Genomic DNA, 72,089 nt, shown 5'->3' on the forward strand with positions numbered 1-72,089 from the left:
TGGCAAGAAGCACACAGCTACTTTTAGCTAGGTAACAAGAGACTGCTATTAAAAGTCTGCTTTGAAATGTAAAGCAGCATATGGTCAGGACTTCATTATGTGCAAGGAGCTTTCTTCTGCCTGCTAAGTCCTGAACTACCAAAGGCAAGGCTGAATGTCAGGGTGTGGAGCATAAGCCCACCAGGGCAACCCCCCTGCCATTTGCAGGGATGGCCTTCCATATCCTAGCGCTGTCATACCCATGTGGCTCTAACATTGTACAAGCACAAAATGCACATAATGCAAGACGGTTTCCCGTGACCTCCCTGCCACTTAAGCGGAATGCACCAAAAGTACCATGGGCTCTAGCTCATAGGTCACAGGCAGAACTCTCTCGGCTGCCTGAGTTCAGCAATAACGTGTCCACTCGCCTGGCGGCTTCAAACCTCTGAGGTCAGCTTGTTTGGTCTAAGAGTAGCAGTCCTTGAAGTAAAGGCCGTCGCATTTGATTGTAGCCAAAATGGCCTGCCACAGCAGCTACTGAGCAGGGCAATTGACACCAGCAGGAATGTTTCTTAAACTCAAGGTCTGGACGCTCTTTGAGAAAGGCCATAGAGCCCGACGCTTTGCCAAGGCAAGCATGCCCTCTTGTCTGGCTTTATTACAGTCCTGCTTCCATATCACGTGGAGCAAGAGTGTGCTGAGATTCTGGGGAAGGGCTATGGCTCCCCTTTATTTCCCAAGTCTCTCTCGGTAAACAAAACTTAGTATGGGAAGAGTGTTCCTATAAATTACAATACAAATTGATTAATGCCCTAAAAGTGTGACTGAAACCACCGGCCCTTAAAAACAGTGGGGCTTATGTTGTCTGCCCCACTCTGTAAAGGAACATTTCCTTTAAGAGTTTGTGTATTGTTCCCCCCCCCCTTTTTTTTTCTGGCACTCTCTCAAAATCCAAAGCCTGTAATAATGCAGTTCATTAAACTAAACAACTGCATTTGGACCTTTTTCAAGAGAGTGATTCAGGCAAGCGCTCTCCTCACAGAATCAGTTCACAGCGAATTATCAGATGCTACCCTCCACCAAAAAGTGTGGAAAGACCAGCCCCGCAGTTTTCTTGGTAAAGTGGATTTTCCTGTGGCCACTAGGTGGCACTAACTGTTTACAGAAAAGGGCAGTGTGGCCTTTGGTGCCCCTCTGGACTTACTACCGTTTGTTTCCGGGAAAATAAGACCTAACTGGACCATCAGCTCTAATCCGTCTTTTGGAGCAAAAATTAATATAACACCCGGTCTTATTTTTACTATAATATAAGACCGGGTCTTACATAATGTAATGTAATGTAACGTAATGTAATGTAATGTAATGTAATGTAATGTAATGTAATGTAATGTAATAATATAATATAATATAATATAATATAATATAATATAATATAATATAATATAATATAATATAATATAATATAATATAATATAATATAATATAATATAATATAATATAATATAATATAATATAAAATATAATACCGGGTCTTACATTAATTTTTGCTCCAAAAGACACATGAGAGCTGATTTCAGGGAAACACGGGAGGTAAATGTCAGTCTCTGCACATAAATATATAGGGGAGCGGGGGAGGACTATACTATGAGAAGCCACCAAAAGGTTTGTACTGGAAGAAGCTCCCAGACAGGGTCATAAAGGAATGCATCTGTCACTTTATCTGAGGAGATAGGAGGCAGGGGAGGTAGAGAAGCCCTTTCAGACCCTCACCTGCCCGCTGGTCCTGGTTTGCCTTTAGCCTTCTCCCTACATGAGTGATTCCTGGGAATCTGGAAGCGCGTGCAGGTCTAGCTCCACCATTGACGTCACTGTCTGGCTTTGGGGGTCACTGTGCCCATGTACCCATGTGCCAAGAAATGCTGCTGACAATGGCCTGCCTGTCACACAGGGCTGCTAGGAGGATCCCACAAGCCAATGAATGGGAAAGTATTCTGAAAAGATAAAACATTCTTCAAACATATAGTATTATTTTGTTATTTATTATCAGAAAACAGACCGATAAACTGAAGCAGGGAACAAAAGCATTGGCTGTGAAAGATAAGTCGTATTTCAAACTTATGCTGATGCTTTTTAACCTACACTCTCTTGGATCAAATTTATTTCTCAGTTAACTTTAAAAAATAAATTATGCCAAGGGCACATAAGGAAGAGGTAATCAAGTCCACAAGGCAGCCAGTGCTTAGAAAACCCCGCGCTGGGATCAGGACCGGGTGAGCTGTGAGCCCGTGGGGTCTGAGGAGGGTCGGGGAGGACAAGGCAGGATGCCCTGGGGTCCTGTCTGCGGGGGGTCAAGCAGAAAGGCTGGATGACCTCAAAACAGCTCCCAATTTAGGAATTTGGGGCTCAGTTTATGGCAATCATGAACTGACAACGGAAAGCTAGTTGTTCAGTTCCTAACCAAACCATGAAAATATGAGCAATGAGAAATTTCTTAAAGAAGCGTATGTATTTTTTTCAAAGCAGTCTAATTTTAAAGGCATCAGATCACTGGATTTGGGCTGCGGTATCCAACTCCAGTGTCTTCCAGAACTAAGGTAAACATTCAAAAGGAAGCATTTCTGGGCACATATGTAGCATTTGCAAAACTATGGTTCTGATCCAGAGGATGTCAATAAGTGTTTTGTTTTAATTTTTTTTATTAAAAACTAGTGCTTCCTGTTCAAATAAGTCCAGAAAATACTGGATTAAACATCAAGCTTACTAATGAGCACTTTGAACCTCTAAATGGTGGGAGCTAATGTGCAGTGTTTCGTGAACATGTTTGCTCACAGAACCCTTCTTTGCTGAAAAGCCAATTCACTTTTCTGAAAATAAATGTGCCATATTTTTGGAGGAATATTATCCCAACTGAATGGAACATTCAGGCCAGTGTTGACTGGAAATCAGGTTGGTACCAACAATTTCCTGTCACTTGAGTGAAAATACTCATTAGAGTTTGGTTGAAACAGTAGCAACAAGTCAAAGACATGACGGAGAAAAGGAAAGGTGTGCAAATGTTCAATCACAAGTGTACAGTCAGGAATGCAAAGACCCAAAATTCATTAGAAAATATATTTTAATGATCTAGCCAGACCTCTGTTCTAGGGTTTAGCAAGTTGTGTTTGAATCTCACTTTATGGAATAGGTTTCAGTGTATAAACTGAAGCATTGTAAACAGATAAGTCTGGAATACTAGAGAAGAAACTATTTAAAAGCACCTAGTATGGCGATGAAATTGTGTGTGATGATACTGCAGCCCTGGGTCGTGGCTGGGCAGCCATGTAATTCTTTGATCCTCACGACAAGCCTGGGAGACGGGCAGCCCAGAAGTTCTCTGCCTTAGAAACAGGTTTACCGCCTCCCTCATTTTCCAGATGAGAAAATTAAAGCACGAAAAATACAAGGAGTTTTCCCTTTTAAGTGAGACAAAGTTCTCATATGTAATGTGTTCATTATTTTTGTCAAACTATTGTTAATATTCATGTCAAAACTTATTATAGCTTCAAACTGAAAATTAGATTTACTGTAAGTACCTGAAAATTAGATTTAATATAATGTTAAAACTGGTGGTAAGAACAGACCCAAAATGGAGTCACTTTTGTTAGGCTCTGCCAGGACTTAACATCTAACCTAACTACAGTTCCAGCCTCTCCCAGGAGTAGAGTTTTAAACCAATCAGTCTGGAATCATCAGTAAGATAATCTCTCAGGTAAGACCCCTGCCTCCCTTCCCACAAAGAAAGGTGACCCTGCCTGAAACAATCCTTCCTTTTCTTTTGCTAATAACGTTCTTGTCACTCCCAGTTTCTGCCTATAAAAACCTTCCACTTTGTACAACTCCTCAGAGAACCTCTCTGTTTATTAGATGGGAAGCTGCCTGAGTCATGAATAGTTCAGTTGAGCCAATTAGATCTTCACATGTGCTCGGTTGAATTTTTGTTAACACTGGTATGGAAAAGTCAATAAGTACACTGTTTCCAATTTTGAGGAGATGGAACATGAGAAAAGCTTAAAGAACATCCAAAAACAAAATGTCAATTTAAGTCATTAAACAAATTATCCAAAGTACCTACTTAACTAGAGGACGTGGATCTTGGTAGCATACAGGTTTTTCCTCCACAGGAGCGCTAGCAAATTCCTGCCCTTCTGAGTCTCAGGTTACCAGACAGGATGCCTTGAGCCCAGAGACACTTAGCGGCTGGAGGCCCCCATGCTCTAAGCTGGATGAACTTGACCACTTGTGGCCATAGCAGTCTGGCTGAGAACTGAGGCCAAACCACTCCAAAAGAAGCCCCCCTGCCCTGGAGGGTGACTAGCCCACTGTGGTGACAGAGCTCAGGTGACCCCTGTGGTCCCCACCTCCTGCGGTCCACACCTGCCTTTGTGTAGCCCCTCCCCTCGAGTATGGACAGGAGCTGTGACTTGCTTCTAAGCAACAGAATGCGGCCAATGTGATGGGAAGTCCCTCCTGTGAGGACACCCTTGCACAGCACCGCGCATCGCATGGCCCCCAGTGCGGTCCACTCCAAACCAGATTTGACAGGTCCCGCCCCGAAGGCACTTCCAACACTGAACTGAGTCCCCACTCCCTGGCGTGACTTCCAGTGACTTGCCACAGCTGGAAGTGGCCTGCTCATGTTCCCATCAGGAAGACAGAACCGTTTGTAGTTCCCTATCCAGAGCTGGCTGCGTCATCTCTCTCTTCATTTTGCTCACATTCTCCCTTTGTCTAGAAGAAACTTCCTCTTTTCTTTGCCTGGTTCTTCCTTCAAGACTCATCTCATGATCACCTCCTCCAGGAAGCCTTCCTTCCCTCTCAACCGGGTTGTTTATCCCTCCATTGTGCGTGAGAACAGTGCACACTGCTGGCATGTGTACTGTTGCGCGGTAGGGGCAGCTGTGCTGGCACGGCGTAGCATAACATGCCGCTCGTCCGTGTACGGGTCTGTCCTCCCCAACAACCCAGAAGCTCCGGGAGGTCAGCACTATGCTCTATTCCACTGTGGATCCCATGTTTAGCCCAGGGCTTGGGACACAGGAGGGCGTTGCTGGAAGCGGTGCCTCTGGCCGTGGCACGACCACCGCCCCAGCACCAGGAGTTTGTAAGCGGATTAAAGGCAAGCCTCGTTTTACCTGTCATTGACGCCCTACCATCACGCACGTTAGCACGCAGCTGGCACGGGAGTTTCCACGAATAGCCTCTGGAGACATAGTTGTGGCAGAATTCTCTCCGTAGCCTACGCAGGAGTTTGCTGGGCTCGTGTCCTCCTTCCAGGGAGGAGAGTCCACGGCCGTCTCTGGAAGCCCCGCTCACTCTCCTGCACTTTTACTGTGGGGCGGTACCTTAGTGGACATTTAGAAGCCTCTGGATACAAACCTGCCTGGGAGCATTTGGAGGCACCTGACTGGGGCAGAAGGATGACCTCTAGTGGTCCTTGCTGGTTTGGTTGGTCCACAAAGAGCACTTTCAGTGGTAAAAGATGCACTAAATTCAAAGGCTCTACTGTCTAAAAAGCACTTAATAATATATGCGGATTCTGGCAACCACAACAGAACAAAATGGCCACAGAACTGCACAGGAAATATTAAATATACCGCTTTATTACTGGCAAAATACCCATCTAGTGTAGCAGCAAATAAAATATATTTTATCAATATTTTTAAAGTCTATGAAATTTTCAATTTAAAAAATGCTTTATGAGGCTCTGACGAACATTCCAGATGATGTAAATACAGACGACAGATACATCACAGTGTATATTTCTTAAAAGGCATATTTTAAAATGACTCTTCTCTTTAAAAACATCCTCCCCCCAAAGAATCACTATTATTTTGCAATAAGGGAATTTGAAAGAAATCTCTCTTAAAAGCAGGGCTAGGGGAGCAGCGTGAGGTGCCCATCTTCGTCTTTGGTGAATCTGAGAGCACAGACAGACCTTGTTAGAAGCTGCGGCTCATGGAAGCTGGAGGACAAGCAGATCCTAAAAACCAGGGTTCCAGTTCCATAAAAACCATCCAAATTGTACACACCAGCATATACCTTCTCTAAATATACACCTTTAACTTACCACATTATGCCATTTTCCCCATGGCAATTTGTTATGTTGGAAATTCAGAATAGATAAAATCAGTCTTATTACGCTCATTTTGACTTTTTTGGGGGAGGGGGTTGGGGTGTTTTTGGTTTGTTTTTTTTTTGAGGGAGGACGATGGCACTTGTTTTTTGGATGAACAGGTCGAGTAGAAAAAGTTTGATTCCTTTTGTTAAAGGCAAGTTCTACCAGAATTACTTTCTCCCTGATTTAGCTCAGAAATGAAGTCCTTAACACTCTAGCATGGTCACATGACAATGTAAGTCTGTCTCCTCTGGGTGTTTACTGGACTGTGTGCTCAAAAATCCAGGCGCTCTGAGATATTCTCTTCACCACTTTGCCTCTGGTTACTACTGGTCCTTAAAAGAGAGCCACCACTTTGTAAAGAAACCTTAAGCACTTCATCAGGGCTATCTGATTTCACAGTTGAACTATTAAATTCAACGTAGCAAACTTAAGATCCTACGAGAAGCCAAAAAAGATACGAGGCCCAGAGACGCAGTTGAAGGGCAGGGTCCCCGTGCCCACTGGGCTCACAGCTGCTCACACAAGAAGGACGAAGGGCACACAGGGAAGCAGCAAGTAACTACTTGAGGGGCTGATAAGGGACGTTGAGGAAAGCCACAAAGAAGTGGATGTGACCGTAAAAGCCTTGGCATGTTGTGGGACTAGCTTGCAGTCAGGGCACGTGGAGAGCAGGGACAGTCGGGGTAAGACCCCAGGAGGCTGAGGGCAGCTGGTACGCGAGGTCTGGGCGGGATTCTGTGGCTACAGGACATTTAGGGTGAAGAGATGATCAGATCTGGGCTTTACAAAGGCATTTTATTATTCGTGTTATTATCCTTCAATAAACCTGAATAAAAATAAAGAGTGGGTGAGAGTGACGCAGTCAAGGAATGAGACCCAGAAGAGAGGTGAGAGAACCAGGGGAAATCTAAATCAGGGAAACATTAGCAAATGCTACAAAGACTGAAAAAGACCCCTCTGATGCTGCAATGAGAAGTCACTGGTGACTTTGCCCCAGCCTGGCAAAAATGGAGGCAGACTGCACTGTTTGTGTTCCTGGGACATAAGGCTTCCTCCCCTGGGCCTGAGGTAAATAAGATGCTTTAACCATTAAAGACAACAAGAATAATAATTCCCTACACCTACACATTCAAGCATCTCTGCAGGAAAAAGAACTCTGTACTTACCTAAAGCAACCTATCCCTGATACAGAACCCAATTTGCCAATACAGGTTGATGAGACGGCCAATTGCCATTGGGAAGCGCTGCTAGTTTCAGAGCCCATAAGGAAGACACGCGCTGTAAGAATCCACAGCCAGGGTACAGCCCCCAGCACTTCCCACACTTAACTGGCCCCAACCCTGTGGGCGCCGTGACCCCTCCCAACAAGCTGACAAACAGCAGCCAGGAGCGACCTTTTCCGTTGTGCTGAAGTGAAGGTGCTCTGTGGGCCAAGACAACATCCCGTCACTAAAGCCAACGTGTGGCTAACGAGTGTCACTCACAGTCTCTGTTTACGTAATTTTACCATAGATGGGAAATAAGGATACCATACATTTGTTTTCATTGGATACGAGATTTTAGGAAAGCTTTTCCAGTTGTAACCACTGAAATACATAAGGATTAGTTGGTGACTCAGCCCAATTTATCCTTTTGACTCCTGTGCTACACTTGCCTTGAGATGTATTTGGTTTAATTACTACAAATAATGAAGCTTTTTTTAAAACATCAAGTTGATAGAAGCTAACTTTCCTAAGGATTTTGGAACTTGGAAATCAGGAGACGCCTGGCCTTTGTTAATGCCTCACGAGCAGACAGACCAGAGGAGAAAAGGGATGCGCTCTAGAAAAGCACCGCTGTCCTCAGGGCAGCGGGGCTTCGTCCTGCTCAGGGCTCAGCACGCGGCTGGCAGTGCAGCTCACAGCCTGCGTGGGAGATAAGCCTCGGCTCTGCCACGTTACTGAGCTTCTCAGACACAACCAGAGGCCACGTTCTACCCGTAAGCGCCGCATGCGGGCAGTCCATCATTCTAGCAACTTCTGACAATACTTCCAGTGTAACTGAGACATCTAGCTCGGTGGCACACAGCCGGATGACCAGGAATTAGCAGTTAGCGCTGCGATGTCAGAACATGCGCCCGCACTTGAATTAGACAAAGATGGGGGTGGGGGGCATTACTGGAGGAAGCATCTCCTTCACAGAGACTAGCCATAAGCCCAAGAGCCCAACTTAGTTTAAATTTACTACATCCTTTCCAAAATCCTCAAAAAGTGAAACTTATGTACTAACTCATTAAAAGAAGTCGGGTCATCTATATTAGCAACATGAAGTTTAAAAACAGCATTGCCAGGGAGCAAAGCAACAGACTGACCACAACTGGAAAATAGGATTTTCCTAAGTCTGATCACACACACACACACACACACCCCAATATAATCATTAACAGCACAGGTAAGCTAATTCATATTTCTTGACAATAATAAAACAAGAGAACATCCAAAGTAAACCACATTTCAAAAAAGATAGGATAAACTTATTTAATGGAGTCAAACCAGGCTCAGGGAAAACCCATGACACCCTCCTTTAAATCTGATGGCAGAAGACCTGGCCAGACCCAGATCTGACCCCAGTGGTGAGGCCCCCAGGCCCGCTCCCAAGTTCAAGTGTCCCAAGTGCACGCGTAAGGTCAAATCAGTGGTTTCATTCTATCCTTTACTAAACATTGATCTGCAAAAAAAGGAAGTATTAAGTATTTCTGAAAACGAAACCAGGTCAAAATGGAAGACTGTGCTGCAATGCTAGTCTCTCCTGCTTCCTGAAGACTCAAGTCCTAGTAAAGGAAAGCTGCAGAGGGGCCAGTGAATGGCAGAGGGCCACTAGTCAGCGCACGAGTGTGACAAATTTATGAAAGCTGAAATCCAGATGACAAGAATAAGGACGAGGCTGCAGAGAGGTGGGGCTGGTTTGCCTTGTGGGATCCCGACATGAGCAGACTGAGCGGCAGGAGTACGCAGTGTGGCTGCAAACGGTGAGATTCCGGAGAGGTCTGTCTAGGAAACAGTCTTTACTCCACAGGAAACAATGCGTCTGTCACCAGAGCTCTTCTCTTTAAAGAAACAGAGTGTCCAGGGAGAACCCAGGAGGCCTGCCTGGCGGCTGGTCCCCAGAGCACACCTTCCCTGGTTTAGGCATTAGGGGTCTCCACACTCACCCCCAAGTCAAGCCTGTTTCACAAGCCACGCTTGTGTACAGGGAACCCCTGGCCGATCTTCCTAGTCCCTCTAAGTATATGGCTGGACAATGACATCATTGGATGTTTGAGGGAAATTGTGGCTTAAAAAATAAAGAACAGAATCAAGAGAAAAATTCAGTAAAAATTAAACAAAGGTAACTCTGGGACTCGAACTTTACAAAGAGCTAATGTCCTCAGAAAGTCAAGATACTGAATCCATAAGGCCAAGTACAGTTGCTATGAGAAAGGAATAGAGACAAAGAAAGGTTTTGTACACACACATACTCACACACACACAATGAGCTAGAAAATAAAGTTCATTCCACTAGTGTACGCTTCAGGAGGGTGAAGGATTTCATCTGTTTTGGTCATTGCTGCATCTTGAGAACCTACAGTAGTCTTGGCAAATCACAGGTGATGAGAAGGAGAGGGAAGGAGAAGGAGGGAAGGAGGGAGGAGGGAGGGAGAGGGAAAGAGGGACGGGGGCGGGAGGAGGAATCTGAGAGAAAATAAAGGGGGAAGATACAGGGAAAGATGAGGCAGCTATGACTCTAGGAGGTCCAAAAGCTGGTGACGGGAGTTCTGGAAAGAACAGCCAACAAGAATTAATCACAGAAATTCAGAAATATATTTCTAGAGCTGAAGAGATATGAGTCTTCCTTTAAAGACTCTACTGGGTATCAGGCAGGATGAATATAACGAACTCACATTTAGATCCATCACTATTTCAGACACCATGGATAAGAGAAAATCCTAACAACTCCGGAGTGGCGGGGGGGAGACGCAGAGCACCCATTTAAAGGGATGACAATTGGAATAACACCACCTCTAACAGCAACAATAGATGCTTGAAGACAATGAAGCAAAGCCTCCCAAGAGCTAGAGGAAAATTATTCTGAACCCAGAATTCTATTCCAAGCCAAACGAGCAATTAAGTCAAGGAGAAAACTAACAATGCTGCCACACATCTAAGAGACTCAGTGTACCACTAGTGCACCCTTTCTGAAAATGTACTCCAGCAAAATGAGGGTAAAAACCAAGAAAGGAAGATGTGAGACTCGAAACTGGAATTAACCCAAGTGTCCAATGAAAGCAGATGTCAGTACAGCAGCTGTGCCGAAGACCTAGAAAGCGATGAGCCTGAATCAGGTCAGGCCATCACTGAGCTCTCAGTAGGATGTCTTCAGAAGAAGGGAAGCAGATCCTAAGCACCGAAAGAAAACAAAAAGTGGCATCAGGGAAGAGAGCACATAATTATGCTCTCAGCAAGAGCAATCAAACTTCAGGAAAAATGTGCGAAAGTGGGGGTCACTTCAGAGGAAATAGTCTAAAGATGAAGCAAATTAAAAAGGGGTGATTCAGGCAACTGAAGGAAGAGCCCACTTGACCAGACACCAGGAACGCTCTCTTTTGTGTGGTGACGTCAGAACCGTGGCATGAAAGAGACGCACTAACCACGAGGTCCTTGGCTCAGCAATGAGTCAAAATTATGTGTCATAATAATCAAATTGTTGTTGAACTGGTATTCAACATTTAGAATTAATCTATAGAGCAGCAAAGCTTGAGTTATGGTCACAGAATGGGATATTCATGCCATCTCCCTCAATAATCTGAAAGTTGTAACGGAGAAGGAAGAAGTGACAAAAGCTGGGAGGTGAGATCCAGAGGCAACGGCAGGAGTGGTATAGTCTCCCCTTTCAGAGTGGGGGGCCAGGAGATGCTGTCAAGAGTTGACCGAATAATAAACAGAAGTTTAAATATAGTTTTAAAAAGTGTAACCGTCACCAAGAGAGGAATTAAAAACTGACTATCACTGTCAAAAATGGGGATGGGAGTGAGGGAACCAAGTGAGCTAAACCCTCATGTGCTACAGCAAGTTGTCACCGGGAATGTCTGAGATGGAAAATCAAGAAACAATGGCATAAAAATAGTACTTAGAAATACGGGTGTACCTAACGAATGATCTGAGAATAGAAATGGTTAGATAATGACTTTTGAGGAATAGGCCTGGGGTAGGGAAGAGCAAGACTAAATAGCTTCCATTACAAGCACTTCTGACCATTAGAATTTTAAAGCACATGCAGTTACAATTATGATCAATTTAACAAATTTTTAAAATAAAAGTATCAAAGTCAAGTTTACTACTATAACATTAACTGTATATATTAGTATCTGTCCACTGTTAACACTTATCCACTGTTAAGCTTCCATGGTATTTCAGTGTGTCACTTTCTAGACCAGAGGTGAATTCTGTATTTCAGTTGTCATTTACATTTATATCTAATTCACTTAATCTAAAGCATACATTTTTCCCACATTTTCATGTAATTGAAATCAGGATGGACTCACTTAATGGGCAGGCTTTTTTTTCTTAGTTGTATTAGGTTGGTGCAAAAGTAATTGCTGTTTAAAAGGTTAAAAATAATTGCAAAAACCGCAATTAGTTTTGCACCAACCTAATATATAAATTGTGATAACAGTCAATAGTGTCTTAGATTTGATGAAACAGGATACTTGTAAAAATATATCTAGGTATTTTTTTCCCCTACATCACTTCATGAAATCATAGACTGTTACATCTTCTATTACTCTGCCTCGCCCTCATTATATTCCAGCCATACGCTGGTCATCGGGGTCTTTTCCTGAACATCTCAGGACCTCCGGACCAGCTGTTCTCTAGCCTGAAAGGTTCCCACACCCACCAACCAGCTCCTCCCATGGCCCGCTCCTTCCTCAGCTTAAATGTCACCCCCTTGGAGACGCTTACAAACGAAAGCAGTTCTACTGCCCAGAAACATTTCCTATCACGTTACCCAGTTTTATTTTCAGCAAAGTATTTGCCCTAATGTTTTCATTTATTTGTATCTCTCCTCACTAAAGCATTCGCTCTAGGAGAGAAGAGAGCGTGTCCACCTTGTTCAACACCACATCCCACCACGTAGAATAGTCCCTGACATGAACCACATGCTTGCATATTTCCAGAACGAATACTTTAGGAAAACAATGCTAGGCTATGGACACAATAGCTAATGATTTAGCAAGTAACTATGCTTCATGTTTATAAATAACATTTCTTCCTTAATTTTCTATGGAAAAGATTCTCACATGTATAAACTTTGTTAGCAAGATCCATTTCTGATTGCTATTCAGTTAAATATAATTTTTGACATATATTAATAGCATATACTAATACCAAGAATAATTTCCATAGCATGAAATAATTCATACCATCTTTAATTTATTTGTACATATTCCAAATCCACCGACTCTTGACTGGAACTGATTTCAAACTGGTGGCAAACTAGGATGAAAAGAACTAGGTTGTGTCAAAAATTCAAAAGTGTGATTCTCTCCGACTCTTTCAATTTTAAGAAGGGTAGTCATCTCTCCCAAAGGAAAGATGAACTTAACATTGAGGTTTATACTTATCACTTTATTTCCCACAGCCCAATTTAAAGGATTAACTGAAGTCAAGTTTGTCTGCTATTGCCGAACATCAAACAAGAACAATTATGAATAACATACTGTCAATTTCTTTAATACTTGCATTTCACATGTATGACAAAAGGATAAAGTAAAAAGGCTGAAATCCTGAAAAAGTATATTTGTCTGCTTTTTTAAATTCAAAAGCCCATTGTTCTTTGGGAGGTGATACAAGATTATTTTCCAGTCAGCTCATAATTTCTACAATTTCTATAGTAACCATAAATTTCAAAGGTTCCTGTTCTCTCCACCCCAATTCATTTTTGGCACCTGTGTGTAAAATGTCACTTCTGAAAAATGGGGAAAAAATGTGAATGCTGGGTTTTTATCACAGCACTCTTTTCCTGATGGAAAATTTTCTGATTGCTGAATTGGAATATCGATTCAAGAAAGATTAACAATATCTCATCAATAAAAATCTTTTCCTAACTATATGGCTGTCTCCGAAACAAATATTAGAAATAGCAGCCAATTCTCAGAGATACAGGGGCAATGACTTATCCTTCCCCACTTCTAATTTTAACTTTAGAATTACTCAGCAATTCTATGAGAGGTAGAATGTCTGGCACAGGCTCTGGCTTCATGATTTTAGAATACAATTTTAACTCATCACATTCTTTTGAAGAACTCATGTTCCACTTAAAGAAACAAAAGAAGAGGTTTTCCCACCTCAGCGTGCAAAGAGAAGCTGATCAGGAGGACAGAATGTGTTATTACTGGTTGTAGAAGGAGCGGCCTACCCATAGGACTGGCAATTAGCAGAGGATTTAGCAAAAAGAATGGTTTAAAAATCTGATCAGAAAAGTGTATCATTTATAAAGTATTCTACTCTTGAGTCTTCACTTAGTCTATTAAAAAGAAGCTCCTACACAAAACTCAGGATGCTATAGGAGGAAAATAGCCAACACAGCCTATCATTGGCCAATATTTAAATACAAAAAAAATACAACTTACATTTTTCATATGGGAGATTTATGAGCTGGGTATTGACCTCTTTGGCCCAATTCAAATTTATTTTTTTAGCTATGATTCAGATCCATTGGGTATTGCCAAAAAATGTATCAAAAAAAAAAAAAATCTTTGAATTTTTCAGCATCATTAGAGTTTAACAGATTTTTCTGAGTACTACGGTTAAGCTGACAAGGGTTAGGGAAGTCTTACCCCACCCCTTCTCCCAAAACCTAACAAAATAAGACATTTTTATTTCAAAACAAAAGAAGCTAATGTTATGAAACTGGGGGCGGGGGTGAAGGGAGATGCTACAACAGTCCTCTTTCATTTAATAAATGTTGGACTATTTCCTACCTCTAGCACTATATACGCAGCTAAACTTCTGGGAGGGAGAAAGAAGGGAACCCCCAAACTCCTGACAAAGTAGCCAGTCCATTGTAAGGTCAAAGAAGTATTTCTCCTGCCAGCCACTGATTCACAAGTATTTTTCCCCGTGTAAGAAGTGTGCGTGAATGAAGTTGGGGTGAGCAGGGAACACACCAAGAAGCGGACCACAGTCTTCTCCTAACCGCCCACCCTGTGTCCTCAGCTGCGACGGGTTTCCTCCCGCATCCTGGCATTCACAGTAAGCAACATCTTTCTTTAAAACTCTTCTTGTTCTTGCTGCTTTTCTTGCCATTCTTGTCTTTGTTTTCCGACATCTTCTTTGCTCTGATTTCTCTCATTAGATCAAAGAACACCTGGCGTGAGGAGGAAGGGGTGAAGAGAAGAGGGAAGAAAAAGCCTTTAATGATATAATGAAGCAATTAGACTGAGCATAAAGCCAAAGTTATTTTTATAAGCCACATGCCATCAAAAACAAAAAGTCTAGAGCAAATAAGAACAATTAACATGAAAAACATATTCTAATTCTACTGTATAAACATCTCTGCTCGTATCATACAACCAGTCCACCTACAGACAGAAGCATCATACTGTTACCACCACTCACAGCTTATTTCAGAATGACAAAATCTTTTCCTCTCATAGTCTGGTGAAGGATAAAACAGCACAGAACGGATCTACAACAGTTCATGACATTTACAAATATTGAGAGTGACAATAGTAAGCAGACTTCCTAGTATTTCCAACCACCAGAAAAGGAAAGAACAATACAAGTACCTGTCTCTTATTTAATCCTTATCACCCTGTCAAGGTAGCAATATTACACAGGACAGCATTCCCAGCGTAACTCCACAAGAGCAGACTTGGGAACACAGTGGCAGGGAAGAAAGGGGGCAAGAACCATAAACAAACGAAGGCTCCTGCACTAAGAAGCCGGGGAAACGGGGAGAGAGCGGTGTCCTGGCACCCCTCCCCATGAATGCCCCTACCTACTTCTCAGGAACAACCTCTCTTCCATTCCCTGCTGTCTCAGCTGAAAGAAACCTTATCAAGAACTGCCGAGACTTGTCCTCTGGATGCCAGGGTTACTTAGATACGATCATCATTTGTCACAATAGTTTGGGTTTTACCCTCTGGTGCCAGAATCATGCCAAAGTACTGTCTATATTCAAGCAGACAAAATATGCCTCCTACAAAGAAACATTTGAGATTTCTCCTAGAGAATGACGGAGACTGAAAGTGGGAGAGCGGAGTGTAGGTTTTTATCTTTGGACGGCCACACAAAACCACAAGCTCCCTTTATTTTCAAGACATACCTTCTTAGTAGAAAGCAAGATCAAGCTTTGTGTGTGGGACTTCATGAGCATTTCCCACCAGCTCAGAACCCAGAAAAGGGCCCCCTCTAAACCTAAGCACCCCCTTTTCTCCAGCCTCTCAGGAAAGCACTCCACCCATAACAGTAACAGTGAAGCGCTTCATATGTTACAGGTTTTTCTTTCTGTTCTAACAGCAAAAGTCAGGAGGAGGGTAATGGAGTGTGTCCAACTTAAAAGACGACAAAGTTGTTCATCGGCTGATCTTATCAACAATCTCCTTTCGTGTACATTGTTTACAAATGAACACAATGCTGCCAGTCATAAGTTTCTGCTGGTTCCTGTTTGGCAGGTCAAGCTGGTCGAGAGGAGGAAGGGGAGATGGCGAGCTACTGTGCAACAGAACCATCCATCAAAAAAATGCAGTTCCACGCCAAGAAGGCCTGCCTGATTTTTTGAAGATGAAATATATGTCTAGATTTCCTGTGTTTTCTACAGCTAGGAAACAACTTGACAGAAAGAGATTTGGAATAGCATAAGAATCAACATAAGAGCTGAGATAATAACACGAAGAAAAAGTGGCTGACGAGTGACTACACATTACACTGCAGACTACAGCTAAACAGATTATGCTGTAGGTGCTGCCAAAGTGTTTCTAAAGTGAACCCCTTCTAATGCAACATGCTATATACCAATGTTCCTTTTGTAGCCTTTCAAGCTAAAGGAAAGCTGCTTATAAACCTCTCCCTCTTTAGGTAAGAGGTAAAGGAGAATTTTTTCGCCATAAGAAAGAGACATGAGACGCTGATTGGAGGATTCAGACGCTGACGCTACATGACACAGAGCAGACATATCCACTGCGTGGCAGCCGAAGAGAAATGGGTTTAGATTTTACAAGAGTATCAATTATGAAGTAAGAGCTGATGAGCAAGGTGAAGGTACAGGGAAAGCCTCATTTTCAGGTTGTCTGTTTTAGCTGTATGACAACTACTTTGAGGCTACATTTTTTCAAAAAAGATCGAACAATCGCAATCACTGATAGGTGGATTTTCAAACTGTCAACGCTCAGCATTATCAACGTCATCCTTTCATCAGCTTCTGAGATTTGAGTGAGAAAGTCCGCTGGGGATTGGTAAGGGAGAGAAAAGAAATCCCTGGAGAGTTGATTCCTGAGGGTAAATACGATGTAGAGACTCAATTCTAGAGACAAAACATGTTGCTCTGCCTGTGGATGATAAGGTGAAAAAAAACAAATCTAACCAATAACTCAATGAGAGAAAAATCAAGACAAGCCGTGTTTCTTTGGGGGACTCCCCAGCAGCAGCCGGCACCCCCAGCCCTGCGCCTGAAGAACCACAAGCTATGGAAGATGAGAGAGCACGGGAGGCTACAGCTAAGTCCTCGCTTAACGTTGTGGCTACTCGTATGTTCTGCGAACCAAACCAATTTTACCACAGGCTAACTGATATAAACAAGAGTTAAGTGCCGATGGCATCTCAGCAACGTTATAACAAAAGGACACTGAAGGAAACTTATTTGAGGACCTGCTATATTTATGTCCATCCTTCCAGCACAGTCTTTACCAACCAAGGACCTCATCTCACCATACTTCCAAGGGCTGTGGTGACATTAAGCATACTCTAACAAGGCTGGTGACAAACTGAAAGGGGTCTGGGTTGTTTTAAATCCGGGGTCAAACCCTCCCAGTGCTTCTCACTATAATGACGTACAGCTGGAAAAATCAGTCCTCCTCTAGTTTCCATAAATGGTTCCCTTAAAACCAAACAGCCCAGGCGTCTGCGTTCTGCTGGTTCTCAAGTCTGTTTCCAAGAAGCACGCGGCGCGCGCCCACCTTGTCCACGTTGGCCCGCGTCTTGGCCGAGGTCTCCACGTACTGCACGCCCCACTCCTCCGCCTTACTCCGCGCCTCCTCCACCGGCACCTGCCTCCGCTCCTCCAAGTCCGACTTGTTTCCCACCACGAGCAATGGAATTTTATCTTCTTCAGCCTTAACACGGAGGATCTGTTCCCTAAGGCGTTACAGCAAAAATAAAGCATCTAAAATGAAAGGCTTTCCAAAGGCAGAAGGAGAACCCGCTGCCCTCGGGACACGTCCCATGGACGCACTCCCCAGATCCTGTCATAAACGAGATAAGGGTTTTCAAAGTCTGATTCTGAGAATGACCTGGCGTGCTTCTCATAAATATAGACTTCTGGGCCCCACAGTAGCCCAAGGGAGTAAGGAAATGTCTGGGTGGGCGCCCAGGTTCTGCATGTCAACAGGGTCCCAGTTTATGCTTAGGCAAAAAAACAAAAAAGCCCCAGGGACCTCTGAGACCAAAACAAGCTGAAAGCAGTATCATCATACATAAAATGCTTAATAGTCCCCTTGAAAAAATGGTATAATTTCTTTGTGAGAATAAAAGCTATGAAATCCATTGTTTTTCATATGGAAGATGGTGTGTGCAGTCTATTAGTATATTTTGAAATCAATTTAGTGTGTCACAACCAGCAACTTTTTTTTGTCACTGAAATAGCATAAAAAAGGAGCATCAGAGGGAACCTCTACTTCTAAAGATAAGTATGGTTTTGTGATACTTCTGTTTCAATTTTATCTAAGTGTGTACACACCTGTCCCCCCTACCCACCCCCACACTGGGGTTTCCATTTAGACACAGTATGTTACAGGCCACAGAATGGTGGGGAACTGTTGTGTTAGACAGTAATTATATTTAATATGCATTATTTTTCTACTACAAAGTGAACCAAAAAAATGAAAGGAAACACTGCAAGGCTTATGGAAAAGTACTTCAAAAGCATCCCCTCTGAAAAAGACATTAAATTTAACCTCTACTAAAAATAATCAGTTCTATAAAGTTATTAATCAAAACCAAATATTTAAAAAAAATTATTCCACTTGCACTATTTTGATCTAGTGGGGACATTTCTACTTCTACATTCAAATACATTCCAAAAAGAGATCCCTTTAAAAATGTATTTGGTGGAGATCGGCACTGATTTTTATGTGATATAGGATAACATTTCATAATAATAAAAATATTAAAAAATTTTTCCATATAGTCAACTGAAGTACCAGATATCAAATATTTTAAGAAAAATGAAAAGAAGAAAAGCCTCTAATTGAAAACTGCCTCTAAGTAGCTTTGCTAGCCCATACATTTCAACAAGGGTCAAAGAGCACGCTATATTCAGAAGTTATGTGATCAACATAAACTATAAACACAAAAACTGGTAGCTTTCTGGCTCACTAGTCTTCCAGAGGCGTGTCAAATCACCTCTTTACTACACACATTGATCCAAACGTGGGAGGACCAAGTTCTGGTCTCTTGTAACAAACCCTTCTCTCTAGTTTATGGAGTATGTCCAGGAAAAGTGTGAAGCTAAGAGTGTATTAACATTTTGTTTTATGTTGGGATCTTTCCATTTGGAAGATAAATACAGAAATGCTCTATTTTAAAACTGCTAACAGGCATAAAGTAAAGTGACTGAGTTTAACCACAAAGGCTCAGATAATCTACCTCCATTCTTCTGATTCCAATGACATGAGAAAGCTGGACAGCGCTGAGACCTGTATCTAAATGTCAGAGTTCAAGTCAGAAGAAGTAACTTCCCTTCCTTTTCCTTCTAAGGATCCCTCTTCTCTCATCACAACCAAAACCCTTCTCCTAAGATGAGATGAGACTCTGTTCCAACTCTATGGGAATGCATATTATCCGTGAGTGTGCGCACGCACATATGTATGCATGCGTGTGCGTGCATGCGTGCGTGTGTGTGTGTGGTGATTTGGAAGGATAGGACAGGGTGGCACCATCTATTTCCTGGAGATGACTCTTCTACGGCCCAACATTTCGTTTATTGGTGAGTCCAACGGCAACAGGAAATGAAGAAGCTCAGGACAGGGCAGAAAGTCAGGCAGTGTCTGCACCTGCCCTGTTTTACCTCAAGGAGACATAAGAACAGGATTATGTAGCTGCAAACACAATTATGAATCCATGGGCTGTACCCACATACAGAAGTCTCTAGGTGTGTCAGAGACATGTAAAAATTACTAGGACGTCTCATAAGGGGTCCTAGTCATTTGACAGATCATCACAGCACACACACTGTGGTTCCAGAGAATTGATACCCCACTTTCAAGTCTCTGCTGGTTTACAGGAGTTCACCCCTTGAGGCCTCTCTGGTTTGTTGCTGCCTCCCTCCAAATCTTAGGGGGATATTTAGCTTCCTCATTTTCACCTTTGGTTGATCACCTTAATTTCTGACAAACTTGCTAAAGAATGAAAAAAAAATTACTGTTTGGTTTTTTTTTTAGTTCCCTGTTAGACTCTAGATCTGGTTCTTAAAATAAAAAGTCGTCTGGACAGATGTTTATAAGGAGGATAGATTAAAAAAGGCAATGGTGTAAGACAAATGAGAAGTTATAGGGTAAAGAGAAAGATATCCTTCCCATTAGAATTCCCATAAGAAGTATGCCTAATGGCTCACTATTTCCTTATAACAAAATAAACTTAAGGTATCTTAACTAGCACATTTTTTTTCTTTTAATATTTATTGGGGAATATTGGGGAACAGTGTGTTTTTTCCCCAGGACGCATCAGCTCCAAGTCAAGTCGTTGTTTTCAATCTAGTTGTGGAGGGCGCAGCTCACTGGCCCATGTGGGAATCGAACCGGCGACCTTGTTGTTATGAGCACTGCGCTCTAACCACTGAGCCAACCAGCCACCCTAAGTAGCACATTTTCAAATGAGTTATAGCAGTGAATATTCCGCTCACTGTGTAAGGACCATGTGACCATGTGAGAAGGCCTGGGGATACGACACAATGAAGGGTGACTACTGTTCCTGCCCTTATGGAATTTATAATTTTAAGCAACATTTCATTTCATTTCACCAACAAACAAATGCATCTTCAGATAAAGAAACAGCATCTCTGATGCTAAATAAACCTTCCCAGAGTCACTAAACTGGTCAAAGGCAGGGCAGAGATTCAAACCCAGATCTGCCTGGTTCTTTCTACCTTATGGTTGCAGCAAATGGTCCCTCTGACTCACATCTTTCACTCTGCTGACAATGTTTCATAAACCTCAAAATAGATCAAACTCATTACTTTTCCAGCAAAATTATAAAAAAGATAAAGATGGTTAACTCTCACCAATCACTGTCTCTCAGGATTTTTATGAAAACAGAACAACAGGTTCTTGACTACACAGAATGGCTTTGTCCTGTTTAGGGGCAACAGATTCTTAAGGTAATTTATAGTCAGAACTATTATAAAAAAGGGAAGTCCAAAGAGATTAAAACAAATGGTGAACTACAATGTGCCAAGATTCAAAAAGCTCCAGAAAATTCTTTAGACAGATTCTTCCTAATCACAAGCTCAACTTTCTACGTACCACGATGCTCAGCCCCAAATTCCTTGGAAGCCAAGTCACAAGAAAGGAAGGCAAAACGCCTGCTGGAGGCTGGAAGCTATTCCCGAAATACCTGAACTCGGCAGTTGCTGTAAACGATTCGTGTTCTGTAATTGAGAACACCAGGAGAAAACCCTCCCCGCTCCGAAAGTAGTTGTCTCGAATGGCTGCATAGTCTTCTTGTCCAGCGGTGTCCAGAATGTCTATCTGGACTTCTTCTCCATCGAGAACTACTTTCTTTCGGTAACTGTCAGCTTTGGTGGGTTCATAGTCTTCCACGAACTGCAGAAATAAACAGCATTATCAGAAATTAATGAAGTTTTAAGGGGAATAAAATCTGCCACAAAAACAAATATCAGCATTTGAGAACTCTGCCTGCTTTGCCAGCTGAGTGGTACGAGGGCCCGAAGTTATCATGCTATGTGTGCGGCACCATGAAATAAAAACAACTCCGTATAGAACACTTCTGTTTACCACTCTCTGTTCTATCATTTTTTATTTTGTTTTTAAACAAGAGCAGATATTCCCATGTTACAGATGAGGGAGCCAAGCACAGAGCAGAAAACTGGGCAATACTGTTGTCAGTAAAAAATTCTAATACAAACACTGGCAAGGGTGCGAAAGAGGAGCTCTTTTTCATAATCAACAGAAGTACACAAGCCATCTGAAAAGTTACTTGGCAAGAGATACAAGAGGTTTAAATAACTATACATGATAAACTCCAAATGGGTCAAAGATTAAGTGTGAAAAATAAAACCCTCAAGTACTAGGAGAAAATGTGGGTGAAATCCCTTTATTACCTTGAAGTAGGGAAGGCCTTTTTAACTATGACTCAAAATCCAGAAGCCATGTAAGAAAAAAATTCATAAAAAAAAGAAACAAAAAGAAAAACTTCTGTTTGGCACAACACATCATAAACAAAGACAAATGATGAACAATGAAAATATTGAAGCCATATTACCAAGAGCGATATACAAACAGTCTCTAGAAACAGGGAAAGTGGAAAAAATGATCAACAATCCACTGGGAAACAATACACAATTCACAGAAAAATAAGTACATATGATGATATGATGTTAAATACATGAAAAGGTGTTCATCCTCACTAATAAAGAAAACAAAAATTGTAACTGCACTGCGATACCGCATTTCACCTACCAGAACAGCAAAAATCCCCAAGTCTGACCACAGACCCTGGGGGAAAGGTACCCTTGTACATCGCTAGAGGGCGTGGGGAACAGCGCAGTCCTCTGACATGACTATGGCAACACCTAATACAACGAGAGATGCACTTGTCCTCTGTCTCAGCCATCCTGCGACTAGGAACCTAATCTACAGAAACACCTGCATGAGAACATACAAGGTTACTCACTGTAGCATTGTGTGTAACAGCAAACGATTAAAAACCACCCAAGCGCCCAGCAATAGGAACCCACATAATGGAATACCATGCAGCTATTAAAAATGAGGAAGAACGTTATGTACTGATATGTAAAGATATCCAAAATATAACAGCCTACTGTTTGTACAAGGAAAGCAGGAAGAATAAAAAATAAGATATATATTACGTATATATACATACATATGTATATATATACACATATACATACATATATATAATGAGCATGTTTTGGCACATATATAAATCCATATATCCATACATATATGTCCATATATCCATACATATATATCCATATATGTATGTATATGGATATATGTATTTATATATGTGCCAAAAAACACCCTGGAAGGAAGGACAAACAAAACAAATTTAAAAGCTGTTAAACAAAAAAACTAAAGTGAAACTAAATGCATGTTAAATGGGTAATGTAGCCACATAGAATTATTTCAAGAGACTTCAAAACAGAAGGTTTTGATAGAATGCATCTCACTAAAAGAGACTAAGGACAAAAAAATTTCCAAGAAATGGTAAACTTCCTTCAGTGCTTGTATTATTTAGTAATAATGATACTAATATTTCAAAGCTATTTTCTTTATATTACATTATACACCAAACAAATAATTACCTTAATGATTCAGAAAAAACTAAATTAATGACAGCAGTGAATGTGCTGTTAAAATTGAATCGGTGCTGGTATATGTAAGTGGATCTCCACATGCATAAGAACAAATTTTGACCCCTACTTCACATCACATACAAAAATTAATTCAAAATGGAACAAAGACCCAATGTAAGTGCAAGAACTATACACTCTTAGAAGAAAACATAGGTGTAAATATTTATGACCTTGGATTTAGCAATGCATTCTTAGATACACCACCAAAAGCAACAACAAAAAAAATACATAAATAGGACTTCATTAAATTTTAAAACTTTCGGGCAGCTGCATAGCTCGGTTGGCTGGAGCCCGAGCTCTTAACAACAAGGTCGCCGGTTCAATTCCCACATGGGATGGTGGGCTGCGCCCCCTGCAACTAAAGACTGAAAACAGCGACTCGACTTGGAGCTGAGCTGTGCCCTCCACAGCTAGATTGAAGGACAATGACTTGGAGCTGAAGAGCCCTGGAAAAACACACTGTTCCCCAATATTCCCCAATAAAATTTAAAACAACAACAATAACAAAAAACAAAACATTTCTTTCTTTAGAAAAAAAGCAAAAAGTTTCTCATTCTACAATACAGCCGGGTATGACTCAGAACATCAAGGTTTCAGTCTGAAGCTTATTCATCTTGGGGCCCATCTTTAAGAAAATACAAAATTACAAATATTGGATAGAAAAGTGAATCTCTAGAAGGAGAAATCAAAATCCATTACACAATTTTTCAGATGGACAAATACTGTGGTGAACACACCCTCAGGTGACCCTCAGTGAGTCATACCCTTGGACGATGCCCTTCCCTTGAATGCAGACAATCCTGTGACCGGCTTCTAACCAACAGAATATGGCAACGGACATGAGATTACCCCATGACTACATTTCCTTATGTGAGAATCTGTCTTGGCTAAGCAGAGACTTTGCTGCTGGCCTTGAAGAAGCAAGCGGCCATGATATGAATACTTCTGGGAGGGTCTGGTAGTGGGACCTGTGGTGGCCTCCAGGAGGTTGGGCCTCCATCCTACATCTGCCAGCAACCGGAGAGCTTAGAAGAGGACCTGAGCCTCAGCTGAGCTCACAGCCACAGCTGACGCCTGACTATAGCCTTGTGAGACCCTGAGCAGGGCACCCAGCTAAGCCATGCCAGGTTCCTGACTCCCGGACACCGCAGAAAACAAATATGCATTGTTTTAAGCAGCTGAATTTGTGGCAATTTGTTATACAGCAATAGAAAATTAACACAAATATCACAAAATCCAGCAAAAATAACATATTTTTATTAATTAACTGCCTGGTATATTAATAAACATACCTCTAGAATACCTTCCTATTTTTTTGTGTGTGCTATACATTCTTTGATTATCTTATCATATGCCAATGATTTTCAAATATTTCCTATAGAGAATAAAAAAAATCATTTAGTTTTTCCTCTAGCCTAGTTGATCCAAGTTTCTTTTTAGTGATAGTTTAGAAAGGTTTTTTTCAGCTTCACAACTACTTGACATTACTAGTAAGGCAAGTTTTAGGACTGTCGTCAAATTTAGGGTATCTCTATTGTGCTTCCCTGTAAGATCTGGAAGGACTTTCCAGTTTCTAGCTCCATTTGTTTCGACCCTTGTTTCTCCTCCACAGCCCACACATCCAGTGCCAGGTGCACTGGCAATGTTCATACCAAGATACACCCCTGACGCTGCACCTCACATCACAATGGCAGGTGAGTCAGCACAGCGCATGGGAGGAATATTCCTGGAAGCCATTCCTACATGGGGCTGGTTAGTAATAGCAACCACAGGTCCAAAGTGACTCCAAACCACAGAAGTAGATACCATTAATCCCCAACACAACGTATCCTTAATTCAACTTCCCTCAGCTAGATGCCAAAAATGCCCATGGCCACTCCAACATCTCCCAACGTAAAGGGAAGTTGGACAGACAGAAAGTCTAGTGGAAAGAGATAATGATCTCAACCAACTGTGGTTCTTTCGCAAATTTTGTAAAGCACATGACCACGTAGAAATATGATGCAAGTGAGAGGCTCTGATGTTTAAGTTCTAATCCGAATACTCTGCCTGTAATAGCAGCGATGGCCATCAAGAACAGACATTCATTGCCACAGGAATCAAGACTCTATTGTCATACTGGACTCAGCACCAGTTACCTTATATACATTGAGTGATGGCAATTTTGGGCTAGGATGGTGCAGTCTTCACCTTGTTGCTGCAGTGAACTAGAGAGAACCTGAGGTCTATCTCTTGAGAAAACGTTGTCTTATGACAACTTAGCTTTCCCTTTTTATTTTTTTTTTAATTAAAATTTATTGGGGTGACAATGGTTAGCAAAATTATACAGGTTTCAAGTGTACAATTTTGCAATACATCACCTATATATAACATTGTGTGCTCACCACCCAGAGTCAGTTCTCCTTCCATCACCATATATTTGATCCCTTTTACCCTCATCTACCACCCCCTCCCCCCTTACCCTCTGGTAACCACTAAACTATTATCTGCATCTATGAGTTTTTGTTTATTTGTTTGTCTTATTACTTTGTTGTTTTCAGTTTTACATCCCACATGAGTGAAGTCATATGGTTCTCGACTTTTTCTGTCTGACTTATTTCACTTAGCATAATAATCTCAAGAGCCATCCTGTTGTCACAAATGGCACCATTTCATCTTTTCTTATGGCAGAGTAGTATTCTGTTGTGTATATATACCACATCTTCTTTATCCAATCATCTATCGAAGGACACTGGTTGTTTCCATGTCTTGGCCACCGTAAACAAAGCTGCAGTGAACATCAGTAGCTCTCCCTTTCAATAGCTCCCCAAATGGACTCTCACAAAGCTAGCTTATCAGACCTGTTCTTTATAAATACTTGTGCAAAGGTCCCTCCCTCCTCTCTTACTCTTGTTAGAAAGACAGTTCAAAGTATAACAATGGAAATAATGCAAGCAAGGGCCCCTCACATCCCAGCCAGAGGTGAAATACTTACCGAAAATCAGCAACCCAGATCTTATGCTGGTTAGACCCCTTATAAAGCTATTCAGAAACCACCTCAGCACAAGTTTGCCCCCTGGTCCTCTATGCACATGGCAGAACGGGCACACGGACACCACTGGAGAAGGGACACTGCTGTAGCAGACTTGAGGACAAAGGCAGCCTGTGCCTGACGTGTCTTACCTCATCATACATGAACTGAAGTGTCAGGGCCGACTTGCCAACCCCTCCACTGCCAACCATGATCACCTTGTGAAGGGCCAAGGAGCTCTGGCTCTTACTTTTGTTTGCAGCCATCCTGCTGGTTTCCTGAGGTTGCGACACACGGACAGAAATACCCAGTTGAAGAGCTGCCAATGACAAAGACAGAAATTTAGGGGTGGTTTGTGGTTTCTACCCAACTGAAATCCATACGCTCCAGAAAATCCCAACCCAGACATTCCAACAGAGAATAGTTCTTCTAGGCTTCAGGCAGCGATAAAGCCCACCAGCGGCTCTGGAAGTCATTCAACCACAGCAGAGCCAGAGCGAAGGCAAGCTGACAGAGGGGACAGGCATCCCACACCTGTGTCATGAGGGCGGGTGGGTGACCGCCTGCCACAAAGATCAATATATCCTCAACATGGCTTCCCCGAGGTGAAGCCACCAAAGAGCTCCGAGCCCGAGTTTCCTACCCCAATCCGGAGTCACCTAGAGCCACAGACAACCTCAAGACTCGGGGACCTCACGCTCTCTGTGTTCTCACTCCAACACCCCCTGTACCTCTCCCTCCGAACACACACCCACTCACACAGCCCTCCATGGGGACGAGGAGGTGATCTGAAAAGGCATAAGTACGTGCATTTTTCATAACGAGTCCCCCCCCCCTTCATGACACACGATATACTTAAAAAAAGAACTATTAATAAATCCTTTACTTCAAGTACAGTTAAAGTGATGAACTGAAATGAGTTCAACTTTTCTGAAATAGCAATCTTATTAGTCAATATCAGTTTAACCTCATCAGAAGTGAGATAAAATGAACAGAACACCCCTGAAAGATAAGGTATTCTGAATAAGTAAATTTAACAGGTACTACCTGGAACTTACTCTAACCCAAATGCCAAGTTTCATTTTAAATAATCTGTATGGGAAAATCTCTTTATTCCACAGAGGAAGGAAAAAGAACACGGGCCTGAGTCCAGTTCTGCCACGTGAGCTGCGTGACCGGAACTAGTTCTTCAGTTTCTCTAAGCCACTTTTCTTATCTGCAAAAACTAGTAAACCACCACCAACCTTACAGGATTTTTCTGAGTATTAATACGAGATAACCTGTGAAACACCTAAGCACAGTGCCTACCACACAGTAGCAACTTAATAAAAGTTGGTTTCCTTCCTATCTAATTTTAAGAGGATTTTTTTTTTCTAATTACAACATGATGAGCTCCTATTTCCTTTACTTCTGACAGAGTCACTTGAAAATACCCCCACTAGAAAAATAAATAAATACACACAGCACACACAAACACACATCACTGGGTAACATAAAACAACATCTTTTTAAATCAGTGGGTCCCATCCTCAGCTGCACAATTGAATCACCTGGGAAGCTCTAAAAACATCCTGATGCCTGAGCCCCACCCCAAAGATGCTGATGAAACTGGTATGGGATGCAGCCTAGGCACCGGGACCTCTGAAAGCTTCCCAGGTGATTACGGTAGACTTCCAAGCTGGAGAACTTCTCTTACACGCACAGCCAAGCTCAGAAGAAAGTACGAAATCCCCGAGCGGGGAGAAGAGAACTCAGAGCAGTAACACTGACGTTTCTGTAGTCCTGGACGGCTGCTCCTCTCAGCGACTTAGGATTTAACAAACACACAGGCTGGGACAAGAGCCCTGTACCAGGCAGGAGTTAGAACTGAGGCCTCTTCTCAGGTGAGACCTTAGAAGCCAAGACCCTGGAAGGAGGACACACCTGCAGGTAAAAAATGGACCAGAAAAACATCTAAAAAAAAAAAATAAAAAAATAAAAAAAAAAAAACATCTGCCACCAACAGGGGAAGATGAGAAAGCCTGTCTGCCTGAGCTCTGAAAATCCGTAACCACAGCACTTGTCCAAAGCCAAGAAATTAACATGGAAAGTAATCCCAGGCTGACCGTAGTGCTGGAGGCAGAGGCAGAGCGCTAAACACAACCTCTCTAGGGGACAACGCGGCAGCTCAGGATTGTCACAGCTAAAGCCCACTAACAGGAGTGGAGGCTTCTAACCTAACAGTGCTAAGAAAATCACCACACGAGAGTCAGCACATCACAAGTAGGACTTCTCAGACAGCGCTTACAAAAGTATTAGCTGATCATTTTTAACCAAGGCAAAATCAAAATGTGAGAAAAATTAATTATCAAAAGACCAGGAGTTGAAGAAGTACTCTGAATGTGTAAAATATCTTTTAAAGTATTTAAAATGAAGAGTAATCTAAAAAGAAAGTAGGAGAGGAAAAACAAACCCATCTTAGTTCACTGGCAGAGGCTCTGAAAATTAGACTTAAGACAGATTAATGAGAAAACAAAGAGAAGGGAAAAGAGAAAAACAAACAGAAGCTTATTAACTTGTGTATCCTGTATACACACAGGAGAACGCAGTGATGAGTAACCAAAGGGGACGGTTAAAAGCTGGGCTTATAAAGCATCTTAACAAAAGAACAGTACATTTTGTGGAGAAGTGACAAGACCAAGGAAAGGGACTGTGCACTTCTAGAGGTGCCAAATTGTGGGAGGGTAAATATATGGGGGAAACTAATGGAAGGTAAGAGCTAGTAAGGTTTGTTGTGTAGCTCCCTCTGGCACCTGCTCTGTACAGATTCGAGTCTAGAGTTGTCTCGCGCAATTAACAATCATCCTGCCCCCTGCCTGGTAGAGAGGGGAGGGCAGAGTTTTTGTCTAGTACTTTCTCAGTTGTCTTTAGCTCCAAATAATCTTTATGCCAAAGTGGCAGATTTAGGGGTGGCGTATTCTGAACCCCTTCAATGGTCAGTAGAAAATTTACAAAATACACAAAACTATTTTTTAAAAAGAAAAAAATCACCTACAATCCTGCCACCCACAGATATTCACTATCAACAGTGTACTTCCTGCCAGTATTTTTACCCATATAGCCCTATATTTAAAATCTGTTTGAGATCATATATATAAAGTTTTTGTGTGTCATTGTTCACGTATTATAGCTGTCCGTCTCATTAAACAGAGCAGACTGAGCATAATTAAACCTTCTCATGATGTAAGGATCATTCATCATCACCACGAAAGTCAGTTATGTGAACGGGCCTTGGGCCCTGAGCGCCGATCGTGTCTGCCTGTCCTTCCCCTTTCACTGGACCATCAGTCACTTGCCTGTCCCAGGCCTTCTTCCCACTCCCCTTTTCTAATTATGTGCTTTTTAATAAGTGTCCTAAGCAATTAACTGCATAATTAAGCACACTTGAATTGTGACTAAAATAGAATAAATGGGATAAGGAGCAGACTCCCCCAAAGGCTTCAGTGTAGGAAGGTGAAACTGCTTTTGGCCTAATTCCTGGTCCACAGCTGTTTCCCACAGAGCTGAGGCTGGTTCATGAGGTTGGAACCCCCAGACCATCGAGTTGTCACACAATTTCTCTGAGGCCGCCTTGCTTCTACGAATTACTGTATTGTATGAAAAGGGAAAAATAATCTTTCAGGTTGGGGAGAACGCTTTTAAACTCGTAATTCTGAGGTATTATTTTCAAAAAACGGAGTCAATTTTCTGGAAGAAACCATAAAAAAACACACTGAAGACTATTCAACAAATTCACAGATATTTTGCCAAAATGTCTGTGCTGAAAGCTCATACACTGAAGTAACCATGGTGGCTATTTCCAACCCGCGTAACTGTTTCAGTCAACCTGACGTCCTGAGGGCAGAAACAGGAGGAAGGCAGAAGTGCCAGCCAAGTGCTCGTCACAGAACCAATCCTGGAAATCGGAAATGCCGTCCTCCAGACTCATTATTGCAGATAACAAACTATTTGTTTAAACTACGGTTAGTCTATTTATCGTTGATGTTTTTGTTCTTACTGGTACCAAATCATTCCTTTACCAAAACAGTCTCTGCACTCAAGATAACTCAGTCTAGAGGTTCAGAGAGATACATTATGTAAATTATTCAGTAAATGACTATCATACAGGGTAAAAGAAAAGTGTGTGGGGGGTGGCACTCTGCAGACACAGAGGGGAGAGGTCTAAATCAGACCAGAAGGTCGGGAAATTTTTCGGGAGCAACATAAGAGCTGAGATTTGAAGGAGTTGCCTAGATAAAGAGAGGAGGAGAAATACAGGAAGAAAAAATCAGTAAGGCTCAGGAAGTTCCTGTTGATGTTTACAATAGATAGGCCTAGCCAATAAATGTGTTCTTAGAAATAATACAACTATCCTTTTTACCCAACCTTTTATTATGAAAAGTCCCAAACTTTCCAAGCTGAAGGAACTACACACACAGTAAATCCATATACTCATCAACTGGATTCTCCAGTTCCCAGTTTGCTCCATTTGCTCCCTCACACCCCCAGCCATCCGGCATCCCTCTAACTACCCATCAGTCCGCCTTAGTTTCTGATGCATTTCTGTGTAAGTTGCAGACATCAGTACACTCCATCCCTGATGTCAGCACAGGCATCCATTATCTCCCAAAGCAATCCTATTCCCCCCACTGCCTTCGCTAACAATTTCAATTTCAAGACTATCTCTAAGGGGCTTGCAAACTTCCTAATGTCCTTACTGAACTATTTGGGTTCACAACTAATACGTGAAACCCACAACACAGACCTTCCGACAAGGGGAATTCAGGCCCACATCCCGACGTGGCTCCCACCTTAGAGTCAGAATTCTTTTCAGGGGACTAGAGAAATAGCAATAGACACCCTTTAATATGTCTCTACCTAACATGAAAGCTCTATAGTTTGATTCATTTTTGTCCAAAGAACATTTAAGCACTACTTTGTGCCAACTGTGGGTCTCTGTCCTTAGAAAACTCAATCTTCTTCAGAAAGACATATAAATAAAGCATTTTAATATAATTTCTCACATGCAATGATAAAGATGGAAGAAGGTATAATGGAAAGTATAACGAAGTCAGGGAAAAATGAATAAGGAAAGGCTTCAATATTGAGTAAGAGTTCACTCAATAGATGGGGATGAGAGAGGGGAGCTTTCTATGCATAACAGAGAGCACGTGCAAAGCAACAAAGGCATGAAACATCATAGGAGGTCCAGGCATCACAGAATACTGAAGCATAAGGTATGGTGGGGAAGTGACTAGGTGATGAGTCTCAAAAGGTAAGGCATGCTCATCTACAAATGGGCCTAAAAACGCCATCTTAAGAAACGTATCCCGGGAGGACCGGGTGGCTCAACTGGTTAGAGCGCGAGCTCTGGGCAACGGGGCTGCCGGTTCGATTCCCACATGGGCCAGCGAGCTGCACCCTCCGCAACTAGATTGAAGTCAATGAGCTGCAGCTCAGCTCCCGGGTGGCCAGATGGCTCAGTTGGTTGGAGCACAGGCTCTCAACCACAAGGTTGACGGTTCGACTCCTCAACTCCTGCAAGGGATGGTGGGCTGTGCCCCTTGAAACTAACAACGGCAACTGGACCTGGAGCTGAGCTGCGCCCTCCACAACTAAGATTGAAAGGATAACAACTTGACTTGGAAAAAGTCCTGGAAGTACACACTGTTCCCCAATAAAGTCCTGTTCCCCTTCCCCAATAAAAAAAGATCTTTAAAAAAAAGAAAAAAGAAAAGAAACGTATCCTAGAGAAAATGGGGAGCCATTGCTGGGTGGGTCCTCCAACTTAGCCTGTAAGGCACTGGATCAACAAGAATAACACATACCCTCCCATACAGAAAAACAGGACACTCTAAGAAAGCTTCATTTAGATGGCTTGGCAGGGAGGCATGAGAGTTGGGAAATGCTTTTTCTATGTCATGTTCTATGACACATTCACACTAGATAAGGCTCTCTACCACTTAGTGTTAATTCAAATACCAGAACATATATTCACTTGAGAAGTAAAATTCTGAAAGCAAATCACAGTACATAAACCATGCAAATGAATGTTAGGAGAAAGGGGGTGGTTCCCATTGAACCTTAGGCTCATAGGCTAATATAGTCATTTAGTCTTTTGTTAAACTTAAGCTAGGAGAAAAGGAGTTGGTAGGTAGAGTCCAAATCTGTATCATAGGGCTGTCAATCAAATGAAAATTTGAAAATAGAGAGGAAAATTTACTTCTCCAGTTCCCCTCATAGAATTCAAGTGTCCTGGGTAATATGGCACACAAAAGCACATGGGAAACTATCAAACACCATACGCATGCTAAGAATTGTTTAGCACTTTTTCTCCAGACAGCATAACTCAAAGGTAGTCTGGATATTATTAATAGCTTATAAACATAATATTGGAGTCTCCCAAAACAATAGCCATGTTTTTAATCCTTTAAATAACAATAAAAAAGGAAGACAATCCTAAATCTGAGGCAATTGAAGCACCACAGTAATTAAGGACCATAATGAAAACAGACCATTGAAAACTTAGGAATTCATGAATCCATACGATGATAAATATTAACTAACAAGGGAGAAGGGAGGGCTCTTGCTTACAATAGAACACCAAAGGCAGACTGATACATGTCGGGGGTGAACCTGAGTTGCAAAAATCAACATTTTGCAACTATCACAGTAAAGATTGGTTCAGGCAAGAATCATTAATAGATGCTAAATCTAATGGGAAGATTTGGATGAAAAACAGGATATCTGATCTTAAAGTGTCTCCATAGATTACTTATGAACCAGAATCTGCATTTTAACAAGTAGGTGAGTGTACTGACACTATTCTGAGCATCAAGGCAAATCCCCATTATTCATACCATTTCCTGTTATGATCCAAATTAGTAATAATTCCATCTAAAATAGGGTCATGAAGGACCCTCCCCCCCAAAACAGCACTCTCAAATATGAAGTAACACAGGAATCTCTGTGATGGATCAGAGAGATTGTGAATGCTGAATAATGAAAAAGTAAAATGCAGTGACGCTGTCTGTTCAGTAGACATCATTTCTATTAGTATTGAAATTCAATATGGATTCTTATCTCTTAGCATCTACCACCAAACTATTAAATAGGTGTGACAAAATAAGCAAACTGAGGGACTATATAAATGAGTGTGCCAGCGTATGTAAGAATATGTGAGTTGACAGCACTTCCCTTCCTGCATTGAATCCCTACATCACTGTCATTTTAATGACAACACAAAGTTGTAGTTATCTGTAAACAATCTCACATGCACTCACTGGACAGAGAGGTGGTATCTTATTCATGTATCTCCAGGGTCTACACATATTAGAGACCTACAAATGCCCAGAGAATGAATAAAGAATGAATGAATGATGAGGGAAGAGTTTTAAGAAATAAAAATGAGGACACATTTTAAACAATTTTCCATAATACATACTATGCCACAAATGTCATCAATGTTCAATTAAGGAAATATTGTCTCCTGAATGTTCCATTGCGAACACAGATTCTAGCAAGTAAACCATTAAAGTAGAAACCCTTCCCAGAGATTCTTTTTGTGGTTTGACAATAAACACTGCTAGCTACAAAAATAATAATTTACACACACACACACACGCTTGGGAGCCAATGTGAAGAGATTGGTCAAAGATGGACAATTAAAGATCAACAAAGATAATAACTGCAATGGATTGAAATGCGTACATCAAATTTGTTCACAATGATACTAAAAAAGCACCTTATTGGTCACTTTTGGAGAACCAGTGAAACAACTCATTATTTAAAAAATAAAGGTAAGTAAAGGGAAAGAATTAAAAATGTATCTTGCTTCTCCTATACAAAGTGTACCATGGGGGGACCAAATAATAAATGAAGCAAAATTTCCCTTTATAAAATATTCTAACAAATCAAGGAATGATGGAATTTGGTCTATCACAATTTTGCAACTTCTCATGAATTAAGAAATCTAGACACTGAGCATCAAGGGCCGCTAACATTACAAAAAAAAACAAAGCCCCCATACAACCTGATAGTATGAGCATCTTGAAAAAGACACATGACCATCAATGATGTCGTGTTGCCAAAAGAACCTTCTAAATCTAACTCCCGAGTGCAGGAGACAGAAGACTATGTTGAACATCACCACAAAGACTCACCATCAACAATATATAAATTGCAGTTAGTTCTATGGATAAGCCACTCAGTTTCTTCAACAAATAAATTGCAAGAAAAAAGAGTGATGGAGAAGAAACCTATAAATTATGAGACCTAAGAGACATATCAACTGATTGAAACATATGGACCTTATTTGAATTCTCATTTAAAAAACCCATTAAGAAAACAAGAGAAATTTGAACATTGACTGGATTTGATAATATTAAGGAATGATTGTTTAAGAAAATTTCAAGTGACTTCATTTAACTTCATTACAAATGAAGTTAAATGACATATAGGATCTGCCTCAAAGTTCTCAAGGCAGAAGAGAGTAGGGATATAGATGAAATAAGATTAGCTATAAATTGGTAATTGTTGAAGCTGACTGATAAGTACAAGTAGTTTACTATACTAGTCTCTGTACTTGGTAGATGTTTGAAAATTTCCACACTAAAGAGTTATAAAAAAAATAATGAAGATAAAAATATAGGTGCCAGGGTCCCACTCTCCTGGAGATTCCAATTTTGGAACCTATGTTCTTAGGCTTTCCAGATGATTCCAGTTCAGACCCAGATTGAAAACCATTCCACTAGACTTTAAGGTCTTTGAGAACAGATTCTGTATTTTGTTAACTGCTGTTTCACCCATTACCTATCACAGAGCACATACCATTTTCTGAGCTTAATTCTGTAAGTAGAAGAATGGAATCATGAATCTAACTTCAAACAGAATTCTCGTTTTCTATTAACTACTGGTTGACAGTCTCAAACAGTTAACATTATGCTACCACCTTTGTTTTTACAAAGGCCATGATACATTGCTATGCTAAAAAAAACAACTGATTCACTTTTCAGTTTGATTCAAAATTATATTTGTGAGTGTTCCAGTATCTAGATGGAGACGACGAAGTATCATCACTCAACTTTCTGATGTCATCCCAGAGATAGTCTCCTTATTTTTCATTCAGCCCATCAAGTGAATGCTTTCCTCTTCATATTTACCTCCTAACTAGAGAAATTATTCATCATACAGCCTTCTATTTATCTTCTGTTCTTCAAATTCAAGTACAATCATTTCCATATATTCACTCTACAGTTTTAAAGTCTTCAGAAATAGGGAAGCCCTAAGTAAATTAGAAAGAAGTTTTTTTAAAAATTGTTTGTTTTGGAAAAGAGTACAACTTTACTAAAGATACGATAAAATAATGAAGATTTAAAATGATACGCTCAGGGCAGCCAGATGGCTCAGTTGGTTAGAGCGCGAGCTCTGAACAACAGGGTTGCTGGTTCTATTCCCTCATGGGCCAGTGAGCTGCGCTCTCCACAACTAGACTGAAGACAAGGAGCTGCCACTGAGCTGCCAGAGGGGTGGCCGGATGGCTCAGTGGTTGGAGCACGAGCTCTTGGTGACAGGGTTGCCGGTTCAATTCCCACATGGGATGGTGGGCTGCACCCTCCACAACTAGATTGAAGGACAACGACTTGGAGCTGATAGGCCCTGGAGAGACACACTGTTCCCCAATATTCCCCAATAAAAAAAATAATTTAAAAAAATGATATGCTCACTTCAAGTAATGAAATAAATTCGAAGAAAAAAATGATTCTGATTTGAAAATGCATTCCTAGATTTTCAAAATTCAGAGCAGAACAGAAACTCTAGAAACCAGGAAACAAGTTTTTAAAATACTTTATGAAATTCTATCAATTCTTAAAATTTTAATTTTTACTAACTCAGGTTTGGAAGATTGTTGGAACATTTGTAGCAACTTTTGGCAATCCTAGCTTAAATCATCCATAAAGGCAAATGAATAAGGCATGTTACACTGTAAGTTCCAACAGAAATGCTTATTTTTTATGAATACACTCACAGGACCTATTATTTTAGTTTCTGAAGGACAGTCCAGCTGCCAGTCTTTACACTGAGAAAAACAGTACAGATCGCTCCATCTTCTCTTAACAAAACCTAGAAACTCAAGTCAGGCCAATTTCTTTAAAGATTTGCTTAAACGCTCCAAATCTTCCAATTATGTGGCAGGAGAAAGTATGGCAAAATTCCATATCTCCATCTCCAGATTTAGTGTTGTCAAACCATACTTCCATCGACCCTATGAAAGAATGGGTATATAATTTCATATAGTGTTTTACTTTTTGCCATAAGTCACTAAAGCTTCTCTAAGTCCTCCCAACACTCCTCCAAAATAAAAAATAAAAATTAAGAAAACAGAGGATTACTTAAATTAATAGCACATTAAGAACAACAACAGGCCCTTTTGGCAAAAGTGCATCTGATAAGAATGACTTTGAAAAAAAAAGATTTCACTAAATAACACACAGTTTTCTCTAAATATGCAGTTTACGGTACTGTGCCTGGCATCCCTTTTTAAGAAACTGCTTCCTTCCACCATCTTCATGGTTATTACAGCCGAGGATGGGGGAAGATAAGGTGTGCCAGGTTAGTATGGGAGAAACTGACTTGTCCCAAGGAGGGCACTGAACTCAGCCAGGGTGTAGGTATGAGAGGAGCGGGCTGGGTCCCACCATGTGGGCTGCGGCTGGGAGAGGGGGCCCCCACCCAGAAGTGAGAGGGCCAGGACTGCTGGTCCTTCCTACAGCGCATGCCCCACCGACAGGAAGGGCAGCTCCTCAGCACCAGCTGAATGCGGGGATTTAGAAATGTCAGACTTCTGATTTTTTAAGAGACAACAGGAATTTGGATTTTTATGTGAAATCTCCCTTTTAAATGTTAATACTAAATCAATTTTTAAAAGCACTGTGAGCAAACAAAGCATGTCTACAGGCCACTCATTTTAACAAATTGGTGGCTATGTTTTTTGCCAAGTGGTAAAAGCTGATCTACAGCCAAAAAGAAAGACAGAGCCAGCGCGTGGAGAGAAACACTGCGACAGGCTTGGCAGCATTCGGGGTGCTGTTCCAGCTGCTCCTGAGTCCCGGCCGCATCCCCGGCCCCTTCCTTGGCTTGGTCTTTTATTTCTCCTCTGAGTCGATGACATACACTGGTATCCTCCCAATGAATCCCCCTTTGTGGTGTGAGCTCATTTACTTCATGTTTCTATCACTTCCAACCAAGGGAGTCCCAAATGACTGTACTTAAGGCTCTGAAAGTATCATATACCTACAGCTCAAGTCCAGAGAATCAGGCTCAGGCAGGGCCGGAGGGGGATGGGGGGAATATAATGACACAAAAATATGTCCTTCTGAATGAACACAGCACGAACTCTACCTATAGCCAACTCCAGCTAAATTCAAATATTCTGCCCCCTTGGATGGCCAGGACTCTTGTCCACAACCCCAATTCAAAGTAGCTTAAGCAAAAAAGTAATTTATTGGCTCACATATCCACATGTCCAGGAATAAACTTACTTCAGGGGCTCAAATGACGTCCCCAGAATGCCACTTTCTCTCCCTCCTGCAGTCTCCACCTCCCAAACCTCCTGGCCTGCTCCTCTTCCCCACGCCACTGCCTCCTCCCAACGCCACGCCTTTTCACAGTCAACATTCACCAACTTAATTCCTTCTCCTGGAGCTTTTGTCTTAAACATCACTTCTTCAGAGAGGCCTTCCTGGATCTCCATACCTCAGTGGGCCCCCTCTCTACCATCCTCCATTTCAGCCCCTTGGCTTCACTCACTGCTCTGATGACAGAGTACAATTCCTTTCTTTTTCTGCTTTTCCCGTTTCTTCCCCTACAATTAAAGCTCCGCGAGGGCGGCCTCCAGGTCTGCCTTTTCCCTCTTACACCCTTACACTGCAGGAGTACTTCCCTATGTTGTCATATAAATCATGCTGCAACCTAAATAACATAAATTTCATCCAAACTATGGTCATCATAAAATCCAGTGTACAGTGTAAATTTAACACCCGAATTCATGCATATCTTATTCCCATTACCTCTGGCCCGAAGCATACAAAGTTGAAGCCACTATTTTCTTATTTCAAAAGCAACATTTAACATATGGATAACTTTAATTTGTATTTTTTAAGCTTTGAAAATTGTCATTAAAGAATTTGAATCTAAGATTATTCAAATATGTATTTGAACTTATTATGAGGTTGTCATCATTAGCTGTGACACAGGCCCTTAGATGACCGGATCATCAAGCAAAGTAAGTTTATTTACGAAACAAGTCTCAGAGTGAACAAAAAACTGTAGCCTCAGTGGTTTGGTATTTCAATACTATATGCCAAGTGCCTACAGTTACACCAGATATTCATGAAAAATTAGCGCAACCTAGTTTTTACAAGAATCTCATCATTTCGGCCACTGACTTAACTAAGGATTTCTGATCATTTGATTGTTATTCAATTGGCAGGAATTTTTCTGACTGACCATCTCTTATATGACTGCTCTCTCAGAAAGGAGTACAGGCCCTTGCAGTGGAGAGCCGAATTTCAATTGCTAAGCGATAGGAAAACACAAAAGTGGCTGGAGGCCCTCAGCTACCGGTCCTGCTGGCCTCCCAGCGAAGAATCTCTAGCAGTCAGCTAACAACCTTTAACAGACACAAACTCAGTAGGGCTGCTGCTGGATCTCTGGTTAAATCTTTCTATTAAATGAGGATACTTGGGGGCCAGCCCAGTGGCTCAGGGGGTTGGAGCACCATGCTCCTATCACTGAGGTCGCCAGTTCGAGTCCCACATGAGCCAGTGAGCTCTCCCTGGAGCTGGGCTGCCGTGTGCAGCAGGAGGTTGGCGCGGGCTCCTGTGGGCTGCTGTGTGCTGCCGTGGGCTACCGTGTGCCACCATGAGTGGCCGGCAGCCGGCGAGAGCTGCCGTGAGCTCCTGTGAGCGGTCAACCGATGATGGGCAACCGACTGCCTCAGCCGGGGGGAGCACAAGGCTCATAATCCCAGCATGGGCCAGGGAGCTGTGTCCTACACAACTAGACTGAGAAACAACGGCTTGAACCGGAGTGGGGGATGGGGGGGAGGAGGCAGAAGAAAGGGGTGGGGAAATGAGGATACTTGGCCTTGACTTCTCTACTTGGTAAATTTGTATTTTCTCATTGCTTTGCCTTCACTGGGAGATTCCTGCCAAGAAACAACTTCAGTCATCACAGTTCCCAGAGTTTCTCCTTCTGTAGACTCAGCCTTTCCTACACACACTAACTTAGAGAAGAAAACTCAATTTTCCCGTCCTCTTGTGCAGATGCTATTGTCATTAGCAGCAGGGACCAGAATAGTTTTGTATTCTCATACATGGATGACTCAGTTTCCAGGTCTATAAAAATGAGGAAGTTGCATGAACCGATCTAGGTTCCTTTCCAACTTTTGCTGTTTTTTCTGAAATTAGACCTGCAAAACAACTTAAATTGGTGCTACTGTGTGCCTCGGGAAATTTGTTTTAGGTTAATTCTGTTCCCTGGTGAAAATCTCTCTATCTGTTCTCCCACCAAAAGAAAAGGAAAAACGAAATGAACTGAAACAAAAACCAGAACGCTCTGAAGCTGCTCATCAGAAGCGCCCTGCTCCTGGGCTGCACCTCTCCGGGCATGCTCTTCCTTCCGCCGGGATGGACCACCTGTCATTTCACACTCGACGGAAAGGTTTCTTCCACCTCCTTCCTAACACCCCGCCCCCCAGCACAGCTGACCCTCCCCATCTAAGTGGGCCCCGTGCCTGCCCACACCACCTCCTGTCGCACTGAGGTAAACCGGTGCCTTCCTCCTGGATGAGGTCTGCCTCCCACTCACCTGTGTGCCCAGCGTGCCTTGTACTCAGTTGCTCAGTACACGGTGGGTAAGAAACCTGCTTCACCACCTGGGCTGACAGGCCTCCAGAGGACACGTGGTAACTGGTAAACTCTGCAAAGCGAACTCATTTACACAATGACTTTCCTGGACTACAAAGAACAAGCAATGGGAAGTCATTGGCAAGCTCTAATTTTTTAAAAAAATGTAGTTATTTCTGAAATGAAGGCCTCTCTCACCACCACACCCTCACTGCCAATGGAATCTGGGGATCTCACCGGTCTTAAAGAGGTCTACCAATTTATACAAACCCCAGTTCCTTCTACCTGCAAAAGCGGCCTCACGGACATTACAGCTACCTCATCTCTAGCTGAAGGTCAAAGTTGGAGCTGGCATACATGTCCCTGCTCTGAATTACTTATCCACACAAAATCCTGTTTAGAGATGTACTGCTATGTCTACTTCTACCAGTATGTCGCATGCACTCAACCAGAACGTGTGTAACTTGCAAGGTCCCTTTACCGAATCGATGGCAGGGCTGGGATCGGAACCCCAGCAGTCTGGCTTCAGAGTCCACACCTCTGAGCCACGACACTGGGCTGCTCCATTAGTGGACTGTGGGGAAGACCTTCAAACTTGGTATGAAATACTGGAATTTATATCAGTGACACAGAATTATGGATCAGAAAGCTCATTAAAGACACAGAAATGTATAAGCAATCAGAGCACAAGTTCTAAAACAAAGACCTGGGAGGAAATGTAAAACGAAAAGCAGTTATTATATAATCAAAAGAATTGAAAGAAGGGACTTGAATAGATAGTTGTACACCCGTGTTCAAAGCAGCATTATTCACAACAGTCAAAAGGTGGATGCAACCCAAGTGTCCACTGACGGATGAATGCCAAACCAAATGTGGTCCATACAACAGAATATTATTCAGTCTTAAAAAAGGAATGAAATTCTGATGTAAGCTACAACATGGATGAACCTTAAAGACATTATGCTGAGTGAAATGAGCCAGACACAAAAGGACAAATATCGTATGACCACATATATGAGGTACCTGCAATAGTCAAATTCACAGAGACGGAAAGTAGACGAGTGGTTGCCAGGGGCTGGGGGGAGGGAAGGATGGGGAGTTAGTGTTTAATGGGCGGTTTCAAAATGGGATAATAAAAACATGTTTTGGAGATTGACAGTGATGATGATTGCATAACAATGAATGTATTTAATGCCACTGAACTGTACACTTAAAATGGTTAAAAAGGTGAATTTTGTTATGCAAAAATACTACAATTTTTTTTAAGTCGTTATATACCAACTATAGTGTGGAACAGGAGAAAAGCCACTCAACTTGAAGTCTGGAGTTTGCCATTAGTACGTTAATGACTGTGGTTAAGGTGCTTTTCTCAGCCTCAGTCTGATCAATAAAAGACATATGATACCTGTATCCTCACGCTTATTAAGAAGATTAAATGAGAAAACACCTATCATAATACCTGGCTCTGAATAAGCACTTAACTCTTTTTTTTTTGTTTTGTTTTTTGTTTTGTTTTTTCTGTTTTTTAACAGGACTTTATTGGGGAACAGTGTGTACTTCCAGGACTTTTCCAAGTCAAGTTGTTGTCCTTTCAATCTTAGTTGTGGAGGGCGCAGCTCAGCTCCAGGTCCAGTGGCCGTTGCTAGTTGCAGGGGGCACAGCCCACCATCTCTTGAGGTGCCGTGTTCAATCTTAGTTGCAAGGGGAGCAGTCCACCATCCCTTGTGGGAGTCGAGGAGTTGAACCAGCAACCTTGTGGTTGAGAGCCCAGTGGCCCATGTGGGAATCGAACCGGCAGCCTTCAGCATTAGGAGCACGGAGCTCCAACCACCTGAGCCACCAGGCCGGCCCCGCACTTAACTGTTTTTTTGAATACCACTGATATTCTAGAAAGTCTTGAGAAAGAAGCTGGTGTAGGAGCCAAAGCTATGCTAAGGCAGGATGAGCTGCCAGTCCTTACAGAACAAAGAGATACGGCAAGGGAGGTTTTGTTGCTCAAACTCAGTCCCCTGACAGCTGAGGCGACACCTGTCCAGAGCACTGCACTCAGAAGGCAGATCCTGCCTTCCGGACCTCATTCAGCCCTTCACTCATTATGTGACCTTGCAAGTACTTCACCCCACTGAGCCTCAATTCTCTGCCCACAAATAGGGACAATATTTGCCTTGTCTATCTCACAGGTTAACTGGGGAGGAACAAATAGGAAAACATGTACTGCTAAAGAACAAAATTCAACTGAGTAAATCTAAAGATCTCATTGGCTTTATTACTAAGCGATTTACAAATCGGGCAGCACCCCATCTATCAACTAGAAGGGCGTGCCAAGGTGTTGTACAAAATGGAAGGTTTTTATAGGCAGAAAGAGGGTGGGACAATAAAATGAAAAGAGTGAATTATTTCAGGCAAGGTCAGCTTCCCTGAGGGGAATTCGGGGGGTCTTAGGCAGATTACCTCACTAGTCCAGACCAAGGAATTCCAGATTGTTTGGTTTAAAATTCCATTCCTAGGAGAGGCTGAAACTGCAATTAGGTTAGGTATTGAGTCTTAGTGGGACTTAGCAAAAGTGACTCCATCTTGGGTCTGTTGTTTCTTTTGAACAGTAGCACAGGCTTTCAGAGCCACAGAGAGCATTTTCAATATGGAGATAAGAGTAGGGGCATTATCATCATCAACAGAGGTCCTTTAGACCCTTTTCTCTTCTCTATCACCCCAGAAGACAATGTCACTTGCCTTCAGAGGCATTACTGACAGGCAGGCATTTCACAACCTGCCATAAGTCTCCCTCAGCAGGTCCTGAAATTTCTCTAACAAAAACAGTCTTTCATTTCATCCTTTTCCTGCTGTCAGTGTATGAAGCCTTGGGGAACCAGCACCAGGAACCGCCACCCACCCAGCCAAGATGTGGGGACCACAGTCTAGAACAGGGTCCACCCTTGTCTCAGAGGGCAGCACACCACTGAACAACCCAAGTCACCACCAGAAGGGCAGGTACCCCCACTCCTCCCTCATCACTGAGATTCTCACACCAACAAAACTGCATCCACCCCCTGAAATAACGATTCTCACCTCACCCCCACCCCCAAGCCCTCTTCAGGACCCTCCATCTCTTCAAAGAATGTTCCTCTGCCTTCTGGCTTTTCCCAGACTTGGGTGTGCTCTGGGGACACCAAGGGATGCTGTTTCTCCTCTCACACCCCACCCGCGGCCTCTCGGCAGGAGGTGATAAGTGTCCTTCCCATCTCCCCACTGTCACTTCCAATTCAGTGCTTCGCTCCGTCTAATAATCTCCCTCATCTTGCAGAAGCCCTGTATCTTTAAGGCACGTGTCATACCTTTCCCCCACCTTGCTGCCACCATCTGTGGACCTTGTCGTTGCTTCCCTCATTGATTGACGGCATTTGCTTCTGGTTCCCAGGCTTCCTTTCTATCCCAGCTCCTTGCATCTTCCTCAGTGACGTCTATGTTCACATGGATGACCTGTCCAAGAGCCTGGCCTCTCTCAAGGCCTTGAACTCTTCTCCAGAAGCTTCTTCCTTCATTCCGCCTAAAACTGCTACGGCCGTGCCCTGGCCTTCATCATCCTCAGACACCATTTTCTCCTCTAACCTTCCAGCCTCTGGCGCCATCCTTCTAGTTTACCTGTTCAAACGCCCGCCTCGATCCCACAGCCCGACATTATACACGACCTCCTACAAATACAGTCACTTCCTTTGCTCCTTTCAACATGCTTTTCAGCACCTGTGCCTGGCAAGCAAGTGTTGCTGGAGAAAGAAAGAAAATCACGCAAGCAGCATTCTGAAACCCCACGGTAAATGCACTTACGATCACAAAGCAAGAACGGGCATTTGCAGTACACTTCCTAGGAATCTTACCGGGATTCTCCCCTACGCCCTCCCTACGCTCACTCCTGACATGACCTTGCTTCATTTTGCCCAAACAGAAGCCTTCAAGCACAGACTCCCTCATTGCTCCTCCACTAAATCTCCAAACCTACCAGCATCCACGCCCATGCCCTCCTTGTCTCTGGCTCCACGGAGAGCGGCCTCCTGCTCGCAGCCAAGGCCAAGCCCTCCACTCAGGCATTGGACTCCAGGTGGCCACCACCCCCACACTCAGGAATGTCATTCCCGCCATCGTCCTCTTTTCCTGCTTCATCAGTCAGTCTTTATCTCTCCACAGGATCATTCCCCAGCAGCACACAGACTCGTGCTATTAAATCTTCATCCTGAACACACACATCCGTTTGACCCCCACATGTCCCCCTAGCCAGCGACACAATTTCTCTCTAGCCCTGCTTATCTATACCAGTGCTTCTCAAACTTTAATGCAAATACAAATTACCTGGGAATCTTGTTAAAATGCATATTGACTCAGTAGATGGGCGGGGAGCCCAAGATTCTGTCCTGCCCACCTGCTCCCAGACACTGCTGCTGCCCCCCAGGCCCCACTCTAGTAGCAAAGCCCTGTGTCTCCTGCCCTCACTACTTCAGCTATGAAATCCCTTCTAATCAAGCTGCTTCCTCCCCCAGCGTAACTTCATGGAAACTGATCACTTCGTGGAAACAGGATCTCCCATAAACTCTATGTTGCAAACTCCAATAAAAACTGTTTCTCTTTCTCCTTTCCCATCCCCTCCCCTTTGTAAAAACTGTGCACATAGACAAGAGGGATAAAACTCTGCCTGAAAAGGGAAGGACCCTAGGTGTCCAATTCCCTTCAGGTTCTGTCCTTGGGCCTCTTAGTGCTTCTCCCACAATGCTTGTCTCTAGCAGCTCTTTCTCAGCGTCATTTGCCAGGTGTCCTTCACGTGGCTTCTAAACGTCAGCACTGCTCAGAGTTCAGTCTTCCAGCCTTCTCCCCTCTGTGTTTTCTCCTCAGTGATCTCATCCATTCCAGCGGCTTTACATGCAGCCCCTCAACTTTTCAAACGCAGCCCAGCTCACTCTCCTGACCGCCAGACTGATACCCCTCTGCCTACTTCCACCTCCCCACTGTGGGTGTCTTGCAAGAATCTCACACGTAACATTCCCAAAATAGAACTTTTGATTCTTCCCCGCTTAAAATCTGCTCCTTCTCCACTAATCCCTGCCTAGTAGTTACTAACTAGTCATATCAAGGCATTACTAAAAGCCACACACCTGGGAGTCACCTTTGATCTCCTTGCCTCTCCCCAACTCAGTTCATGCCCAATTCTACTGATTCCATCTCTAAAATACGTTTCAGATCCACCCGCTTCCCTCTCCTCTGCCACCCTCGTCCCGGCCACCAACCACCGAACAGTCACCTCCTAACTGACTTTTCAGCGCCACTGTAGCTTCTCTTCAATGTGTTCTCCACACCGCCCCTACTGTGAAATTTCTAAAAATGCCAATAAATGTGTGCTTAAAAACCTTGAATGGGTCACCATGAATAAAATCCAAACCCTCTGTTCACCATGACCCTAGCCAACCTTTCCCCAGCCAACTTTGTCTTCTCTCAGTTCCTGGAATACGCCAAGAGCTTTCCTACCTTAGATCCCTTTTACATGCTCTACTCTCTTTTTGAATTGCTTTTAGGAAGACAGGAAACAAGGTACAGTCAAGAAACCAAAGAAAGACCCTTGTGGTTGCCTGGAGCAGAAAGAAAAAGGTGGTGTCTGATATGAGATGAAACTAGAGAGGAAAGAAAGGGCCAAGTCATTTAAGACCCAGTAAGCCAAGAAGTTTAGGGATTTTAGACTTTCTACTGAGAGCACCACAAGGCCACTGAAGTGTTTCAATCAAGTAAGTGCAAGAATTAGACTTGCATGTTGAAAAGATCATTTGAACTACAGTGTGGAAACACAGAGAGGCCACGAGCAGATGTGGGAGATGCAGCAGGCCAGGCCAGAGAACATGGTAGCCTGAGGGGATGACAGGGGACATGAGGAAAGTGGCTCAATTTTAGACCTATTTAGCATGTTGCAATACTGTGATTTATAAGACATATATATTAGATCTTGGTCCACAGTTTCTGGTTCAGAGCTCCCCAAACCCTTGGAATTCCCTGAGTGAGAAGAGCAATGGGAGTATCTTGTTACAGTATTTGGTCTCTCTTCCTCAGTTCTGGAAAATGCTTCAGAGCCATAAGGGTGAACTGGGTATTTTGTTATTCATAACAAGCCCCTTTCCACCACAGCTGGATTTATGGTATGATCAAACAATATAGTACATGTTTAAATTTTTTTAAAAAGTTTATTACAGTAAAGGACACATTGCATTAATCGCCCTCAAAATACTCCCCCTCGCTTTAAACACACTTATCCCATTGTTCTTGCCACTTTCTGAAGCAGTTCTGGAAGTCCTCTTTTGTGAGTGTCTTTAGTTGCGCTGTCGTGGCTGCTTCGATGTCCTGAATCATTTTGACTTTGGGGAAGAGCGCGAAGTCACATGGTGCCAGATTCTGTGAAAAAGTGAATGAGGACACACCATGTTTTTATTTGACAGAAATTGCTGTAACAGAAGTGATGTGTGACATGGAGCCTTTCCGTTGTGATCATAAAATACAGTGAATGCTGCTGCCGAGTACCATCCAACAAAAAGGCAGGGATCTTCAATATGGGAAGCAGTGTGTCGAACCTTAGTTAACAGTGTGTGACAAGTTTCAACTTGCTCGGTGCAGTCAGTTGGGTGTGAGCTACGGTTGAGAGAGGTGTGTTTTAATGTGTGCTGTAAATCATCCTCTATCATGACAACACTCCATGTCACACATCACTTCTGGTATATGAAAATTTCTGTCACATAAAAACATTACGGTGTGTCCTCATCCACCTCATTCACCGGATCTGGCACTGTGCAACTTCTGGCTCTTCCCCAAAGTCAAAATGATTCAGGACATCGAGGCAGCCACAACAGCACAACTAAACATACTCATCAAAGAGGACTTCCAGAACTGCTTCAGAAATGGGGATAAGTGTGTTCGAAACGAGGGGGAGTATTTTGAGAGAGATTAATGGTAATGTGTCTTTTACTGTAATAAACTTTTTAAATTTAAACATTCACCATATTGTCTGATCACATCTCATAAGCTAATGAGATGACTTTGGAAAGCACCTAAGGATGGGGGCTGGTTGCCAGAGGAACCAGCCTTGAACAGAGGATTGGAACTTTCAGTCCCAACCACTGGTTTCTGGGGAACAGAGAGGGGCTGGAGGTTGAATCCGTCACCAATGGCCAACGCTTTAATCAACAATGAAATCGCCACAAATACTCAAAAGGAGGATTTTGGAGAGCTTCCAGGTTGGGGAACCAGAACACTTCTACATACCACCTTCTGGACCCCAAGCTCCAGGAGGACAGAAGCTCCTTTGTTTGGTACATCACCCTAGGTATCTCTTCATCTGGCTATTGATTTGTATCCTTTAATATCCTTTGTAATAAATCGGTAATCCAGTAAGTAAATGGGTTTCCTGTGTTCAGTAAACTGCTTTAGCAAATGAAACAAACCCAAAGAGTTGTGGGAATCTCCAATCTATAGCCAGCTGGTCAGAGCACAGATAACAACCTGGGCTTGCAACTGGCATCTGAAGTGCAGGGCAGTCTTGTGGGACTGAGCCCGTGACCTGGGCAATCTGATGCTACCTCGGGGTAGATAGTGCCAGAATTTAGTTAAATCGTAGGACACCCAACTGGTATCTGAGAAATGCTTGGTGGTGTCGGGGAAACACTTCCCCCACCACACACACCACATTGGAATTGGGTGTAGAATCCTTTCAGAAAAAAATTTTTTTAAATGATAGAACTTACTGAACAGATACAATTTGAGATTTTTAAAAAAGGCTTAATATATAAATATGAGTAGGGGTACCACGTTGGCTAAAATCCATTCCTAATAATAGGATCAGCTAATCCACAATAGACTGAACCAATCCTTTCCTGTTTTTATGGAGGCGGGGAGGAAGGAGGGCGATGATGGGAGAGGTAGGATGAAAGAAAAGAAAGATACTAGCTCATAAATTAGGGCAGCAAATGGGAAAGGGGCAAAAAAGAGGAGGAAAGGAAATCATATTGTGCTGACTTTTCCAGTCTGCCTAATGGCGACTCTACTGGGTCAGGATGAACAAAATAGATTCTCAGAAAATTTCATTATCTGAAGTTACAGTCTAACATGATTTATGAAATCTGTTATAAATATTCTCAATTCAAAGGATATTTGTTACACGAAAATATTAGTCATAGAATGTTTAGAGATGGAAGGAAACTTAGAGGTCATTTATTCAGGCTTCAGGCTCAGGATTCCTGAACTCTTCTCTCTACCTACAGACACTTCAGAAAGGTTTCATCTAGAAGCTAAAAGAATAAAGCCCTTCTACCCAGATAATTAAAATGTGTCAGCGTTTCAAAAGGAAAATGAAAAAATAGCAAGGCAAATAAATATTGTCCAAAGATCTAACATAACTGGGGGTGGGAAGCAGGATCTAGGATTTTTCAGCTACTTTGCCAGTGAGTTTTATTTTTTAAAATACACAGATTAATGACTAATTTTAAGCTGTTCATCAAGGAGATCATTTTGGCAATAATTTTTACCAATTTGTTTTAGGATTAAAAAAAAAAAACAACTCAGCTGTTCCATTTGGTGTAGGGACCAGCAAGATTTAAATTTCTAATTTCCAAAGCTACAGCATATTTGGCTAATTAATTCTAGCATCTGACAATGAAGAACCAGAAGAAAGAACATGAAGTTTCAAGTATAATATTAAAAGTTTCTAGGATAGTAAAAACTCCAGTTGCATTTTGATCTCCTACAGTACATACTTTAGTAAGTTGATGAAACAAAGATTTTTCTTAATAATGTCTGGTCTAAACTTTAAAAAAGAAATTGTGGTAGCTGGCCTGTAAGAATGCCAATGGTCCTCAAGTTCTCCTCTTGTCATCAGTCCCCTCCATGTTGTTTGGTCTATGAGCTGGTAAAAGTGATGGTATGTCACTTCCAAGATGAGATACCAAGATACCACAGTTTCCACCTTGATTGTCCTCTTCCTCTCTCTCTCTCTCAGCATTTTGGAATTGCCGTGGTAACCACATACCATAATGTGTGGTACTGACACTCAGCTTCCACACGCTCTTCATCTTTCTTTCCACTCTCACATCTTGCCCACTGGTCCCTCTACTTTTGGAATATCTAAGAAGATGATATAGATATAGATACAGATGATATAGATAGATTATGTAGATAGATATAGATGATATAGGTAGATATAGATGATAGATATAGATATATCCATTCTTGTATTCCTAGGTACCAAAAGAACTGAGGACCTAAAGGTCAAATATTATCTCCAAGGCCAGATATTTATCTGGTATTAGTTAGATCTGCGGGTCTGTGCCAAGCAGATCGCTGATGCTCAATAACATTAGTTTCCCTCCTCCTCCTTACCCAGCCCACCCCCACTCCAGGTGAGTTCCATTTTCTCTGGTACTTCACTCTCTTTGAGTCAGACTTCTCAACCACATGAACTCACTTTAAAAAATAGATCCAAGTGTCTTGCATATCTAAGAGCAGGGGCTGTTTGTTTAGAGGTACTTGGAGCCAATGAAAAGTGAGACTTCTTGCACATCACCTTGAGAGAAGTTACATTGGAAACCTTAGAGTTCACCAAGATCTCTTCCAACACTGCAGTGCTAGGTTATTATATTATCTCCAAATTGAGCTTTCAAAAAAGGTCTCCAACAATGTTTCCAAATTCTATGACTGGATAAGAATTTAGTAACTGAACTCAAGGAGGTATTGTGGGATTGAGTGATGTGGCACAAAGGATTATCTCAACTCTCTGGTTTAAAAATTTCCAGTCTCAAGCCATCTTCAGCCAAGGCAAGAACCTTAAAGAATGAAGGCAAGTATTTAGAACTTTTCTACTTCTTCCACCTTCTACCAAGATCAATTTAGATCCCATTTAAGGCTCTAATTCTTGTTTTCCTGTCTTTGAGTGTCTAGGTCCCACATTCCCAAAAGATTATCTAATAACTATACCCCCACTTTTTCCAGACAAAATCCTGGGAAAGGTTCTACTCCTCAGGCATAGGGAAATCTTGCTGTGATCTCAGATAAGAGTACCTACTTTTCCAATGAGACATAGTGTGAACAGAAAAGGAAGGTGTCGTGCCGGGCGGCCTGCGGGGGTCTCTGCTCCCGCTCCCCACATAAGAACGCAGGATGTAGCTAGGCCAAAAAGGAACACCCACGGACCCATAGGTAGGGGAGTCATACCACTATGGTCTCACTGGATGCTGGATTCACACGAAGTGCGACCTGCTGTCCACTTTTCTGCCAACCGACCAACTCCCCCTCCCCAGTTCAGCCACGGCAGTTATATCAGTGGCCAACTGGCTAACCAGCTACAGCTGACGGTCAACTAGCCACAGCCAATGGCCATCTACTACCTGAGCCAGCACCCCTCCATGTGAGGCCGAGAGCCTGGAAACTGCTCTCCAGGGCTTTGTCCCCACAGAAGGAAAGACCCAAATGTGCCCAGAGGAAAGTAGACTGGCTGACTCAACTGAAACCACAGAGGGGATGTGTACCCCTGGCCTCATTCCCACCCCCACCTCCATCCCACCCCCACCTCCATCCCACCCCCACTACCACAAAGAACGCCTTAAACATTCCTGACCCCTTCAAGCCTAACAAGTAGGATAAATCTCACCTTTTTACAGCTGTGGATTGTGCAACACAGAGAGGAGAAAAGCCATACTCAAGATAATCAAGTTTCAGAACCAGCCTCAAACCTAGGTCTTCACACCCTGTCCTCCTGTTCTTCCCAATATTCAATGCTACCTTTCACAGTCATCCCATTTCTGGAACTTCGATATTCTATTGGTTCCAGGTCTAAGAAACATGACCTTGTTTCGAGCTTTAACATCCAAGAACCTTACTGCTCTGCTTAGAACATGGGTCATTTACACACCTGAAAGGTATGCTGTCCTCTCTGATAATCAGTGCCCACTATCCATCTCCAAAACTTAACAAAAAGAAATGAGGTTAGGAAACTAGGGCAAAGCAGAAAGTTCACTGTTCTACAAGGGTTCAAATCAAGTCACAGATGGCTCAAATGAACAATCAGCCAAGCCTCTTCCATTGGCAATTCTAAATCAGCAACAACACAAGAACTTCTCAGAAGACTCAATAATAACATCAAAGTGACGTTTCCAGTATTCACCCAAACATTAGCAAAGAGAGGGACACTTTTAAACAAGCAGTCTGGGCGCTGCTGCTACCTCTGCCACTAGCAGTCCTGAACCAACGGTGGATAACCTTATATACCTATAAAAGGGCAAGAAGAGAGGTGCTGAACCCTGGTCCAGGCAAACAGTTCAAGTCCATGGTGATTCCTATTAGAAGCCACGTTCAGTGCTAGTACCTATCATAAAGAAATTGGGGGGAGGGGTCGCAAAGAAACAACTTTATGCTCATGTGCAAGACAGAACCAAAAACAGACCCAGCAACTCAGCAACTTTTGGAACACGTCCCCCGTTCAGTCCAAGTTTTTAAGGTACTAATAAGTTTTTGCAACACTTTAGCTCTTACCCTGCCCCGAGCGGCAACTAAGGGGCTGAGGAAGTGAACAGGAAGTGGAAGCAGAGGCCATTTGTGGGAAAAGGGAAGGAGCGGCGAAAAGGGAGAGGCTGGGGCGCCGCCCCCATTTCCTCAGCTCCAGACCGGTCTGGGAGGCCCGGTGGCTTTCTCCAGGGTACCTCCTGGGGCCGCTGCTCCAGCGTCGCCCTCCGCCGGCCTCGGGGCGCGACGTATTCGACCGCCGGCCACAGCCCAGAGCGGAGAGCGCGGGGTCAGACGGACGCCAAGCTCAGGGCGACGCACCCCACTTCCCCAGCCCGCGCCCCACCCCGCTCCGAGGGGTCCTGCCCGCGCGCGGACATTCTTACCTGGGATCCGTCCGGCGCAGCCTCGGCCGTCCGCAGCCGGCCCGCCGATCTTAAAGCCGCCCCGCCCTCTCCTCTGCCTCCTCCTGGGGCCGGACCCCAGCAGTCCCCAGGCGATTTGTCATCGAGTAGTCTGGGCTAGCTTCCCCACCCCCGAGCGCGCCCCCGGCGTCGCCTAGGCAACCCCACCTCTCGAGCGCGCGCCCTCCCTTCCGCGCCAGTCCTTGGTGGCCTCGCCCACTGAGGGCCTATTACCCAATCCGAAGCAGAGTTTCCAAGCCTCAGGAGGCTGGGGAGAAGGCTTAACCAATGATAAACCACCTCAGGCGGGAGGGGCGGGCTCGGCACGCCTACACCGCCCCCCTGCATTTCCTACTTTCCAAGGCCGGACGAGTTGCACGTGACCACTGCTGTAGTGGAGGAGCCAGGTCTGGGGTCCCTGGGCGTGGGCGGCGGAGGGCGCGTCCGTCGTGAATTTAGATGAGGGCGAGACCAAAGTAGTGGGAAGTAAAAGAGAAGGACTGACCTGAGACAGAAAAGCAAGGAAAATGACGATGCGGCGCGCGGGTGTCCAAGGGTTCAGGTGGCCGGTGGGACGCCGGCCAGGGACTCCTGTGGCGCGACCTCCGCCTGCCGTCACAACTCGCTTGGCTAATGACGTCTCATTAGCAGCAGTGGAGTTACTTGATCAATTCTAGCAATAACTGGACCCAGATTACAAGGTCAAGAATTCTAACCCCACGGTAGCCTTGAGGCAGGAAGTGCAGTGGGCAAGCTCATGGCCGACAGGTTCTTCTCTCACAACCTGCCCCCCGCCGCCATCGGCCTCCGAGGCACGGAAACTTTTCATTTTCTGTCCAAACAGGGTTTCACCTCGGGTTGATTTTCCTAACTAACCTCCCCTTCCTAGAGCTGAATCCTCCCCCCCCCCTTCCGCCGCCCCAGGATTTTGGCCCATCTGACTCCTCCGCAAACCGCACAGCAGGACACACCGTATTACAATTCCTTGTTTAAATATCCACCTCTGTAATCTCTGGGGAAGGAAACTAGTGCTTGTTCAATTTGATATTCACAGCAGCTAGCACCGTGTAATTAATTCTTTCGTTGTTGATAAGTACACATTAGGCTACATGTGTATTGTATGAGAGGCTTTGTGCCTTGATTACATTGCTATGTATAAGCAACTAACAGATCCAGGGCTCCCACCAACAGCTCTATCAAAAAGCACAGAAGCTTTAAGTTAGTCTTAACAGGCTTAACAAAAAAACCATGTAACCAGGATATGCTAGTCTTAGTCTACAATCTTAAGTGTTCTGTTTTTACCCTTTTCATATACATTAAAGACTTTTATTGCACACTAATTATAGGACAGAAATTCTGCTAGTTACTAATAATATAAGGGAGAGAAGTAGGAGGAGGTTTCTCAAAAAGGAAGCTGTCTGGTATTTATAACCTAGAAGAGAATTCAGACCCAAGACTAAGGATTAAGTTCACAGGTTTGGAATCAGGAAGCATGGGTTCAAAGGCGGGCTCTATCGTATAAATAGCAATTACCTTAATTAAGAAATTGCTTAACCTCTGTGGACCTCAGGCACCCCCTCCCCCCCAATAGTGGCACCTCCACACTGTAGGTGTGAAGATTTTTTTTTAATGGGGAATATTGGGAACAGTGTTTTTCCAGGACCCATCAGCTCCATGTCAAGTCGTGGGGGGGGGGGGGGCGAGCCTCACTGGCCCATGTGGGAACTGAACTGGTGACCTTGGTATTATGAGCATGTGCTCTAACCACTGAGCCAACTGACCACCAGGTGTGAAGATTTACATGAGATTACATGTAACGCTGTCAGTGCAGTGCTAGGAACTTTGTGAGTGCTCAACAAATGTTAGCTTACATTGTGATTGCCACCAGAAACCAAGATGTACGCTCAAGCATGGTAATCCAACCTAGAGGATGCATTTCTTTCCAAGGCCCATTTTATCTACAAGTGTGTGACACTATCAGTGCAACCAGTGCTGTGTGCAGCCTGGCAGAAAGGACCCGCTGTGCTGGTACCATTTTATAAATGCAAGTTTAGACAGGAGAGCTGCCTACAGCAGCCCACCCAAGGGAAATGAGTAGTTAAGGGAGCAGGATCACCGTCACGGGCACTGGGTAGGATTGAACTTCCTAGCTCCCTGTGAGGTTATGTGACTAGCTCTAACCAGTGACTTGTGAGTGGAAGTGACATAAATCGGTTTTGGACTGGAGACTTTATTTACCATGGCAAGGCCCTCCAAAGCTCTGGTATGGCCACTGGGAATGTTTGGGGGTGTGGCTGCTCCATCAGCCTGGGACCCTACAATAAGCAACCCCTCCCTGCCCCCACCAACCTGTGATGGACATTTGGCATGATTGAGAAACCTTTGTGGTTCGAAGGTACTAAGATTTGGAAGTTGTTTGTTACTGCCACATAGCTTCGCCTTCTCTGACTGACACGAGGCCCTGCAGTGTGCCAAGCTGGGGACACAGTGGTGAACAGCTCAGGTGAGCACAGATAAGGAACCAGTATACAGACAAGCAACTCAAAAATTACAAATTGTATCGTTGCAAATTACCTGAGACTGGGTGGCCAAAAAGGCCTCTCTTAGGAGGTGACATTTAAGTTAGGACTTGAAGGATGAAAATAAATCAATCCTGGAAAAAGCTGGCAGCGAGGGGAGGGAGAGGAGAATATTTCCAGTGGAGTAACAAGCATGTGCCAACTCCTAAGACAGAAGAAAGGTAGGTACTCTTGAGAGTAGACAGGAGGTCTGGATGAAGTGCCCAGTCAGTACGAAAGTGAAGCCACCCAAGGGTGGGGAGAGAAGTGAGAGCCAGATTATGTGGGCGGGGACTTCTAGGTTATGATAAGGAGACTGGCATTTATTCCTAGTGTGAAGCGACTAGGGGCATTTGAGCCACGATAGTGACATGCTTTGAGTTAGGTTTTAAAAAGACCACTCTGGCTGTTTAAAGACCACTCCGGTGTGGCGAATGGGCTATAAGGGATAGATGTGGAAATGGAGATTAGGAGACTATTCCAGGGGTCCAAGCAAAGTGGGGTCCACAGAGGCTAGAAGGGAAATCAGGCATAGAGAGGTTGCAGAGTGAGGGGTGCAAGAGACCTCAGGGCTAAACCAGGGTTTCCTGCCAAAGCCTAGAAGAAGCAGAGGCAAGGCTGGAATTTGCACCCCCCCCCCCCCCAGCTTTGATCCCAGAGACGTAGGGACTCAGAAGCCAGGCAGGAATGGGGAAGGGTGCATAGAGGACAGCTGACCAATTTCCTAGAACATCAGCCAGCAGTAAGCATTAGAGACTTGCTCCCATTAGCTGGCAGTATTATATAAATAGGTGGCATTGTTAGAAAGAGTCTGACAAGCCCCAGCACCCCTGCGGGCATTCAATACTTGGTGACCACCTCAGTTAGAAAACAAAGGGGGCTGCCAATCTGTAGAGGGAAAAAGAAAGCCATTCTTGCCTCCTGGACGGTATGGAAAGGATCTACTGTAAACAGCAACACTGGATGGAGTTCATCTTCAGTACTATGCCTGTGTCTGTTCTGTGCTTCTCCAGCCCTCAGCATCCAAATGGTCTCTCCCCACTTCCTGCCATCTCTCCTATTCTCAGTAGTGAGGCTCAGACACAGGAATAAGTGACTAATGACAGCTCAATGGGTACCCACTCCTTCCTGGCTGTTTTTATCATCCAGGTGATCAAAACCATAAGTCCTAGACCAAGGGAAGTATTTAGAGGAAGGAACTGAGAGCTTGCATTCGCACTGCTGGGATGGAGTGCTTTATCCCTCCTTCGGAAAAGGTATTGAGAGCTTCTTCTATTCCCTCATTACCATCTTTCTATGTTTCTACAGCCCCAGGCAGCCTGCAGGAACTAACCAGATGTTCCTGGGAATTGCTCTGCTGGAGAGGCAGAGACCCAAGTAATTAGCTAGAGGATGAGTTTTCATCTTCCAAAAGAAATTAATCTACTTGGGAAACACATTAGGAAAAAAATGATTCTATTTTAAATTATGAATTTGCTGGAGTTATCTTTCTGCCATCATAGTTTACAAAGAATTATCTCTCAGAAATGAAGTCAAGTCTGTGTTGTCATTGAGTAATAAAAAGTCTTCATCATTACCGCTAATCCCCGCTACCTGTGGGCACATGTTCGCCCCTTCCTTCCATCTGCCTTGAGACACGTGTGCCTTGCTTCCAAAGAGCACCGTCAACAGCCGCCAAGGATCTGACCTCCAGGTAACCAAATAAAAGCCCCCGCAGGGCGACAGCTGCAAAGCACTGATCGTGAGATAAAACAAGATTTGAGCATCTGGATTCTGTGTGCTGAGATCTCTCCAATGTGAAATATTATCCAGTCTCCCAGGAAGCCAGGCCCATCTGACAGAATGAAAAGACCCTGGGAGCCTCTCCCTGTCCCAGCTACTGTGTTTTCTCGGCCTCATCCTAAGGTCTTCATGCGAGCTGCCTAGGCCTCCGTGGTGACTCCTGGGCTCCCTGGGGACCCACCCAGGGAAGGGTGATTCTCACTGCGTTTGCATCTCACCCATCCAGTGCACTCTGACGACACCCGCCAGATCTAGGTGTTCCCTGATCTGCAGATGTGTATGACGCACTGAGTCGGCCAGTTCTGGGCAGACAGACAGACAAAGAGGACACAAAACTTAGGAAGAGGGATGAGGAAACTGTTGGCTGAATCCCTCCATGTCTGGCACGGTTAGACATTTGCCATTTGCTCTCATGACCCCTCACTCAGTCCTTCCGCTGCTATTCCTCACTTGACAGCTGAGGACGCTGGGCCTCAGGGGCCCACAGATCACAGAGGACTAAGAAGGAGAGCCCAAGGTCAAACTCAGGCCTGGCTCACCCTGGACCTTGACCGTGTGCAGCTAGGTCATTCCTGTGACCTCTGTGGGGGTCCAGTGCTCTCCAAGCCCCTTACTCACCTCCACCTCCAGTGCTTAAGGCTGGTTCCAGCTCTCCAGGGTGGGGTCGGGGCTGCATTTCAGCCCTTCTCTGTCCCCTCTCTCCCCCTCCCCAAGCCCATGCCCCTCTTACCCCATGGCTGCCCCAGCAGCTGGGGAGGGGCAGTGCCCTCCTGGGCCTGAGGCTGGCCCCCAGCCAACCCCCATGCAGCCTCTGTCACTGTCCACACCACCTACAAAGGTCGAACCCTTCCCCAGTGATTTTTTTTTTTAGCAAAACTTTAAAAAATGTTTTCTTTTTTAATGGACAGCTTCATCTCTTCCCTTGCATCTACTCCCAAGAGCAGGGCCAGGCCAAAGGGTCAAGGGTCTGAGGAATGTGGGGTGGCCCATGGGGAATAAGGAACCCCTGAGCAGGGACACCCTTGCTTTGAAAAGAAGGCAACACTGCTATCTGCAGTCACACCCCAGCCCGGAGTTCCTCTTCCTGAAGCAAGTCCAGCAAAATTTTAAGATGCAGTTCTCTGGGGTGGGTGTCAGGAACAATTCCCCTTCCTGGAATATGTTTTTCTGTAGAGTTTTAATTCTTTACAATGGCCAAGAGGAAATTTGGCAAACAGGAACAAAAATAGCAGCAATGAGGTTAGTGTAGCCCCAGGGATAGGAAAGTTGCATTCTCTGCAGGTCCCCACGGAGGCCAGGCCCCCACTGGGAAAGTTCCAGAAGAATGGGATGGCTAGGGTCACAGTCCTGCATGGGGGAGGGGGTGCGCATGAGACCTTCCACAGCTTGTGCAGGTGACACCCAGGGTCGTAAACCGCAGGAAGCAATTTCCTGTCCAGGTAGTTGAGCAGAGCCAGACGCAGGCCCTCAGGTGGTTGAGCAGAGCCAGACGCAGGGCCTCAGGTGGTTGTGCAGAGCCAGACGCAGGCCCTCAGGTGGTTGAGCAGAGCCAGACGCAGGCCCTCAGGTGGTTGAGCAGAGCCAGACGCAGGCCCTCAGGTGGTTGAGCAGAGCCAGACGCAGGCCCTCAGGTGGTTGAGCAGAGCCAGACGCAGGCCCTCAGGTGGTTGTGCAGAGCCAGACGCAGGGCCTCAGGTGGTTGTGCAGAGCCAGACGCAGGCCCTCAGGTGGTTGTGCAGAGCCAGACGCAGGGCCTCAGGTGGTTGAGCAGAGCCAGAAGCAGGGCCTCAGGTGGTTGTGCAGAGCCAGACGCAGGCCCTCAGGTGGTTGAGCAGAGCCAGACGCAGGCCCTCAGGTGGTTGTGCAGAGCCAGACGCAGGCCCTCAGGTGGTTGAGCAGAGCCAGACGCAGGGCCTCAGGTGGTTGAGCAGAGCCAGACGCAGGGCCTCAGGTGGTTGAGCAGAGCCAGACGCAGGCCCTCAGGTGGTTGTGCAGAGCCAGACGCAGGGCCTCAGGTGGTTGTGCAGAGCCAGACGCAGGCCCTCAGGTGGTTGTGCAGAGCCAGACGCAGGGCCTCAGGTGGTTGTGCAGAGCCAGACGCAGGGCCTCAGGTGGTTGTGCAGAGCCAGACGCAGGCCCTCAGGTGGTTGAGCAGAGCCAGACGCAGGCCCTCAGGTGGTTGTGCAGAGCCAGACGCAGGCCCTCAGGTGGTTGAGCAGAGCCAGACGCAGGCCCTCAGGTGGTTGAGCAGAGCCAGACGCAGGGCCTCAGGTGGTTGAGCAGAGCCAGACGCAGGCCCTCAGGTGGTTGTGCAGAGCCAGACGCAGGACCTCAGGTGGTTGAGCAGAGCCAGACGCAGGGCCTCGTCAGCCCTGCGGTACAATGAAAGGGCCGACTGGCCAGAGGTCAGATCCTGCTCTCTGCCCCTGTGCCTGCCCTCACCTAACATGTAGGAGAGGCCCAGAGCTCAGAAGTCCCCAGGGATGTGTTTGGGGCAGGTGAGGCAGGCAATGGGGAACCTCTCAACTGAAACCCGGGTCCTCCCCACCCTCAGCAGTTCAGGCTGGCACCATGCCAGGTCCTATGCCAAGCACTTTACAATGCCTCCTTCATTGCCGCATAGCCTAAGAGAGAAGTGTGATTTCCTATTTATAGATAAGTCAGTCAGGTTGAGAAGCAGATCAGACCTCAAACAAGGTGTGCCTAAAAACAAAATCCACTTCATCCCAGTCTCTACTGCCTTCACTTCCACAACTGCAAGGCTGTGTGACCTTGGACTAGTCCCCTCCCCGGACCTCGATTTTCTCTGTACAGTGATAGTCTTAAATCGACACAGAGCACCTGCTATGGGCAGGAGCTGTGCCCAGCATCAGCTGTCAGGGAAGAGTGCGTGCCTCCCAGGTCCTGTGCTCTAACCCTCCAAGGCGGAGGCCACACCTTTGGCAGAGCCAGCTCAGCCCCCTGACTCGAGGTCCCTCAGGGCTCCTGGCCCCCAGTGTTCCTGATGCCATCTCTTCACAGCCTGCAGCCATCTCCAGAAATTTCCTTGGAGGAGTGGCTGGTGTCCAAAGGGCAAGGCTAGAAAATTTCCTCCCAGATCACCTGATGCTGAAACACAGGAGATCGGGCCCTTTGGTTAACTGGAAGTCTTATCTGATGGCTCTTGTCAGCTGCTCACATTTAAATATGAATTCCTGTCATTCCTCCTACTGCTGAGATGTGATACATCCAAGTGCCTGCCTGCTACAGTGTTTGGCCAATAGTAAGTCTCAATAGGGAGGGAGGGAGGGATGGATGCATGGATGCATGGATGGATGGATGGATGGATGGATGGACGGATGGACGGATGGACGGACGGATGCATGGATGGATGGATGGATGGATGGATGGATGGACGGATGCATGGACGGATGCATGGACGGATGCATGGACGGATGGATGGACGGATGGATGGACGGATGCATGGACGGATGCATGGACGGATGCATGGACGGATGGATGGACGGATGGATGGATGGACGGATGCATGGATGGACGGATGCATGGATGGACGGATGGATGGACGGATGGACGGATGGATGGACGGATGCATGGATGGATGGATGGATGGATGGATGGATGGATGGACGCATGGATGTTTGAGGAAGTGTGATTAGGAGGCTCACAGATGGAGTGCCATTCACAAATGGGGGGCGGGTGCCCTGATGAGGTTGGTGTGAAGTGGTGGACATAGGACAGGGTACTTGGCAGCCAGAGGACTGTGTTGGGGGTCTCAGGAATACAGGCAGGAGATGGGGAAGGTGCGTGCAGAGAACCACACCCCAAATCTGGGAGACAATGCTGGTCTCCCGAGGCAGTATCAGGCACACACCCACTGTACACCTGGAATCAGGGCCTGTGCTGTCTACCTGCTCAGCTCACCTGGGGAGTGGCTTGACCCACAGCCTCCTTGTGTGTCTCAACAGAGTTGTGACAGGCTGGGCCCCGGGCTGTGATGACCAATGTGGCAGGCCTGGCTCTGCCTGAGGCCAGCAGACCCCTACCTGGGACACCCAGAGCTTCCACCCACCTGCCCCTCGGCGGACAGAGCCCCAAGATTAGTATGCTTGCCACATCAAATATAGATGCAATAGTGGGGACATACTTATACTACAAATCACTGTCTTGAAATTCAAATGTAACTGGCACCGTGTATTTTTATTTGCAACATCTGACAATTCTACCCAAGTCCAGGGATCTCTAGGTGGACAAACTCAGTGGCCCGCACCCACCAACACTGTCACAGCGCCAGCTGCAGCGTGCCCAGAAGGGAGGCCAGCGTGGCAGGCCGGAGAACTGGCTCCCCGACAGAGGGACTCTCCCCCAGGGCATGCAAGATGGTGTGTGGAAACACTACCCCCGGGGGAAAGGGTGGAGGAAGGTGCACCTCCTGGCCCAGCTCATGACCCCACAGCCCTGCTCCTTCCCCCTCACTCCCCGCGACCCTTCTAAGGGATCCCACCCAGCCTGGACCCATTCATTCCCTCGGGGCATAATGACTGAGCACCTTTTAGTGGCTGGGTGCCCATGGTGGGTCAGCCATGGTCTCCGGCCTTATCCAATCCCATCCTCTACAAAGCCTTCTCGACTCAGGCCTCTGATACGTCTGTATATTTTCACCACCAATTACATGGCTCCGTGTATTCTGTCGTCTTGTGGGTATGAGGATGCCCCACTGCAATAATAAGACCCCAGTGGACTACACACAGCTCGTCACAGTGGAACCAGCTGTCACCCAGAACATAAAGGTGATTTAAGTCCTGGCTGCCACATCCTAGCTGAGCCAGGTCATGCCTCTGAGCCTCAGTTTCCTCATCTGCAAGGAGTGAGCTAGCTCCCAGAGGTTGATGGAGGGATTAAACAATACAGTGCAATAGGCTTGGTGCCCTTCTGGCCTGTAGGAGGCTCTGGGTCCACATCCATTTCCTTTGTTTTGAGTTAGTTATTATTCTTTTTTTAAAGATCTAATTGGCTTTGTTAAGTGATTCATGAATCAGGCAGCATCTATTTAGCAACTAGAATGGCTCTCCTATTATTTTAATTGTGGTAAAATACACATAAAATTCAGTATCACAACAATTTTTCAGTGGACAGTTCACTGGCACTAAATATATTCACCGTGTGCAGCCATCACCACCACCCATCCCCAGAACTCTTCATCTTCCCCAACTGAAACTCTGTCCCCATTAAACACTACCTGTCCGGTTCCCCCACCCCCAGCCGGACAATCACCCTTCTACTTACTATCTCAGAGTGTGATTACTCGAGGTGCCTCACGGGAGTGGAACCACACAGCACTTGTCCTTTCATGACTGGTTTCCTTCACTGAGCGTGGTTCATCCTTGTAGCATGTGTCAGAATTTCCTTCCTTTCTAAGGCTGAATCATGTACCATTTCTAAACCACATTTTGTTTATCCTGTCATTGACGGCCACTTGGGTTGCTTCTACCTTTTGGCCACTGTGAGTAATGCTGCTACGGACATGGGGGAACAAGTATCTCTGAGATGCTGCTTTCAAATCTTTTGGGTCTATACCCACAAGTGGGATTGCTGGGGCAAATGGCAGCTCCATTTTTTGAGGAACCTCCACACTGTTTTCCACTGTGGATGTACCATTTTTGATCCCCGCCAACAGTGCAAAGTGTTCCCATTTCTCCACATCTTCATCCACACTTATTTTTCAGTGTTAGCCATCCTAAGGGTATGAGCTGGTCATCTCCATTTCTAGACCCTGCTCTCAGCAGGCAATCCATGGCTGTCTGACGTGTGAACAGGAATCTATCTTGAGCTTTCTCCCCTGGTCCTTAGGCTCCCGGGGAGGTAAACGGGTGGTTTCTCTCCCCGTGGGGGACCTCAGACCTGGGGATTATTCAAAGCTTGGGCCAACTCAGCCCACCCTATTAGAGAGCAGGCACAGGACACAGGCTTCTCACCACCTTGTGGTTTTCTCTGCCGGTACACGTAGCTGACACGCCCTGTCGGCCCCAACAGCGCCAAGGACAAACAGCCCTATGACCGATAGGGGTCGGGGTCCTGTGGCTGCTGCTTCCTTTCCAGTTTCCAGCACTGACTCCATTTCTGTGCCCAGTTGAAAGGCCTTCCCTCTTCTCCTGGGGCCTGGCTCTCATTGCCCAACCCAAAGGCAGAGACGGTGGCAGCCTGAAATCCCACCGTGAGGACACTGTCCCCAATAGTCGCCTTGTGCCTGGAAGCTGACCTCTCCCTGACTCAGCCACACACACAATAAAAGTCACAACCAAGGAGGCCAGGACAAGGAAATGGTAAGTTCCAATGGAAAGAAGGCCTGGAAATATCCAGAACAAGGCTGGGGAGGGCAGCCTGTGCATATCTGCTGTTTCTCCCATCGAGAGGGATGCTTTAGCGTGGCTTTGGAGCCAAGAGACCTGGGTTCAAATGGCAACTCCATCAGTATATGCTGTGTGACCTTGGGCAGCCCCTTCATCTCTCTCTGAGCTTCTTCTATCACATGAGGATGATCACACCTGAATCCCAGGGTCACCATGCAGCTCTGTAGGACAATGTGGGTCCCACTCACTGCACCCACCCGACTGCCACTATTTAATACTGAAACTCTCCTCCTTCCATCCCCACCCTGCCGCTGCTGAAATCGCACACAAATTTAGACCATTGGTTGGAGGAACAAAACATGAGATTAAAGGATAACAGCCTTCCTTTTCTGATAGTTGGCTTGTTCTCTGGGGGGGCGGGGGGGACCCTCCTCTACAGCACCACCTCCATGCCATCCTTTCTTTGTGTTTGGGCGTCTAGGGAAACGTCAGTCTGATGGCGGTTTCCTTCCAGGATCCCTCCAGCCACCCAGAAATTCCCCAACAGTTGCCAATCTCAGTGATAAGAAAAGTGAGCAATTTCCAGAAAGAGACCAGCACGTTTCAGATGTGGAACAGAGGCCACACTTCTCCTGTGCCCCCCCCACACACACACTGTCACAAGTCACCTGGGCCACACTCCCATGAGCACTGTGACCTGGAATGCACCGAGAAGGAGTGAGGCACGGGCCAGATAAACTCTGACGACCTGAGATGGCCATGTCCTCACTGCTTGTCGGGGGGTGGGGGTGGGAGCCAAGTAGTGGGCACTCACTGTATACCTGGGACTTGGAGACGCAGAGATTCCGGCATTCCATAAGCAGTCACGTAACGATTATTACTGAGTACAAACCGGGCATTGTGCTTGGTATTAGGACACAAGAGTGAGCAAAGCAGGCCCTCATGGGGTGCAGGGATGGGAGCCCAGAGAAGGGTGAGGCCGTCTTTGCCTACCCTCCCCCCTCCCCATCCTCTCCCCTCTTCTCTGTGCTGGTCTTCAAAGCTCTGGACCCTCTGCTCACTTGAAACTGCCTCAGCTGAGGGAGCAGTGGAAACAGCGGGAAACCAAACAGAAGAGCCAAGTCCGAGAAGGACAACCCACCCAGCAAAGACAACCAAGGTGTTCAGTGTAACATTTGCTAACCATGAATGCAAGGACGAGGGAATGCACAGGGAAGTGTAACCAGGGGTCCTAGGGAAGGCCCATCCATCTCCCTCATGCAGGCCAACTTCAAGACAACTCCAAATAGCAAAGCCAAAATTCCCGCCGTTTGTTTATTCCAGGAAGGGCCACGTGACTCTGCGGGGGGCAGGGAAGCCTGGACCAGGGTCTCTGACTAAGCCTGAGTCAGGGCCACCTACACTCAGATACCCCTGGGGTTGGCACCCTCCCTCCACCCCCCACCCTCTAGGGGCTGCCTCTCCCAACCCACTCCACAGTAATCAAGATGGGCGTTTCCCCTTCAACACTTTCAGTGATGTCCCCGCCTCAGGATAGAGTCCAAGGTTCTCAGCCACTGCAAGGCCAAGGCCGCCAGCCTCCTCCCTGGCGATCTCCCCGGCTTCCACCGGTCATTTCACTCCCCCTGCCTCCTGCCTTCCCTCACTCCTACTCTCCTAGTGTTCTCGGCTGTCTGCACTTGTCCTTTACACTCAGTCCAGTAGTGGGGTTTCCAAGAAGCCTTCCCTGCTGGCCCAGCCCCTCTCTGAGAGGCGAGACGCACCCCCTCCCAGCCTCCTTCCCCCTGAGGGACCAGGGACTGCATCTCATGTCTGTATCCCCATGCCTGGTATAGAACAGGAAAAGGAGTGAAGCATTTACTGAGTACCTACGGTGTGCTTTCATAAAGGTCCTCAAATAATGTTCACAACAAATCCATAATATGGTATTGTCCTATTTGACAGCTAAGAAAGAGGCCTCAGAGGAAGAGAGGAAGGACTTCAGAGCAAAGAGTCATCACAGTAGAGTGAAACAGGCGGCCAGATGCGTCCTGAGAGGTGGAGCTTGAAAAATGAAGAGGTCTCTGGCAAACACAAACGAGGGAGAGAAAGGAGGAGGGCACTCAAGGCAGGGGTATGAGAGAAGCAAAAGCCCAGAGTAAGGAAGCCCCAGAGGAGAGTGCCAAAGCTAAGTAAGACTCTAACAGAATCCGGGATATTTTTACAACAATCCATCCAGAGCAGAAAGCGGAATGACGGGAAGAGTCCCTGGCCTGCCATGGAAACAGGGAAGTTTCTGAGCAGGGATAGGCAGTGTTTGAAAGGGGAAATCTTTGCTGACAGCCTCCAGGTAGAAAGCCCACCCCAGGAGGAGGAGGGGCCTGTAAGAGACCCTGAGATCTCAGCCTCCAGAAATGGCTCTGGGAAGAAAACTCACCGTCACCACCCTTCTATGACTCCCCTCTCCTCCTCCCAGGAGCCCTCTATGCTGAGGACGCCTTCGCTCCGCTCCCTCAGTCCCACTGTCAGTGTTCCTTAGGAAAGTGTGTGTGTGTGTGTGTGCCCATTTGCCTCCTTCTCTGAGATCCACTCGAGATCTGCACACAGCTCTGGCTCCCACAAAGCTGGGCTCCCTGGGGGCTACAGCAAAAGCCCCCAGAGCCCACCAGTCAGTGGGGAGCAGAAGACTTGCTGAGTATGCAGAACCACACAGAAGTCACCAGGGAAACGAGGACCAGTGACTGATAAAGGGCACCTGTCTTGCACTGGCTGCCAAACCCACGTGAAGGAAACGGCCCCAATAGACAGAGGGATGGTTACAATTTTGGGGGGGGGGGTGTACCTCCAACTCACCAGAGGTGGGATGTGGCCCTGCACTCGCCTCCCCGGTTCCAGGTCAGCTCGGGGCTCTGTGCCCCAGACTCTGAGTCTGTAAAGAGGCCAGGCAGAAAGCTCACCACTGCCTCTGCCCAAGGCTCTTCCAGGCCTGGCTCTGGCCCTGGTTGACCCCTCAGCGCTCACGTTGACCATGTGATATGGCCCTTGGAACTGCCCGTGGGCTGAATGGGGACTGTTACTCACTGTGCAAGAAAAGTGAGTCTGGGGGAACTTAGGGAGGAGATGCAGCCGCCTGGACGGCCCCTCACCCTGGATGCACCCTCACTGCATTTGGGAAGGACTGGACTCAGAGAGAGAAAGCCTGCAGGGGCCACCTTACTTGGCAGCAGCCAGCACTGAGCTGCAGACACAGCACACAACCTGGCTCTTGTGTCTCACAAGTGATTGAAGATTTGGCCAAACCATGGGTCAGACAGATTTCCCCTGAAGCCCCACATTAATTGGGTCTTGGATTCTATACCCCACACTGCCGAGGTGGAGCTCCTGGATGTCCCACAAGGGTTTGGCTGTGGAGGCCGTCACCCCAAAGCTGAAGCTGTACTACACCTGGGCTGCACCTGCCTGTACGAGGAGCTTGGGAAGGAAGCTCTGAGGCTGTGCCCGAGGTGCCGAGGGTGGCAGGCTTCCAAGCTCAGGGAGGCCCTGCAGGATGGGCTCTTAGCCAGCCGCCCGGTGGCCGCTAATGAGCGGATGTGTTCCGGGTTGTCTGCCCAGAGGGGCAGCTGCGCCTGGGCTGCGAGAGCTGAGGCCTCCTGGGGCTCTGCAGCCTCTGCCCTCCCCCTGTGATGGCCAAGGCCAGCCTGGCCCTGACAGCTGCTTGTCCCATCAGCTCTAGCCAAGCAGAGGAGGGCAAAGCCACCTGCTGGCCTCCCTTCTCCATCTCCCTCTTCAATTTTCCTTGGAAGGAAGAAGTTGATCAAGGATCTTAGTTATATATTCCCACATCAAGCTTGGAGCACAGTAGGTTCCCAATAAATGCTCCTTTCTCCTCAGTTGGTATAGGAGGTGTGTGCTGATGTTTGAAGCCAGACTGCAGACTGCCTGCGCTCCGGCTCTGCTGTTCTCTAGCTCTGAGCTGAGCCAGTCACTGAGCGCTCTGAGCCTCGGGGCTCTCATGTGCAAACACGGGGACAGTGATAATACCTACTTCTCAGCCTGGCTGTAACAGTGCCTGGCTCACAGTATATGCCAAACGGGTGTTCAATATTATTTTTCTTCAGAGATGAATCCAGCTGTGTTCAAATGAGGGGTTGGGACAAAATAAAACCTCGAATCTAATTTTAGGGGGTAGGCCCCCTGGGTCTCCACCCTGACCACTGCCCCCACCCTCTCATGTGCCATTGAGAAACAGGGTTCCTGGATCTGAGAAACAACAGACAATCCCAGCTGTTAGCCCCACCCCCACCTCCTGTGGAACTCTGCAGAAGTGCCACTGTCACACAGTGGGGGTCAGTTTTTAGCATAGACCCAAACAATAAGTAACTCTTCCCACCAAAGAGGTAATAAAATCACTCTCCCTGCTCCAAAGCTGAATACAAAACGCAGATCTTGACGGGTGAGAAGGCAGCTTCAGGAAGACCTCTTTCTAATCTGAGAAAGGGATCAGATTGGTGAGGGAGTATTGCAGCTGGCAGCCAGAATTCCCCAGACTCTGTCCAAGGGAATCAGTGGATAAAGATTAAAGACAGTAAGAGGCTATAATACAAACCATTTTTCTAATCAGGAGAGCAGCTAACAGTCATGGGAGGGCTTCCCATACGCCAGCACTGATCCTTACTTCCCAGGCCTGCACGCAGCCAGGCCCGCAGCCCAGCCCGCAGCCCTCAGGGGGAGTTCTAGCATCACCCATTTGACAGTAAAAGAAAACGGAGGTGCAGTGACTAAGCTGTTTGCCTAAGAGCTCACAGCAAGTAAGCAGCAGACGTGGGATCCAGAGCAGGGCTGCCACGCAGAAAACCCAGGCTTCAGCTCACAACTCTGCACCCTAAACAGAAGTGAGACGCCAGCCCCAAAAGCACCAGGCCCGGTTCTCTGCACCACATCTCGTTTGGTCCCCATGTTCAGGTGGGGGGGACCAAGGAAAGAAATGTACTGGTGATTACATCCAGACTTCTACACTAAAAGATTCGGACAACACAGCAGCTACCGCAGAGCTGTGCTCATGGGAGTACTAAACTCTGCTGGTTGCGCTACCCATGAGAGAAACTCTCCGACCCAGGTCTCAAGACAAGGAGAAAAGCCAGCTGCTCAGGAGTGTGTCACCCCCCTCACCGCCCTGCTGCCTGGCCACTGGCCTCACCCGACTTGCTACTTGGTGGCTGTGATGGGTGAGCAGGGCCACAGGGCAGCCTCATGCTCTGGGAGGGGCAAAGGCCCCTCCGGCCATCTTTCCAAAATCCTAGGCCCAGCACCACCTACATTCATATATCTGAAAGGGGGTTCTCATCCACTCACCTCTCTATTCACACAAGGTCAATCCCCACATTTCTGTAATGGTTGGAAATTGGTTATTTAGGAAATAATTCTTTCAAAACAACTTCTAACCAGCTGTTTGGCAGAAATCCTCCAGGCTTTCTCCTTGCTGAGTGTCCAAGCCAGGCGTTAGCATGGACGTGATTCTATCTCATTCCGTGCACTATTGTGAAGACGAGGGCGGTGCAGTGCAGAGACCTGGGCTCAAATCCGGGCTCTGTGAGCCTGTCTCCTCCCTGTAATAAGGGCAACCTCCTGCCCCATACACCATGCTAAATAAACTGTAGCTCTTCTTACTGTATCACTGCCATTGTCATCATTACTCTATTGAATGCCAAAAACTGTTTTCTTGCCTCACCCTTCCGAAGCCCAAAAGGGGAAAACTGGGCCCTCTACTTACTTTTAAATGTGTCCCTGGTTTTTTGTTAATTAAAAAAAATTCCTAGGTGTTCTTTGTACCTCCACTCCCTACACACCCCGATATCCCCTATGCTCACCATATATTTTATGGCATTCCCCTTTGCTGATACATCTGTTGTTATGTACGAATGGTCATAAACCATTTTTACAGAGTTTTCAAATCACCCATTTAGAAACTATAAAGTAAAATCTCCTTGTTCAACCCCCCTGTTCTGTAAAAGCACTCGGAGTTCAAGAAATTACCCATCTTAATGGGGAAATCTGGTAATGGTGCATTAGCAATAGAAATTCTTTATGTGAACAGTATTTCACCAACTAAAGGCTCCCAAGATAAGGACGGGAAGTTTATTGCTGTTTGGGGCAATTAGGAAAGAACCTCAGCAATGATAAATAATTTTTATGTTCTTACAAGAGAAAAATCTAAGCTCAGCAGGAACCCCACAGAATTTCATTTTCTTTCTTGAACAGGAAGCTGTTACAAGAGAAGAAAGCGATTTCTAGGTCTAAGTTTTAATCCTATAATGTAACTACAGCTTCAAAGGTTGAGTTTCAGTTTAGATTCAGCTGATGCGTGTTGAGAAAGCGTTCCAGGTCTCTGAGACCAGCCGTCTCACCTGCTCTCAGATGACTTCCGGAGAAGGGCACCAGACAGATTCAAGATTTACTTCTAGACTTAGTCCCGGCTTGTGGTTTCGTCGCATGAGTCAGCAGCAAAGTAACTACCTAACTCTGATGAACGTAGGAGGTGAGCTCTGCACCAGACACACTCGTGTAAGACCTCCCGTAGTGGCACAGGGCATGTGTTGGGGAGAGAGAAACAGACTGTCGGGCTAAAGGCTTTTCAGGGGCCATCGGGTATGGGTTCTGAAACCTGGCTGCACCCTGGAATCATCTGGGAGTTTTAAAAATATTTGGATTCCGGGCCAGGCACTCTGATGTGGCTAGTCTGGGTTGAGGCCAGGGTCAGTGGTGTTTAGCCAGCAGTGCTACATTTGAAGACCCCTGACCCACACAGCCCCTTTAATCTATAAAGCAGAACTGGGCCCAAGGTGCACAGTGCCAGTCACCTGGGTTTCTTATTTTAGTTATGTTTTAAGTTCTCCTTCAGTTATAACCCATCAGACTCTAATATAGATCTGATGGTGGCCCACTTCCCTCCTTGCCAGGCATTCTTCTCTCCAGCAGCAGAACATGGTGAGAAAGAGGAGGGGAGGAGAGGGAGGGGAGGGGAGGGGTGTACATACTCATGTTGATCATCTCCTAAATGTGCCAGGACCTACATGTCCGTTATCTCACCTCTATCCCGTGAAGCAGATGTTATTATCCCCATTTACAGATGAAAAAACCTAGTCTCAGAGAGGCCGAGTCATTTGGTCAACGACACAAAGCTGGTTAAATGACAGTGCTGGGCTTTGAATCCAGGTGGTCCCTTCTCTGGCTCCTGCTTAAACACAGCAGGGGCCCAGCACTGGGCCACTTCAGAGTCCGTTACAGCCAACAGCAGGGCCTGCTCCCCTGATCACCCAGCTGGCCCAATCTTCACCCTACGGCTTATTCCCAAAGCTTCTTTTTTCTAGTGTTTAGTTGACTCTTAACTGGTTTCAGCCCAGTGACCTCTGGTTTGTTCTCTGGCTCTTCGAGGGTTGTTCAGTGTTTTGTGCTTGTGCCCTTTGGCTGTAGAACAGTCACCAGTTCTTGAGGACAGAGGCCACAGGGCGTAGCACGTGCAGGCTCCTAGGACCCACCTGGCTACCACGGGTGAGTGACGCATGGATGGCTCCAAACGTGTGTGTGAGCATCTGAGGCTCTCCGAGTTATGTCTGTCCATAACGGCATCTGCCCGGACTCACAAATCGGTGCCTACCCCTGAGGTCGCAAGGGGTCTGGGGTTTTGAGGAATAGAAAGAAGCTGGTTTGGCCACAGAAACACAGGAAGCAGTGAGATGAGGCCAGAAAGATGGGCCAACCAGGGCCTTGAAGGGCAAGGTAAGGCATCTGGATTTTGTCCTGAGAAATGAGAAGCCACTGCAGACCTGACACAGGCAGTGTCGCGCTCCTGTGGCCCCTCTGTCCCCATGTTGAGCTGTCTCCTGCACTGCCAGACTGACAGACAGCCCCTTCAGGGCAAGAGCCCCATGCCGTTCATGGGGAAACTCCAGGGCCGGGCTCTAATGACATGCACCGGTGTTTAATTTATGTTTATTTGTTTTTGTTTGTTATTGTTTGCCACTTTGCACCAGTCAATAAAAGAATGAAAGGCAACTCAGAGTGAAATTAGGATGAAAATTTTCCAAATGTCAGTTTCTGCCCCAGGAAAGACATCATTCATCCACATCACACTATCTCGGAATTTACGGCAAATCCAGAGAGCAGGACTAGGATTTCCTTTGTGCAATAAAAAAATCTTTTGCTGAGTTAATAGTGCAAACAAGAATTGGGAAGAAAGCTTAAATTACATGCAAACTGCTCAAAATATTTTAGTAGTGCTGATTTAAACACAAACAATTGCTGCTTGATTGCCTACCATTTGTTTAACAATATTTCACAATTCAGGATGCTTCCCACCCATATCACAAAAAAACTAGTTTGAATGAGTAATAAAAATGTAACTATATTTGAATGCCTAAAATTAAATTATCCTCGTGCTCAGTTAATGGACTCATCACATTTGCTGGTTATTGTGATTGACCCCAGATAAACCGCTGACCCCACACATGTACTCACACACGTCAAAACCAGTGCGCGTTTTTAGTTGACTTTTAATCTTATGCAGCCCTATACTTGAAGTCCACCTTTGATTTTAGCCTTTTTACTTCATTAACGTTAACTCTTCACCTTTGTGGAGTTTTCCAGACCAAAAGCACTAGGCCAGGTGCCGTCAGTAGAGGCAAATTCACACCCCAACTTGTCGTGGCGCCGACCCCATTTCTGCAAAGAACACACAAGAAAAATAATTTCTAAAAACACTAGGCTTTTATGTATCAAGGATCTTTAGAATATTCATTCCTTCAACCTAGCAATTCAATGTCTGGGAATTACGTAATCATCTGAATGAGAAAGAAGCTATGTGTAGTAAGTGTTCCTCAACTCAGAAAAGACCAGAAACAGCCCCAATAAACAGCAAGGGGGTGGGTGAGTAAAGCGTTGGACAACGCTGTTATGTAATAACATGTGGCCATTAAAGACGCTCACACACATTTATGGGAATCTGCAGTGTGTCGTTATGGTATTTCATCACCTGGAAGACACCTATAAGACATATCACAAAGGAAGAAAACACACCCAGATGGGTTATCTAATATGAGGCAACTAGGTAAAGCTGGACCCCAAAGGGTTATTCCCTCCATGTAAGGGGAATGACAAACACGCACAGGCAACAATCGTGTCTCAGCCTTGGCCGTTGGTACAGGGAGGGAACAAAAGTGCCTGGAGAATGTGAACAAATCTGTACTCACACAGGTTGGAACCTGAATTTGCCCTACAGACAGAGTCTGAAAACGCCTCAAGCAAGTGCTGTCACTGAATTTAAATTGCATGTAAAGTCCTCTCAAATTGGCAGTACCCCCAGGTGACTGTCAGAAGTAAACACAAACCCCCTTTGGAAGAGCTGGATTTCAACACAGGCTGGCAGTGCCCGTAAAGCACCATCAATTGTGCAGCGTAAGATGCAGAGAAGCTAAAATGTGAGCACAAACAAGCAAGTCTTAGAACTAACGTTAAGCAGAAGAGCAGAGTAAAATGGTATGTGACAATGACGTGTCTTTGGAGAGGCGACCAACTGGAAGAAGCTGCA

The 72,089-nt window shown here is 45.2% G+C and overlaps 1 protein-coding gene across 1 annotated transcript; it reads right to left on the reverse strand.

Annotated features, from left to right (window-relative positions):
- Nucleotides 1-5,600: 5,600 nt before the first annotated feature.
- RALB (RAS like proto-oncogene B) lies at nt 5,601-52,006 on the reverse strand. Its single transcript, XM_019749095.2, has 5 exons — nt 51,823-52,006; nt 26,153-26,319; nt 20,986-21,194; nt 17,334-17,511; nt 5,601-14,524 (listed from the first exon to the last, which is right to left on the reverse strand). Exons 2-5 carry the CDS (start codon nt 26,264-26,266, stop codon nt 14,405-14,407), a joined length of 621 nt encoding a protein of 206 aa, XP_019604654.1. The 5' UTR covers nt 26,267-26,319; nt 51,823-52,006; the 3' UTR covers nt 5,601-14,404.
- Nucleotides 52,007-72,089: the final 20,083 nt, after the last annotated feature.

Source organism: Rhinolophus sinicus, linkage group LG01 (assembly GCF_036562045.2).
Source record: "Rhinolophus sinicus isolate RSC01 linkage group LG01, ASM3656204v1, whole genome shotgun sequence".
NCBI lineage: Eukaryota > Metazoa > Chordata > Mammalia > Chiroptera > Rhinolophidae > Rhinolophus > Rhinolophus sinicus.

Excerpts from the sequence above, each read along its gene's own strand:
- RALB (XM_019749095.2), bottom strand. The coding sequence starts at position 26,266 with ATGGCTGCAAACAAAAGTAAGAGCCAGAGCTCCTTGGCCCTTCACAAG. Across the intron at positions 21,195-26,152 it reads TTCAGTTCATGTATGATGAG|TTCGTGGAAGACTATGAACC; the intron begins GTAAGACACGTC and ends TTATTTCTGCAG. Across the intron at positions 17,512-20,985 it reads ACAGCAACTGCCGAGTTCAG|GGAACAGATCCTCCGTGTTA; the intron begins GTATTTCGGGAA and ends GTAACGCCTTAG.